Genomic DNA, 72,089 nt, shown 5'->3' with positions numbered 1-72,089 from the left:
GTAGGATCAAAATTGGCTTTATTGATTTTCAAAATATTCTCCATGATGATCAATACACTTTTGCATGCTTTTGAACCAATTTTCAAAGCACTTTTTCCAGTCCGATTGAGGTAACTCCAAAACATGAGTTTCGAATGCATCAACCGCTTCTTCAGGGGTCGAAAATCGTTGTCCTCGTAATTTATTTTTGATGTGTGGGAATAAGAAGAAGTCATTGGGTGCCAAATCAGGGCAGTACGGGGGATGACCCATCAGTTCGATCTTTCGCTCCGTCAGAAATGCCTTTGTTTGAGTCGATGTGTCAGAGCTCGCATTGTCATGATGAAGAATGATTCGCCTGTTCTTCTGCTTTTTTCGAATTTCTCCGATGACTTCTGGCAAATAAATGGTCATGTACCATTCAGAATTGACCGTCCTGCGTTGCTCTAACGCCACTGTTGCCACATGACCGTTAATGCCGAAGAAACAGGCAATCATTTGTTTCGATGTGCTTCTTCCTCAAACAACTTTTGTTGGTTTTGCCTCGTCTTGGAAGACCCATACAGTTGATTGCTGTTTTGTTTCCGGCTCATATGCATAGATCCATGATTCGTCACCTGTGTAGATGTTATACACAGCCTTTGATGTACCTTGAACGTATTTTTCCAACATTTCCTTGCACCAATCGACAAGAGCCTTTTTTTGAGCGTTTGTCAGATTATGCGGGATCCAACGCGAACAAATTTTTTTTACGCTCAAATGTTCATGCAATATTTTATTGATGCTAGTCATCCTAATGTCCAAAGACGCATCTATCTCACGGTATGTCGCATGACGATCTTGCTTTATCAGTTCACGCACAGCATCGATCTTTTCTGGCACAACAACGGATTTTGGACGACCTGCACGGGATTCGTCCTGGATCGAACATCGACCACGATTAAATTCGTTATACCAATTTTTTACAGTGCTGTAGGATGGCGCTTTATGGCTGAATAAACAATTAAGTTCATCGAAGCACTCTTGTCTTGACAATCCACGTCGAAAGTTATGAAAAATAATGGCACGAAAATGTTCACGATTCAATTCCATTTCTTGAAAGAGAAGAACTTTTCAATTTACTGTCAACAACGCAAATGAAGCTATAATGGTAAATCGTCTGCTGAATTTATGTTTAAAAATATCAAACTTTCGATTAAAATCAACTGCGGTCGCCTAGCAACACTTATTGTTGTCAAGGCCAGAAATATAAATAGCAACCCTCGTAACATTAGTGCTTAAATTGTTTCAGAATAGGTTGAGATAGAGACTTACTAAGTTTATACATGGTTTACTTCCGGTATCTACCTAGAGTAGACCAACTTTAATTACTCTCCTAACCATTTCCTTCAGTTGTTTTTAAATCATTATTTTTTGCTTGATAAAAAGTTACAAATTTGTGGATTGGTCAAATTTCAGATAATGAGTCCAAAAGTTATAAATTTTTTTCGAGTTAGTCCCATGGTTAATCCTATGATGGAGGTGACATTGTAAGATTTGAACATAATTGTTTATTTGAATTACTCTATTCGTATTCAAGTTACTATTTGCCGATGGAGATTTCCCAGGTTAGTTTTATTTGACTTTGAGATGTTCTAGAAATCTAATTTCAGCCCTTTCGCGTGATTCTAATTTTAAGTGACGCTAAGCGTCATAATACTGTGAAATTGTTAATTAAGCTTGTGTAACATGCATGGCATGAGCATCCTTTACTAATAATACTAATAATAATATAAGATTTCATAAGATTTTATTATCGTAAAATCTTATGAAATTTTCCCGATTGAATCATTCGGTTACATTAGAGTTCCTTCATCAAAATTATTCACTGAGTTGCATTCTACGAATAGGAAGCAGAGATTGTTTAAGAAACAAAATTTACGAATAACGTTGTACCTATAAATTTAACATGGTTTAATCGACAACTTCTCATTATTTCATTATTGATCAAATCTCAAAGTGACCGGTATGTATTTTTTTCCTGCTTTCAATAGCTACTTTAAGTATTCAAAGTATTCGATTTATGCAAAAATAATGTTAAATAAATAAATATTTTGTAAAGCAATTACTTTTAAAAATATGATAGCTGTACTAGGCCATTTTGTTTGTAGTGTTACTTTTATTACGAGGACAGGAAAGTAATATCGTTTCGGCTCATTAAATATTCATCAGTCTTAAAAACCAATACAATTTTTTCAATCCATTTCGATTCATTTTCGATCCGGCATTGAAAGGTTGTTGATAACGAGAGTGAATACATTATTGATTAAAAATGAAATCTTGATAACAGATATCAAATGCACCGAAACGACATTTCTTTCCAATTCCCTTAATATATCAGCAATTAACGTTATTATATGCTAAATAGAGCTTCTTCTACATAAAATGTTAGTTTTCTAGTTAAAAGGTTGTATATTGTGATCTGAAAACGAACTAGAAATAAAGTTTCAATTTTTATCTGTAATGAGCTGAATCTGCTGTGTCACGTCGATTCGTCGTGCACAATTTGCCGTAACACTTTTTCACTAAACACCATTGGCATCCTTTTAACTAGTGACTGTTAGATCTGCAGAGAAGGTAAAATGAATGCTGAACGCTTACTATCATGCCCAGAGATCAATAAAGAATCTCCAAGAAATGGCTATATTTTCTAGATATGGTGGGATGCTGGAAGCGTAATGAAATCTCTGTAAGACATTCGTTCCTCGAATTGTGTCACATTTTTTTATTTTCCCAATCTATCTTATATAAAACGCTAATACGTACGTATGTATGTATCAATAAAACCGATGATATTTCTTTTCTCGCGCTGGCAACAGTTTTCATTTTTAATTGATTGGATTCGGCGCGCAAGAGCACGTAGTGAGCAACCAGATAACAATAACCAGAGTGAGCATTATCAGGTTGTTCAATTCAGATTCATACACTAAAAACATGACAATATTTAATTTAAACTCAATTAGGAATTAATTAATTAATTGAAGTGAGAATGCTTTAAAAGGCCGCTGTTGAATTGATATTTTTCTACTGGGAGCTACCTAAACGTCTAAAAAACGTTTAAGTGTTTGTATTGAATGCATTGAATTTTTTTTATATTTCGCGTTATTTATGCATTGAATTTTCACGCTTTAAAATGCAGAATATTACTGAAGCAATATTTGATAATTTATTTTGCTAATATGTTTCTTATTTAGCTAATGTTTTGATTTTTTCACCATGTACGATCTAAATAGCTAATATACTTTTTTAAAAGCCAATAAGAACATTGGTAGAATTCTTCTACATAAGTACAATACTATGTCTTTGATGATAAAATACTATGTCTTTGATGATAATATATTATGTCTTGGTGCTAGAACATTGTGTTCATTGGCGAGCGAGCGCAGCGAGCCATGGTTCACGGCGTGAACCACATAGGATTGCGTAGCAATTCTCGGGGGTTGGCGAGCGTAAGCGAGCAGGGGGCGGAGCCTCCTAGTTATTTTAATATTTATTGCTCTCGTTAATTTTTCACGTATTTTAATTGTTGTGTTTCCTTATTGTTCAAGTATTCATATTACTCATATTCTCGCCGTCTGTATATGTTGCCTGTATTATATGGATTGATTTCCAATAAAGCCATATGTTTAAAAAAAATCATCGTGCTCAATTATTCGAAGCGACCTCTCGTGGTGGACAGAATTCACATCGTTCGAAATTCGTAGTATAAGCACAATTAATTACCCGATAATTCTTCGTAGGAGCAATTTGTCGGCAGGACCTTTGATTAGAGGCACAATTACAATGACGACAAATCAGGCAGAGCTGAATTTATTTCAGTGAGAATTCATCGTCATCGCGAGCCCAACTTGTGCTATAACAATATTGAAAAGAAAAATTCACTCTTCATTACCAGATTTTAAATGGTCTTATAGAAGCATTAATGCTTATAATTGAAAGAAAAAAACTTGAAGATTATTTTCTATTAATGTTCATATATATAAATATATGTATAAAAGTTCAAAATGTAGAAAAAACAAGGGAAACATTACAGAAAAATGAAAAGAGAAGAAGAAAATTACTAAAATAAAATAACGTATTTAAAAAAAAAAATAATGAAAAAAATTTTTTTTATTGAAAATCCGGGGAAAAAAAGTTATTATCTCTTCAGCAGCTCGCACGATTATATCTGTAAAAAGGAGTGCTTTCTAATATTGTATCAATGTAGTCAAAGCAAATTACATCTGTGCAATGGTGTACGAAACACTCAAAAAACTTTTTGAAACAAAGAAACAAAATAGAATACGTGAATACATTAAGTAATAAGTACCACGCACGTGCATGTATATAATATTTTATCTATTTTATCTTATTATATAATATTTTATGTATCTAATGTTTTAAAACTAAAAAGTACCATTTTGCTTTTTATGGGGGGAAAATGGTAAAGCATTCATAACAATAGTTTTACAGAATATTGCTCACTTCAGCGAATCAGGCAAAATCCATTATGTTATTTGTCGTATGCAACTATTCTTAGAAGTTATCAAGTAGAATTTCGGAACTATATAGTGAAAATTACTACGTCATATTCAATCTTTCACAGTTAATCGTTCCCTAGACAATCTTAGAAAGAATGTAAGCTGCAGAAGATTAAGCATCAGTTCCTACTTGTTGGAAGTACTTATTATGATAGATATAGAGGTTTTACTATATAATGTATTGATCATATAGCTGAAATTACGCCTTATTGCTTCTAAGCATCGTCTAAATGTGAGTAAAATGGTAAGAAGTAGAAGAAGATAATATGAATTTTGAAGGCGATTAATGCTTTAATATTATATATGCACTACATTAAATTAATTGTGTCTCATTCTTGCATTAAACTAACATGAAAAATGACTTCTGCAATATTCATACACAAGTATGTAAGATCAAAAAGTTAATAAGTGCATGTCTATTTTTTTTCTTCATTTCAAACATAGATAGTCAAACAAGAAGATAATATAGACAGAAAAACTATAAATGCCTGAAAATGCAAAGCATCAGGATTTATTTTACATAGCAGAAGTTAAGATTATCATTTTAACTAGTGTTTCATCGTATTCTTTTAGCTAATTAGTTTAACTCCTTATTCAATTAACAGAGGTAACTTATTTTGAATATTACGATTTCAGTTCTTACTCTTATTTATTTATTTGAAAGAAATGTGATGATATTTTAATCTTAAAGGATTTACTTTGAAATTTAAAAATTTAAAATGAGGAACAATGAGGATTTTCTTAAGCTGTTAGCATTATTTTTTATGCCGAATTTCAAGATTCTATCAGAATCATTACTTAAAATAAAAATAAATTTTAACGGTAATTATAATTATAAATTTTAATTTATTTTTCTTTCATAATTTTAGCTTTTAGAACAATGATATATTTCATTGTCACGAGTAACAAATATTAGAGCACAGTTTCATTATTGTATACAGTAAAGAGTCAGGATGCTACAACTCATTAAACTTTTTTAACATTTTATTTCCAGATAAACAATAAAATGTAAGGTTCGTGTGTTTACAAATGGTACTCTAAAATTTAATTAGTTTGGAAAGTTAGTTTTAATTCGTTTAAAAAATCTTTGATGTATTAATGTCTAAAGCACAATTTGTTGCATTTTTAATTTATTAATTGAAGCGATTGTAATATTCTTATTAAGCTTTACTTTTGAGAGAGTGGCAACTTCGTCGATGTTCCATGAAAAAATAAATGTATCCTTTTTGTTTTGTTTTTTAATAATTGCTAGATTTTTTGAAGTTATACTTCTTATGCGACTTCCAACAAGGTTGCGTTAAACGTTTAACGCTACATTTTTATTGGCCGGGAGATCACGTGGTAGGATCCAGTTTTCCCTCTTCCATATTGTTTTGGTTCTCACTAGCATAAAAATAATAAAAGTCATAAAAGTATTGGTTTTCTATAAATATTTTTTTAGTTTGATTTGATACACATATAATTTAATAGGGTAGTATTTTTTATTTTCAAATTTAGTGGTTAACAATTGTAAAAAATGAGTGAAAACAATCCCACGGACAATGCGAAGGACTTAAGGTTATGTCAAGGTACGACACTTGTGAATATCAATTGATTGTTTCTCTTCTGAAATTACATTATGACGCATTCACATACATTATTAATACAAATACATTTTCCAGGGCGAGACGATGAGGCTACCACAAGCACTTCCACTAGTTCAAGAGGTCCACGAGGGAAAAATGCACAATATTATCGTGATTACAGAGCACGGAAGCGAGCGGAGCAGGTAAAAGAGTCGAACTAGTGATCCTTCTACGACTGCTGATTCTTCTACAATTAACGTCGCAGATTGCGAAGTTCAACTTCTTCCACGCGGAGGGACTCCATGCACTATTTTTTTTATTTAAGTATATCTACTCATCAAAACGAATCTGAGATTCAGATAATGCGAGTAGCGCTGGCAATATTTTGAATTAGATAGCGTACTTTTATTTTATGTGTCATTAGTTAACAACTGTTTTTGATTGTACGTTAAACTAATATTGGCGTCCATGACAGGACATTACAAGATTAGTGTTCCGAATATATTTCATGCCATTAAAGGTTTTAAGCAAAAAGACTTAAAAATTGAAGCAGAAGAGATTGGCATAGATATACCAATCCATGCAACTACAGTAATAAAAGATTTAATTTTAAATAGTGTTGATTATAAAAATGATACTGAGTTTGTCAAAGAAATTTTGGTGACGACTATTGAGGAAAGAAAACAACAAAAACAGTATAAAAAAGAACGACTAGAAAAAGAAGGACTAGAAAAAGAAAGACTAGTGAAAGAAAGATTAAAGAAAGAAAGACTAGAACAAGAAAGACTCGAAAAAGAAAGACTAGTGAAAGAAAGACTAAAGAAAGAAAGACTAGAAAAAGAAAGACTAGAAAAAGAAAGACTAGTGAAAGAAAGACTAAAGAAAGAAAGTCTAGAAAAAGAAAGACTAGAAAAAGAAAGACTAGTGAAAGAAAGACTAAAGAAAGAAAGACTAGAAAAAGAAAGACTAGTGAAAGAAAGACTAGAAAAAGAAAGACTAGAAAAAGAAAGACTAGTGAAAGAAAGACTAAAGAAAGAAAGACTAGAACAAGAAAGACTAGAAAAAGAAAGACTAGTGAAAGAAAGACTAAAGAAAGAAAGACTAGAAAAAGAAAGACTAGAAAAAGAAAGACTAGTGAAAGAAAGACTAAAGAAAGAAAGACTAGAAAAAGAAAGAGTAGAAAAAGAAAGACTAGTGAAAGAAAGACAAAAGAAAGAAAGACAAGAACAAGAAAGACTAGAAAAAGAAAGACAATTTGAACTCGAAAAAGAGGCTAGGCAATGAAACAGAGTTGGCGAGAATAAGCAAAAGAAAATTTCTGTCTGAATCAATCGAGGCAGCAACTCAAGAAAATATACCTTACTGAAGTTACAATTTAGACAATTTGGCGGTGATTTAAGAGAATGGTTACCGTTTTGGAGCCAATTCCAACACATTGAATTGATAAAGATGAAGATATAGCACCAGAGGATAAATTTCAGTACTTAGTGCAAGTAAAAATTTTCGGTTCAAGAGCTAGAGAAGTATAAGAGAGCTTCCCGCCAACCAGAACTAATTATAGTGTAGCAGTAAATAGTTTAAAGTCTCGTTTTGGAAAAGATGATCTTCTGGTAGAGGTATATATTAGAGAACTAATTAAATTAATAGTTTATGTGCAGACAAAGGGCATCAACTTCTCTCTTACATCGCTGGACGACAAACTTGAATTGAACATGCGGGATCTTGAGACTTTAGAAGTTACTACAGATAAATGCGGCTCAATTTTATATCCTATGGATGAACCTTGGTATCCCGATGATTTCCTGAAAGCCTGGCATAGGAACAATGCTTCCTTTGCACCTACCGAAGCGAAAGAGCGTTTAAACAATTTGATGGATTTTCTTAAAATTGAAGTTGAAGATGAAGAAAGGATATCTTTGGCGATAAAAGGTTTTGGTCTTGGAACAGATGTAGAAAAAAAGACACTTGGGAGAAAAAAACTGGGTTTAGAAGTTCCCAACTACAAATCATCTACTGCCACTGGGCTATTAACTACAGCAACACAAAAGAAACATAAATCGTTTGCCTTTTTCGAAGGAAAGCAGCCCTCAAACCCAGACTGTTTTTCAGCACAAAAGATGAGTTTAACTAAGAAGCAAAATGTTTTAAAATAGAAAGGCTGCTGATTTTTATGTCTTACTTATGGACATCGAGTTCGACTCTGTCGTGCATTCTTGAGGTGTGTGATTTGTGGAAGAAGACATTGCTTTTAATGTGCCATACTTTCTCTAAAAGCAAAAAATATGTGCAGAAAAAAGAGGAAGTGAATTTGTCAGAGAATGAAGTAAATTTGGCTAACACTAGAAGAGGCCTTAAAGTATTTCTTCAAACTTTAAGGGTTAAGTTAATTTCTGATAGAATGATAATGCAATCACGAGCGATTTTGGATTCTAGTTCACAAAGATCTTATGTTTCAAAATATATCGTTGAGAAAATGGACTATTTCCTCAGTGAGGAGAGACCCAGTGAATCATTCGTTGCTAGGAGGTTTTGTTCCGGAAGGATACAAGATAAGACTGGCGAATCTCAATGAAAGTTTTAGGTGCAACTTTGAAGCCTTTGAAGCAACTTAATATTCTTCATAAGTTTTACTTTCGAGAGAGTGGCAACTTTGTCGATGTTCCATGAAAAAATAAATAGATCGTTTTATAGTGTTTTTTTTAATAATTGCTTCATTCTAACACAACGTTTTAAACAAAGCGTTTTCCAAGATTCAAGCAATATTTAGCTAGCAAAGAGGCAAGTATTACATAATAACATGCAACATCATGAGATCATCTCTGTGATCGTCATTTGAAATACCACAATATATTCAACTAAGAGGCTTCGCCCCCTGCTCGCTGGCGCTCACCAACCCCCGGAACTGCTTTCACAGTTCATTTCGGATTGCTTCGCAATCCAATGCTCGCTTTGCTCGCTCATTGGATACGTTCTTAACGTCTAGTTTTTGTATACTTTTTTTGAAAACTGAAGTTCCGAAAACTTTTCACTGTAGAAAATTTTAAACCTGTACATTTCAATATTAATTTGAAATTGCAAAAAGTTCACATATTTTTCTTAATTACACTATTCTAAATTTCAGTTGTTGAGAAAAGTAACTGTTGTAAGTTTTGTTTTAAAGTCTTTCCCACCAGAGGGCTAAAGCCATGTGTTGAAAAGCAATATGAAATAGTAGTCTGCCACTGAACGCCGGATGTAAAGCATCGGCTTTGATGATGATAATTTTGTATTTTTAATTCTCTGGAGGGTGCCACCTTAATAATATTGAATTTGTAAAATAAATGTATATATTTTTGATTGTTGATGTTTTTTATTTTTTATTTTATCACAAAAAAATAAAATTTATAAAAACCAAAGAAAAGAGTAAGAAAATGAGTTTAGCCATAGAAAAAGTTAAAATTATAATATAGTATTTGTCAGTTAAAATAAAACTTTTAGTTTAAGTCATTGCTAACAATTCAAATTTCTCCAAGGCAATTCTAAAGTATAAATTAAGGTAGTATTGTTAAGTTGAAACACAATATTTTTAGTTTTGATGTCAACAATACAATTCAATTTTTCACAAAAACGATTGTTTTCATTGTTAAGTTCAATGTCAACAATTCAAATTTTTCTGAGGCAACTCTTAACCTCTAAACATTATTTTTTTTATGTACACATTTCTAAATGTCAGTATTCAACCACAAAACAACTTAAAGTTCTCAAATTTAGCATGAAGTTGTAAAATGTAATGAAAGAGGGTCATAGCAATAATGAAAGTAGAAGTAAAGTTAGTACTGTAAAATTTAAACAATATTTTTAATCAATGAGCCAAGTTCTTCAAGAGGCAGTTGTAGAAGTAGGTTATTTATTTAAAACTTTTTATAGAATTTCTTTAAGAACACAATTGTTAATTTGGACATTTGGCGATACAACACTTTTAGAATTGAAGGATTTGTTACGTCAAGCGCTCAGGTATCATAATTTTGATCTAGTCAACTATGTCATTTGGATTTATGTTGCTAAGTTAACTTTTAAAAAATTCCATGGCTGGCAACAGAATTTTTATTTTTTAAGTTGTTTATTTTTATTTCGTTTAGAAGTCGTTATTTTTTTATCGAAATGTTTTTTAACCTAACAGAATTCTTTGCCGACTGTTTTCTCTATGAATGAAGAAAATAAAGTAAATATTTAACTGTTGTGAAAAGAATCTTATTTAGTTGTACAAAGTACTTCAGCCAAAATTTGGGAGCCACGTAAGAGAATTATATATATATTAGATCAGAAACACATCATTAAACGGCAGAATGCTTTGGTGTTTTCAAAACAACGCAAACGTTGCCACCGACAGAAAAGAAATACAGCCAAAATTTGGGAGCCACGTAAGAGAATTATATATAATAGATTAGATCAGAAACACATCATTAAACGGCTGAATGCTTTGGTGTTTTCAATACAAAGCAAACGTTGCCACCGACAGAAAAGAAATACAGCCAAAATTTGGTAGCCACGTAAGAGAATTATATATAATAGATAATTATATTTAAAACTCGCAAGACCGATAAACTAATATAGTGTGTTAAAAAGAGAATATTTAAAATAATTTTTGATCTAATGGTCGGATTTTGAGGACCATATTCCGACCATATATTTTCTCAGTACTTTTCAGATTGCCGCTATCCCCATATTTTGAGGGTCACGAATCCGAATTCATTAAAAAATTTAGAGAAACTGCGTTTTTCTGATTTCGCATCTCAGAATTACACTCAGAAACAGATTTTTTTTTCTGTTGCATGAGGTTTTTCAACAGTTCTTAAAAACTTTTCTATCTCTGACTTGAAATCTGCAGTCTGTTTCTCCCTCCAAGTTGCAGTTTTTATTTTAAAAAATGACAATTTTAGTCTATTTTCTGTCGAAATGCACAGATTTAAAAACTTTCTATATAATGGGCGATTGCTGCGCCAAACTTTTAGAGGATTTAGGGTACACTATCAAGATTAAAATTGAATGGGATTCTATGCTCGGAAATATCGTCATGCTCCGCTAGGGACGCTCCCTTATTATAAATTGTTTCTTAGTGTGCTTCTGAACAGGTCATAACAACGAAGTGCCACTAACTGCCTACGGCGACATTCCCAACTTGAGCTCCTATACAGTTTTAATCATTATGAGCTCGATGAGCTCGAACTCCCCTAGAAGTTGGCAGCAAGAATTACATGACCCCCAGTTATTTATAACTTTTTTAACCGTGTACGTTTCAACAAAAAATAGACCAAAACTGACATTTCAAATTTGTAGCATTAGGATCAAAACTAATTTCGGATTTGAAATTCCCACACCCTAATTTGGCAAGATCAAGTATTTGTATAAATGCAACAAAAAATATGTTCCCCTGTGTCCTTCATCGTTTTTGATCATTTTAATTTAGGCAGAAAAATTTTGTTAAATTAACAATTTTATTTTGTTATTTTTAATAAAAATGCAATATTTTTTTAAATATTAAAATTATTTTATTGTTTGTTCATTCTAGAGCCCAGATAATTCCTTATGTAAAGATGGTATTTTTACATAAATAGAAATTATAGCTTTGACTTAAACGTAAGGCAACTTAAACTGTGGCTTTTACATTTTTCTCTGTGGGATAGCTTCAAAAAACATTGTCAAGATCGACCACACAACCGAGAATTTAATAAATCTATTGAATTAGCTTTTTTAAACAGAATTTGACAAATAGATTATTTCTATTCTATACAGTTGCTTTCGTATTTAACAGATCAATTTTTATAGAAAGTTTTTGACAAAGCTTCTATCAAGCATACTTAGACGAAGTATGTTAGTATGTAATTGTATAATTTACTTACAAGAATATTTAATAAAATCAGCTTCACTTACACATTTGATATAGTTTTATATTTCTAAGAGGTATACGGTTAATTTAATATCTAACCTCTTAAGTGCTGAAACGGAAAACCCGGGTATAATTTGTACAAAGAAATAATCATTGCAACATTATTTCAAACATATTAGAAAGAAAACTCTTTCGTAAGAAAAGCATTTAGTAAAGTGACCTGTGTAGATAAAAATCTCTTTCTTCCAATGCATTTAAATGGTAAGAAAGAAAAACTAGTTTATTTCATGTCTACTAACTTTCTTACAATTTAATCAAATGCTTAAGCAGCAGTCTGTTTTATTTCTTAGTACGCTTAATGAAATGTATTTTTAGACTATTTTATACTTGAGAAATAAATCTGATAACCAACTATTGAATTGGAAATAATTTCAAATGTACTAAAATATACTAAAAAAGATTAAACTTTTTTTGCACACACCAGATGCAAGAAATTTAAGAAATTTAAAATTTAGCAATTTTTGACTTATTTTCAATAATTTTTTTTTATATTCTCATGAAACAAAATCTAATTTTTTATTAGATTTCCATAATAAAATTTATGAGATTTCTTAATTGTTCTAAACAATTTAACATGTAATATTTATTTTAAAAAAGAACATTGAAAAATGGTAAAATAAAGTCAAAACTTTAAAACTTTATTTTTATATTTTAACAATTTTACACATATTTTTAATAATTTTATTTTTTTTTATACTATATTTCTACAAAATTTAATTTTTTATAAGAAAAGTAATGATATTTCTTAACTGGTCTTAGAAATTTAACATGCAATATTTTTTTAAACATTGAAAAGTGATAAAATAAAATAAAAGTTTTAGAAATATTAATTGCTTATTACAAAAATCATAGTAACTGTTTTTCGTTTAGTGCTTACTGTTTTTCGTTCAAGAATAAAATAATTTTCTTATAAAATTACATTCTTAAAATTTTGCATTATAAGGCAATATCACAGAAAAAAGCCGTTAGAAAGAACGCCTCTTCTAGTTATTAGTTCTTAACCTGGAGTAATAATCAAAAACAAAATAATATCAGAAAATATTTTAAGAAAGGATTCCATGGATACTGCAGGAAATTACTACTATAAAAATATTTCAAAGAGTTTTTTTGTATTACATATTAACAACCAACTTAAAAACTTTCTTGCATTCTTAGATATATAACTCTCAGTTCTAATGATTCAGCAATCTTTCACCTGTTTTCGTTAATTTTTAAAATCATTTCGTCACAAATCACGCGATTTGTGACGAAACGCAAACTCTCAAATGTATGACGAGAATGTTTCCTCAACTCGGAACTTCATTGCTGTGTATTGTGGGAGATTGTTAACTAGAATGACGAAACTTGAATGAAAACTAGATGATCGAAACTATAATGACGAAATATTTCTTTGTTTTTGTCGGAATAAGGTTTTTTAAAGAAGCGATGATAGGCATTTGTCATTTCGTCACTCTGATGAAACTTTCGCTTAGAGAAATATCAGGAAACAATTTCATGAAAAACGAAAAAAAGTTTCGTAAAAATTGAGTATCCATTTTTTACAGCTTGTTAATTAAGAATACCATCAGATTTTGCGGCCAATAAGAATGCGTCAACGACTTTTTGAATCGGTTTAAAATCACAATGATTTTTATGGTATAAATAAAAGCAAAACTTGAATAGAAATGTAAATTTATCAATAAAACATAAACAACATTCCAGACAATTTTAACCAAATTTGAAATAAATGTAAATAACAATCAAGTGGTAGAGTTGCGAAATAATTAGTAATGCGTTAACCATGTACTTGTAGAACTGTGAAAAATTACATTTTTTAATAAGGTTTTTCATCATGGTATTATTAAGGTTTTTCATCATGGTAAGGTATCATGGTATTTAGCATAAAATGTCAAATTCCGAGCAAGAAAAATTTTGGTGTTTTCCTCCATAATGTCCATGAGTAAGTAAAGATAAAAGGAGGAAAAATAAAAAGAGGAAAAAAGTGTTTTTCTTAAAAACCACTGTAATCTTTGATTTAAAGATTTTAAATTAATAGAACGCCTATTTGCCTGAAAATTTCGGCATTCGACATTTAATAATTATAAATGCTAAAATTATGAACATGAAAAATTCACCATTTTTATTAAAAAAATATCTCTTTTTATTAAAATCATTTTTATTAAAAAAAATAACAACGAATGCTTACTTCTCTCTCCATTTAAATCAATTATGTTAAAAGCTTTTCATAATGAGGTAAAATTTTTGCTATCATTCTTTTTGGTAGGAAAAAAATGTAGTTTCATATTTTTTAAGTACGCAGGTACTGATTGCTGATTCAGGAATTGATTCAGTCACAGTCATAAAAAAAAAAAACTTTCTTCTTCCTGTTTAACAGGCAAGAACTCCTAGAACAGTATTCAATACATCAATCCTTGACACAATACTAAACATCTAACAAATAATCGATACGTTTAATAATCACATTTAACAAATAATCGATTTTTTTTTCTTTTTTGCTTTTACAAGATGATTGTTTTTATATGGGAAACGAAGTAATGAGAAAATGAGATACATTGATTTTACTGCCTATTTAGTATACTAATAGTAGAAAACCTTTTTATGCAATTCGTAAGCATCATAACGTTATATTCAGATTATAAATCAATCCAATGTTTTCATTTAAAGCCAAATTGCGTACTACTATGACAAAGAAAACGTTAAAAACAGAAAGTTTTGAAAGTCATTTAAAAAAAATTGAAAGTCATTTCAAAGCATTAACATTTCATATCATTTTATCAATCATATCATTATGACATTCATTTATTCAAAGTTTACCATTTAATATCATTTTATCATCCAATTGTACAAAACATGACATAATCCCAAAAAGTAAAATCGTGCAAGATTTTTCTGTGATGCTTTAATAGTCTTCGTGCAGGTAGTTTTCAAGAACTCATTAAATACACTTCCATTTTTATCCGGAATGGATTTTCTTTTCAAGTTAGATTTTCTTAGGGTCTTCTTATATGAAAGCGAAGGAAATTTTACCTTGAAAACAAAGATATATGTATGAGCAAAATATGTAACACGCAACCTCGCATAACAATGTTTTTCAAGTAACAGGAATAACGAAAAGTTAGGTCTTTAATGGACCAGACATGTTTTTAGTTAAATATTACTGATATTTTTATTTTATACGATGGTGAAAATTTTGTAATTAATCAATTTTCCATCCAAAATCATAAAATTGTGACATAAAAAAATATCAACTTTTTAAGCTGTAGTTCTTGTGAACAAATTATCAAACAATTCTTCATAATTGATTATTAACTACATGGCCTTATAATGAATAAAAAACCTTAATGAAATGTATTTTTAGACTATTTTAGACTTGAGAAATAAATCTGATAACCAACTATTGAATTGGAAATAATTTCAAATGTGTTAAAACATACTGAAAAAGACTAAATTTTTTTTACACACACCAAATGTAAGAAATTTAAGAAATTAAATTTAACAATTATTGACATATGTTTAATAATTTTATTATTCTTTTTTATATTATTATGAAGCAAAATCTTATTTTTTATTTGATTTTCATAATAAAACTAGCTGTACCCGTTCACACGTTGATCAAATGTATACAATACATCAAAATGGAAATTAATAATAAAATTATCCCTACATATATGTCAGTTGAATATAATGAAACATAGATATACATAGTTGATGGTAGAATAAACATGTTTCTTTACTTGTGATATTAAACAATATTGCAAACGATATCATCATGAAATTAATGATATTTGATGATTGGTGGTGAACTTTATCTTAGTAGTTCTTGTAAATATACAACATTTTTTGTTTTCCTATCTGGTGCAGGAACAAATAAATTGGATGGTTTTCCAACTCGTGAACACGCAACGTACAGCTGTCCATGTGAGAAGCATGGATATATCAAATTTAATCCACATACTTGCAATGATTGTCCCTGTGCATTGTTAATGGTCATTGCAAAGGCTAGTCTTACTGGAAACTGTAGATGTTTGAATTCAAATATACACTATCTGGCCATTAATGACCGGACACCTCTCATTTCGGATACATGAGGTGCTAGTATCAAGTCAGTAGGGCGTAGGGCCGCTACGCGCCCGAATCACAGCTTTAACCCTTCTAGGAAGGCTATCCACTAGGTGTTGGTACACGGCGGCAGGTATTGCCCGCCATTCCTCCTGTAACATGGCGAAGAGTTGAGTGGTGGTTTTGGGGCGTTGTAGTCTGGCCCTCAACCGGCGCTCCAACTCATCCCAGAGATGCTCAATTGGATTGATGTCGGGACTTTGGGATGGCCAGTCAAGTTCTTGCACCCCCATTTCATCAAACCAGTCCGTGATGGCATGTGCTTTATGAATGGCAGCGTTATTGTGTTGAAACACAAACGGGCCATTATCGAACTGTTGCCACAGGGTGGGAAGCGCCGAATTGTCCAGGATGTCTCTATACCCTTCTGCGTTCAGGGTTCCACGCACTAACACCAAGGGTTCAAGGCCAAACCATGAGAAACAGGACCACACCATAATTCCTCCACCGCCGAACTTCACAGTGGTGACAATGCACTCCTGTAGGTACCGTTCTCCGGGCATTCGCCAGGTTCACACCCGTCCATCAGAGTGCCACAACATGTAGCGTGACTCATCACTCCACATAACGCTTTTCCATTGCTCTACTGTCCACTGGCGACGTGCTCTGCAACACTGAAATCGGTGGCGGGCGTTTGATGGAGAGATGTTTGGCTTATGTGCTGCTGCTCGTCCATGGAATCCTTGCGCAATCAGCTCCTGACGAATGGTACGTGTACTGGCAACACTGCCAGATGCAGCCCGGATGCTGGTAGCGACAGTGTTCAACGACATTTGTCGGTTTGCTTTCACTACACGTCGAAGAGATCGTCAATCCCTGTCGGACATTATTTTGGGCTTGCCGGGTCGGGACTGAGGTTTTATCACTCCCTCTCGTTCCCATTTTAACACGACGTCACCAACTGTTGACCGATGTATCTGAAACTTGTCGGAGATGGCACGTATGGAATGACCAAATCGGTGGGAGCCTATGATCATGTCCTTTTCCGCCTCATTCAGCTCTCGCCGTCCACTCATTTTCACTGTTAACACTCGTATGGCCGTCGCCTGCTTGCGAATGGTCTTTCCCCCACCACAGGTTGCGTATTTATTCCGCCAGGACGAGTCCACCTGCCTTTCAAGGGGTGTCCGGTCATTAATGGCTAGATAGTGTAGTATCCGTTGGTATCATGGGAATGCGTGGTAGTACTTCATGTTCTCCTTGGTGTTTTCCATTTAAAATGGTTGCCTCAATTATGTTATTCATTATTTTTTTTTTACTGATAGCCTAGTCCCATTGCATAGTCGCGGTGGATTTATATTTCGTAGAAGGATGATTGGGGAACCAATTTTCAAAGATAAAATATGCGGTGGTATTCCTGGTAGATCCAATGAATTTAAAAATTCTATTGGATAATTAACTGATTCATCTTGATTGACAACAGTATCTATGGATTTATATGTTGTTTCTTCATCAGGTATTTCATTTTGAATTTTGCAGTTTATTAAATTCACATCAATGTTTTTGGCTGCCAATATAGCACGCTCTCTAACCCATTGATTATTTTTATAATTCTGCAATAAATTTGGAAAAATTTTTGCAATCAATTCATCAGTGGATTTTACAATGTGACAAAAATTTTCTGGTAATGTAATACAGTGTGTGGATTGGTCCATTTCTATTTTACCATTCCCAATATCTAACAATTGTTTTGTAAATCGTTCAGAAGATTGATCTTATTGTAATTGAATACGCATATTGGTCTTTAAAGATATTTTCTCCACATACCGCCATAACACTGATGATTTGAGACATGCATTCAATTCATCTGTTGGTTTTGAACGGGGTATGACTGGTAGAGTTTGTATAAAATCACCAGCTAGCAAATTGAGTGCACCACCAAAGAGCTGCTCATATCCTCTCAAATCTTTTAATGTGCGATTGAGTGCTTCGAATGATTTCTTGTGTGCCATGGTGCATTCATCCCATATTATAAGCTGACATGATCTTAGTACTTTTCCCCTCCCAGAATCTTTGCTAATATTACATGTTGGAATTTCAATTACCTGCACATTTAATGGCAATTTCAATGCTGAATGTGCTGTTTGACTACCGTCCAAAAGAGTTGCTGCAATACCAGATGATGCAATAGCAAGTGCAATATTATTTTGCGGTCTTATAGTTGCCAGAATAATTGAAATAAGAAAAGTTTTGCCAGTACCTGCAGGTGCATCTAAGAAATATAAGCCGCAACTCTTGTTAGATATTGCATTTATAATTGTGCCATATGCTGTTCGTTGTTCTAATATCAATTTCAGAAGATTAATTTGAACAAATGTTTGTAATTCATTAACATCGAAGTGCGTTTCTCGTTGTATATCACGATCGAAAATGTCATTACCAGATCCATTTGGGGCAATCATTCCAAATTCTGTCAGTGATTCGTTGGCTATTGTCAAACACACATTCTCAATTAAAATCAATGCTTCATTGTATATATTTGATGTAAACTGAATGTTGGGATCAGCATTTATTCTACGCATGCAATGTAAAATGTCATATAGTCTTTATATTTTTCCCAAAGATCCTCTGAATTAGCCGGAAAACATGTAGTTAGTATGATGGAAAATAGTGTACGTATCTGTGGTGGTTGAGCTGTATTAGAAGCATCAGCGAGTGAAATATTCCAATGAGCATCGTTCTCTAAGAGACTTAATTTCTGGCAAGCCTCGCGAAATGTAGCACACACATGGCCATTGACTGTTTTTAATTCTTGGAAAGATGTTGGTCCCCGAACATTGATTAATAATAATCTCAGGTAAAAGCATTCTGCATTATTTGGATGTACAGTGTACAGACGACCCAATGCATCTGTGGAATATAAATTTAGATGACCTTGTACTGCTCTACCTTGTTTACGACGCTGAAATTTTCTTGATGATGTATTCCAAGTAAAATAAGTTGGTACTTCAGAGTACAGTAGCGTCCTTGCAAAGGTATCATTTCTACATAATGCGAAAAATTCAGTTAATGTTGTTGGCGGTGGTGACATTGCTCTTGCATTTCACGTACATTTTCTGATGTAAAATACACTCGCTGTCCATTTTCAAGATGTACTGCCAAAGGAACATCGGTTGGATATCGCTCATGAATGGAAAATCATAAAATACGCCATACAGACTCATTGCTACTTATGTAGCGTCCCAGTTGATATTGGGTGACTTCATCGTTAGAAGCAGTTGTATTTTCCACTGCATACACTGCCATATCGCTTCCTTTGTTCACTTATTTGCAAATATATTTTATAGCTTTCACTGAATTGCAGTACTCAACATTTATGTGTGCGTTATACGTTTTTAGTAGTAATGGAGAATATGGTACTACCCAACGATTATCGACATCAATAGTATTGTTGAGTAGTTTTAGTTTAATGGATTTTCCACCATCTTCGGTAGATCGTCGTAGATAGAGTGGATATCCATCATTGCCTGAAATAGTTTCAGCAAGTAAGTCTCTAGGATACCGCTTTGTGCACTTTCCATCTGACATGCAAGGTGAATTATTATTTTGGGAGCCACATGGACCGTGAATCATATTTTTCGAGACAATATCGTGCAAGTCTTTATTAATTTCAATGTCTGGTATTTCTGCAGAGATGATTTCATCAATTCTGTTCAAAATATGCGCATGAGGTTGAAGTGTTGTTTCATCGCTTTTATACAAGACATCTTATTCAGAAGGTTAGTAAGTAAGTATTTTATTTTTCGTTTCTGTTCTATCTTTTTCCTTTAGCTGTTGTCATCCAACATATAATAAATAATTTATAATCATCTCATTAATCGATTCAATTATCGATTAGTAATAATACTACAGAGTATCCCCCCAGTGTGAATTATACTCTGAAACGACATAATATTTTACATAAAATTTTGAATATTACTCTATTTACATCATTGAAAATAATATTTTATACTAAACAACCTTGCTTAGCTAATAATGTTAATAACTAACATAAGTTGCCAGTTTTGCTGGAAAGTGTACATGTCTTCCAGACCTAGTCACAATTTTGTCGGGTTCCTTGGGAGAATGATTTTTTTCTGTTTGTAAGGATTTGGAAATTCCAGGTTTTACAACCCGTAAGTTTGATTCAACCTTCTCTGTAGTAGGAATCAAATATGCTGGCTTTACACGGTCTATGGACACAGTAGATTGCCTGCCATTTAGTTGAATTGTAAGGTTTTTAGCTGATCGCTTCAAAACCTTATGTGGACCTGTATAGGATTGACATAAGGGAGGTTTTACACAATCCACTCTTAAAAACACGTGAGAACAAGTGCTTAGTGAGGGATTAACGTAAAATGTAGTTCGTCCATGAGCAGATGTTGCAATTGGATTCAATTCACGCATGGTGTTTCTAAGACGATCAACAAAAATATCCTCACATGGTGGAATGATGGATGTTTCTAGCATGTCGCTTGGAAGTTGAAGAGTTGTTCCGTATACCAGTTCGGCACACGATGCGTTGATATCCTCCTTTACAGCAGTACGGATTCCTAAAAGGACTGCTGGAAGTACTTCTGTCCACTGTGAGTTTTCATGCGCTTTTATTGATGATTTTAAGTGGCGATGAAATCTTTCCACAATGCCATTTGAAATGGGATGGTATGCTGTCGTACGAATTCGGCTTGTTCCTAACATTCCGGAAAACTCACGATATAAAGATGATCGCATCTGAGAACCTTGATCTGTTGTAATTATCGAAGGGCATCCAAATCGAGATATCCAAGTGTGGAAAATTGCACGACAGATGGTTTTGGCTTGCATGTCCACAATCGGTATGGCTTCTGGCCATCTTGAAAATCTATCGATCATTGTTAATAAGTAGCGGTAACCATCAGATGAAGGTAACGGGCCTACAATGTCGACGTGTATTTGTTGAAATCGAGCATCAGGTAAGCTGAATGTTCCTAGAGGAGCTTTGGTGTGTCTTTGAATTTTAGAACGCTGACAAGGTTCGCAGCATTTCACCCATTCTTTTATGTTTTTCTTCATATTTGGCCAAACATATCTGGCACAGATGAGCTTAGTAGTAGCTGTAATACCAGGATGTGATATGCCATGCAAGTGCTCGAAAATTTGTCTTCGAAATGTTGTCGGAATGAATGGGCGTGGAGAACCATTTGAATTGTCGCATATTAAGTCAATGTCTGTATTTTGACATGGTTTGAGTTCAAGATGAAGAGAAGAATTTTTATTTTGAATAATATCTTGAATTTCTGCATCAGTTTGTTGAGCCTTCGCCAGATCGTGAAAATTCAGAAAATTCGATTTAGTAATTGAATCTAATTCTATACGCGAAAGTGTGTCGGTTACTATATTTTCGGGTCCCTGTACATGTCTAAGGTCAATTGAATATTGAGATATAAAATCTAAATGGCGCAGTTGTCTTGGGGAACATTTATCCGGATTTTGTTTGAATGCATAGATTAGTGGTTTTTGATCAGTATATATTTGAAATTCTCTGCCTTCTAACATGTGTTTGAATTTTTTTATTGCCGAATAAATAGAAAATAACTCGCGGTCATAGGTTGACCATTTTTTTGAGAATTATTTAATTTCATCGAGTAAAAAGCTAAAGGCTCCCATTTCCCCTCTGAAAGTTGCATTAATGAACCCCCTATTGCAAAATCCGATGCGTCGACCCATAAGCTTAAGTTTGCACCAGGAATAGGGTGTTTTAAGAGGGTTGCCTGCGCGATTGCTTCCTTTGCCTTTAAGAAGGATTTTTCTGCGTTTTCATTCCATTTTAATGGCTCATTTTTGACCTTAGAATGATTTTTCTTTTTATTTCCTTCTAAAAATTGTATTAAAGGATTAAGGATATCAGCGGCTTTTGGGATAAATCTGCGATAGAAATTAAACATGCCTAAAAATCTGCGAAGTTGTGTTAAATTGGAAGGTTGAGGGAATTCTAATATGCATTTTACGCGATCGGGTAGAGGTTCGATTCCTAATTCTGTTAATTTAAAGCCTAAGAAATTTAAAGAATTTTTACTGAATGTACATTTTTCAACATTGATACAAAGACCATATTGTTCTAATCTTGCAAATAAATTCTTAAGGTTTTGTATATGTTCACTATGATTTTTAGACGCGATTAATATGTCGTCGACAAATGCATAAATATTAGGCAAATCTCTAGTGACTTCGTCAATAAATCTTTGGAATGTAGCTGCTGCGTTGCACAGTCCGAACTGCATGCGTGTACTTTCGAATAGTCCAAAAGGTGTACAAATGGCCGTTTTATGAATGTCATCAGGGTTAATTGGAATCTGGTGATAGGCCTTTACTAAGTCAATGTGACTGAAAATTTTGGCGCCATGCAGTTCAGATGTGAAATCAGCTACACAAGGAATGGGATATTTTTCCTTCACTGTTTGTGCATTTAGTGCCCTAAAATCACCAACTGGCCTCCACTCCAGCGTTCCCTTTTTTGGGACCATGTGAAGTGGGGATGCATAATTACTTCTAGATGGTCTTATGTGCCCTAATTCCATCATTTTTTTAAATTCTGATTTTGCAATTTTTAGTCTATCCGGAGCTAATCTGCGAGGTCTTGCTACTACTGGAGGACCTACCGTATTTATAAAATGAAGGGTGTTATGTTTTACGGGTTGATTGGGTTCCGGTAATTTAGTAATTGAGGGAAATTCTGCTAAAAGTGAATGAATCACGGAATCACCTGATATTGTTTTAACTGAATGCAAAATTGTTTCCTTAACGTGACCTTTTGTTTTAAATTTAGTCGTCAAATCTCTTAGACATTTATTGCGTAAATCTGGCACTAAGGCAAAAGAGTGAAGGAAATCGGCACCTAAAATTTGCGTCGTAATATTAGCAATAAAAAATGACCAAGAAAAAATTCGTCTTAATCCGAAATCTAAAGAAAGTGTTTTTTTGTCGATAAACATTAATTGGTGTAGAATTAGCAGCGAAAACTGTTTGCAGAGGATTATTTCTTTTTTGAATATAATTTGCCGTGAGAATGGACACGTCGGATCCAGTATCGACCAGAAATGATAAGTTTGTTGTCCGGTCTCGAATGAACAGGCGACGCGATGTTTGTGGCAAAGAACATGTCGCGTTTATTCTTCGCCAACTCCGTTTTCCCGAAACTTACAAGGCATAACGCATTTTTCTGGTTTACATTTGTTTCCAAAATTGCGATGGTACCAGCAAACAGATGAATCTCGTTTTTTAACACTATTACTTCTGTTCAAGGAGAACGAGAGCGAGAAATTTCAAGTTTGTCAATTCTTTCATTTAATTTTTTTATTTGGCGAAGTAATTTCTCTTCCATTGAATTTGAATCGTTTTCAGTTATAGAGTGGGTTTCCATGGGAACTGGCGTGACTTCTAATATCTTATCGGAAATGTCGGCTGCTTTTTCTAAAGTTAAATCTGAAACAGCTGCTAAAATCGTTTGTACTGATGTTGGCAAACGCTGCAAAAATAATTCTAACATAAGCTTTTCAGGGACTTTTAATGTTTCTGCACGACGTTTCATAATCCTTAATAGTTCGGAAGGCTTCCTGTTACCCAGTTCTTCACCAGACAAAAGTTGGCGAATTTCTTGTTGCGATGACTCGCCTGATCTAACAATTAATTCTGTTTTTAAATTATTGTAAGGATCTGTAGAATCAGGATTCATTAAAATATCTCGTACAATCGATGCAATCTCTGGCGGTAATTGAGAAACAATGTAATTATATTTGGTTATGGATTCTGTTATAGGTTTGGGAGATGCCAATCTAAACGTGCTTTCACACATAATAAACCAAAGAGCAGGATCTGATCTGTTATATAGTGGTATTTGTACAGCACTTACCTCAGACATGGCGAAAGAAGTCTGAATGGCGTCACCAGATTTTTTTTTCAAACTGAGATCAGAATCAAACTAAACAAAATTCTTGATGGGTATAATTAATATCAATTCAAATCGTCCGCATAGTCACCATTGAAGTGTTGTTTCATCGCTTTTATACAAGACATCTTATTCAGAAGGTTAGTAAGTAAGTATTTTATTTTTCGTTTCTGTTCTATCTTTTTCCTGTAGCTGTTGTCATCCAACATATAATAAATAATTTATAATCATCTCATTAATCGATTCAATTATCGATTAATAATAATACTACAAGGTAAACCTCGTTTTTGCCATTCAACAGAATAAAGCCAACATCGTGTTTCACCAAATACCGAGTGATGTGTAACCAATTTCATCAGAGATTTCAATATTTGTTCGAACACACGTGCAATGATATCATGGTGATGCATCGATGTTTGACTTGATAACAGCAAATTTTTAATTTCATCCCAGGATTACACGTAAATGTGATAAAAAAGATCTGGTCGGCCGTATGCGCGTATGTAAGTAATGGCGTCTTGAATATATTCTTGCATATGACGCGGACTACCAATGTATGATGATGAAAGAATATATGCGGTACCGATGTTGTTGATATCATTTGTTGCATCTACGTTACCGATTATGGCGTCACGCAAATGAATGTACTCCTCAGAACGAAGTTTCGCTTGATTAAATTTTATATAACGCACTCTCTCACTTTCCATTTTCACATACATATCAACAATGTACTGATGAAATAGCTGTCTGCATCGGAGAATGTTATTATCTTCATTTTCACGAATCATCAACCGGTATGCGTAGAAGTTCATCCACTAACTTTCTTGATTAGTTCTTCACCTGTGAATAATAATATTTATAAGATAAACAAAAATAATTGGTTCAAAAAAAATTTAAAATAATCTATAAGTTGTGCCTGTTGTTAGATTCCTTCGTTTAATATTTAAATGATATCCATCTTCTCCTTCCCAAAATATCAACGGATATTGCAGTGCGTCGTAAGAACGATGATTGTCTTGAATTATTTGTATTGTATTATCTCTGCGTTGTATGCGAATATCTCGACGTTCACATTGGTCACCAGCCATAACAACTGCAACTTCATTAACAGTTGGAACATTATATGTGCCTGTGTGCTCTCCATAGGGCACTTTGTCTGCTTTCATAACAATGGCGTAGTTGTCGTTTTGCAGTATGTTGAAAAGAGTCTTGAACAATCGTATCCATTGGTTATGGTTTTGCAAGAATGTTTCCAAAATGTCCACAATTTCTCGTTCCTCCATCTGCTCTACATGGTTGCATGCGCATCGTGTATGAGTTTGTTGCTCCTCATCGCCCATAAAGTAAATTTGTAAGAATTTTGGATCGACATTAGGCATTGGAAGCAATGAACCAATTTGGTGGTACACTTGATCTTGAATCTTAAATGTAGATTCAAAATTACGACCATCATCATTATGAACAATTTTTGTTGCTCCAAATGATGTCATTTGAAAGTAAGAATTTAATTTACGAATTTTCCGCAAAAACAATTTCGATTGAGATGCGGTTTCAGCTAATAATGTTTTCAAAGGTTCCAGTGGTGGATTTAACGGTGGAAGTGAAATTTTTCCAGATGCGCAACATAAACCAGCTGATTCACCTTTGTACTTTAAAGCATGACAATATTGACACTCGTTGTCCATACTACCGATTAAGATTAATGCATGTGACGAATAGTCTATTTCAGGGTCATATTCAAACGCAAGACGATCAAGTGATGCTCGTATCAATGCTCGATTATCTTGCATTCGCCGTTGGTTACGTTCTCTGTTTTCGTTGGTCGCTCGTTTTCGTGTCTCTCGTTGTCTTAATGCATTTGCACGAAGACGTTGATTGCGTTGCTCTGAATTTTCATTTTCACGTGAAGATGTAACTTGATTTCTTGAATTCACATTATTCGTCAAGTGTTCTTCAACTGTTCTATTCAATCGACGAATTGTGCGTTTCGAGTACGTCGACCAATATTTCTTGCTCTTCCACGAAGACGTGGCATTTCTTTGTAAAACAAAATACTGTAAAATAGTACTTAAAAAATATGAGTAATTTTTTGAAAATGATATTTTAATTAAGTAAAAGGACAGAAAAGATTTATTGTACCAAATTTTAGATAAAAAATGTGTAATTTTATTTTTCTACTTTTTTATTTAATATTTCAAATAAGAAATTTTAAATAAAAACAATTGAAAAAGTTTTATATGAATAAATTAGCTTCACAAATAAATTTATAGGTTAGAGTGGTTGTTAACCAACGCGCGTATAAATTCGATCTGAAATTATACAAAATACTCACTTCGATTCCACACTGAATCTACAAAATGTGTAGTTTTTTACATTTTTAAAATGCACACTTCAAAATTCTTCAAACACAATAATAACACGAAATTACAAATTCTATTCAACGACTCTTTTTCCTGCTCCCTATTAAATTATATGTGTATCAAAACAAACTAAAAAGATATTTACAGAAAAACAAAAGTTTTATGACTTTTACTATTTTTATGCTAGTTAGAACCAAAACAATATCTAAATGAATGAGGGAAAACTGGATCCTACCACGTGATTTCCCGGCCAATAAAAATATAGCGTTAAACGTTTAACGCTTTCTTGTTGGAAGCCGTATAAAAAGTATAACTTTTAAGAAGTAGAATTTTTCCCACTCAATAAAAAATTAAATAAAAAAACAATTTAAATTGGACCGAATTGTGAATCTAAACCATTCTCGAATCCTTCTGAAGGTACACCAGAAAATTTCATTTAAATCGGTACAGCCGTTTAGGAGGAGTTCAGTGACAAACACGTGCACAGAAGAAATATATATATAAAGATTTATGAGATTTCTTAATTGTTCTAAAAAATTTAACATGTAATATTTATTTTAAAAAAACATTTAAAAATGATAAAATAAAGTCAAAACTTTAAAACTTTATTTTTATATTTTGACAATTTTACGCATATTTTTAATAGTTTTATTATTTTTTTCAGATTATCCTCCAGCAAAATCTAATTTTTCATAAGAAAAGTGATGATATTTCTTAATCGTCAATGTTATCGAAGAAATTTTGAAGTTTACGGAAGAATACAGCGATAAAGATATAAGAACGTATTTAGGATCATAAGTAACGACATGGGAACATATTTCGGATCAAAAGCAATAGCTATTGCAATTTCGGTAGTTTTGCCATTTCAAATCTTGTTCAAAGCACTAGCAAAAAACTATTGAAGCCTTTACTAATAAAATTTAATCTTATGAAAATTTGATTTGTGGTTAATCCGTAGTAGGCGTTATTTTAGTAACTTATTAATTCCTATTTTCTTTCATTATTATTGTTTTTTTTTAATTCGAAACCGAATTAATAAAAGTGTTTTTGTCAATATTATTTATTCATTATCGACTTGATATTCTCCGTGCAACAAAGGGGAAACACGAGGAAGATCATTGACAAGGGTCATGAAACTTTTTGAGTCTATCTAACCATTTATGTTATTAATTTTATCCATTTTTATTATAGAAGTCATACTTCTTATGCGACTTCCAACAAGGTTGCGTTAAACGTTTAACGCTACATTTTTATTGGCCGGGAAATCACGTGGTAGGATCCAGTTTTCCCTCATTCATTTCCATATTGTTTTGGTTCTCACTAACATAAAAATAATAAAAATCATAAAAGTATTGTTTTTCCATAAATGTTTTTTTAGTTTGTTTTGATACACATATAATTTAATAGGGTAGTACTTTTTATTTTCAAATTTAGTGGATATCAATTGTAAAAAATGAGTGAAAACAATCCCACGGACAATGCGACGGATTTAAGGTTATGTCAAGGTACGTCTCTTGTGAATATCAATTGAATGTTTCTCTTCTGAAATTACATTATGAAGCATTCACATACATTATTAATACAAATACATTTTCCATGGCGAGACGATGAGGCAACCACAAGCACTTCCACTGGTTCAAGAGGGAAAAATGCAAAATATTACCGTGATTACAGAGCACGGAAGCGAGCGGAGCAGGAAAAAGAGTCGTTGAATAGAATACTGAAAGAAAACACAAATAATTAAGATCAAAAGGATAAAACTTCTTTGAAAAAAACGCGCTAAGAAGCAGCAGAAATTTCAGAAAAAAGTATCAATACAAAACAAATGAAATAAAATAAAAATATGACCACCGAAGCCGACGTCTTCAGGGGGTACCGGCCCCGGTAGCCATTAAAAACAAAACCATTTCTATTTGAGGGAGAAGCAAAAGCTTAAAATATCTCCCTCAGTACCCCGATGGTTTTGTATAGAGGTCCAGGAAAAACAAGATACGTTCAAAAGAATAAACAAATTACGAAAAGAAAATCAATAAAAATCATCAGAAAATTAAAAACTCACAGTCACAGGTCAAGAATAAACTTCAAAAGCAAGTGGAGGAAAAGAAAACACTAAAAACTGAAAAACAACGCCCCCTATAATAATGCGCAGTAGAAGTTTAAAAATGAAATGAAAAAGGTCAGGAGAAGGAGATACGTAGATAAATTAATAGAATGCTTAACTGGGGCTGCTCAGTTAAGACTAGAATTGCGCCCTGTTAAAAGAAAAAATATATAAAAACTTAAAAACCATCAATCATTTTTTTAATTAAAAAATTAACATTACAAAAATTAAAAGGAAAATCATTTTTACTCAAATTATTTAAAAAATTATCCACAGCTTCCCGAAAACTTTCAACATTGTTACAAATTTTCTTGATCCTAACTAATTGCGAAAAAACAAGATTTTTGAATATTTTACTACACAAATTAGTTTTAAAGTTGCAGAAAAAAATAACATTAAAATTAAAGGCTTTTCTTTTATCAAACACACCAATTTTAATAAAATTGTTAACAATATCAATTTTAAAATCTAAATATTCAATATTAAAGCAATTTTCATTAGTTTTTTTCAGGACCAAATCACCAGGATAAATAGTATAAATAAAATTATAATCGTCACAATTAAACAAAATCAAATCATCAATGTATCGGAAAGCATTAAGCACTCCATGTTCAAGAAATTTAGCCTCGAAAAAGTGCAAAAAAATGTTGGCAAAAGCCCCAGAAAAGGAATTACCTTGTGGAATTCCAATAATTTGTTTATAAAAATCTAAACCATTAAAAAGAACATTCTCAAAAAGATTAAACTTGCATAAATCTAACCAGTTAAACCTATCAATTTTTTCATCAAATAAATACTTGTCATAAATACCTTCACAAATCTCAATAATTTTTTCATGTGGTATGCTGGTATACAAATTTTCAAAATCAAAAGTGTTAATAGTGGAAATATCATTACTTTTAATAAAATCCAAAACTTCAACATTACTTTCAATAATAATATTTTTCTCTTTTTTAATTTTAAGCAAAATAATTTTTAAAAAACAAAAAAACCTTTTACTAATATCAGAATTATAACTATTAGTACCACATGCTATAAACCTAAATTTAATCGGATTTTTATGAAATTTAACTATTGGAAATAAATATGGAAATGTAATCCTATTTAATTTAAATTTTAATTTTTTACTAAATGCAATAATTCTTTTTTCAATAACTTTTTTATCTTCTTTTAACTTCAAATAGGTATTATTTGCATTATATTCCCCAATAATCAATTTTTTAAAAAAATATTTACACATAATACAGAAATTATTTGAAGCTTTATCTACAACAGTAACAATGAATTTATCCTTAAGATTTTTAATTTTTCTAGATAAATCATAATCAATAAAAGTACCTTTAGGAAATGAACTAAAACTGGTATTAAATAAATTAAATTTAACCCTTTCAATAATTTTAGCTTTCCACTCAGAAAAACCTTCAACAGGCCAATGATATTTTCTGGAAATTTTTGCAATAAAAAAATCTAGATCTTTTTTAATGGATAAAATAAAATCTTCTTTTTTCATCTTAACTCTGGTTCTAAATTTTGAACCCTTACTTAAAATGCTAATTAGATCCTGATCACCCACAATTTCCAAATTTCCGGTAATAACATGTCCATAATCATTATCAATAAATTTTGAAAAACCCTCCTCATTACAATAACAATCAGATTTAGAAATACAATTAAGATTTCGACTTAAAAAATTATAATTACACACCTTTTTCCTAAGTGTAGAAGAATATTTAAAAGCAGCAGTAACCCTAATTTGTTCTAAAGGAAAGAAATCAGAAAGACCATGAATAATCTGTGGTAACTTAGCATTTTCAAAATTCTTATCATGAAAATTAATCGTACAAAAAACCTTTTCGACTTTAGAAACATTATTAACACTAGATTGCCTAAGGAAGTCATTTTGACTGCTTTTAATTTCAATTAGAAAAACAATGATGTATACAATAACACAATTTCTTAGAATTTTGTGACTTTTTGAACAACATATTATTTTTTTTATTGTTAATACTTACTAATAACTTGTTGCATAACTGTAAATAATATAAATAATTTTTAAAAATTAATTTTAAACAAATTTTTGGACGCATTCACAATCTAGTCATTTTGACTGCTTTTCGGCAATATAGGTATATACTAATTTTCCGTCTTTCTAGTGTTAAAAAGCAAATCAGTTTTATTGACACCAATTTTTGATTTAATTAAATCCAAAACTATAAATTTAACAAGTTCAGTATCAAATTTAATTTTAGAACCAAATTTAATAAGGAAATTTTTTAAAACTTTATTTTTAAAACCAAAAATATATTTCCTAATAGTGAAAATATTATTCAAATTAACAGGTAAGTTACAAAAATTCGAAAACTCATCAAACTCAATAAATTTACCCTTACCTTTTCCACCTCCCCTTTTACTTCTAAATTTTGAATCACAAACACCAGGAAAATCAAAAACTTTTAATTTATTATAAATACAAAAATCTTCAGTATTAACAGTACCTTCCCCATTAAATTTACTATTTAATCCATAAGGAAAAAGAGTTTTAAGACTACCAATGTAAATATTTTCTAAATCAAGTCTTTTCTCTAAATTTTCCATAAAATCCAAAATAAAAAGAGTAACATTATTAAAATCATGAAATTGAAAATGTAAAATTTCATAATCCGTGGAACAATTACTATTATTAAAATTTTTGTGTGATTTGTGAGATTTGTGAAGGTATTTATGACAAGTATTTATTTGATGAAAAAATTGATAGGTTTAACTGGTTAGATTTATGCAAGTTTAATCTTTTTGAGAATGTTCTTTTTAATGGTTTAGATTTTTATAAACAAATTATTGGAATTCCACAAGGTAATTCCTTTTCTGGGGCTTTTGCCAACATTTTTTTGCACTTTTTCGAGGCTAAATTTCTTGAACATGGAGTGCTTAATGCTTTCCGATACATTGATGATTTGATTTTGTTTAATTGTGACGATTATAATTTTATTTATACTATTTATCCTGGTGATTTGGTCCTGAAAAAAACTAATGAAAATTGCTTTAATATTGAATATTTAGATTTTAAAATTGATATTGTTAACAATTTTATTAAAATTGGTGTGTTTGATAAAAGAAAAGCCTTTAATTTTAATGTTATTTTTTTCTGCAACTTTAAAACTAATTTGTGTAGTAAAATATTCAAAAATCTTGTTTTTTCGCAATTAGTTAGGATCAAGAAAATTTGTAACAATGTTGAAAGTTTTCGGGAAGCTGTGGATAATTTTTTAAATAATTTGAGTAAAAATGATTTTCCTTTCAATTTTTGTAATGTTAATTTTTTAATTAAAAAAATGATTGATGGTTTTTAAGTTTTTATATATTTTTTCTTTTAACAGGGCGCAATTCTAGTCTTAACTGAGCAGCCCCAGTTAAGCATTCTATTAATTTATCTACGTATCTCCTTCTCCTGACCTTTTTCATTTCATTTTTAAACTTCTACTGCGCATTATTATAGGGGGCGTTGTTTTTCAGTTTTTAGTGTTTTCTTTTCCTCCACTTGCTTTTGAAGTTTATTCTTGACCTGTGACTGTGAGTTTTTAATTTTCTGATGATTTTTATTGATTTTCTTTTCGTAATTTGTTTATTCTTTTGAACGTATCTTGTTTTTCCTGGACCTCTATACAAAACCATCGGGGTACTGAGGGAGATATTTTAAGCTTTTGCTTCTCCCTCAAATAGAAATGGTTTTGTTTTTAATGCCTACCGGGGCCGGTACCCCCTGAAGACGTCGGCTTCGGTGGTCATATTTTTATTTTATTTCATTTGTTTTGTATCGTTGAATAGAACTAGTTATCCTTCTACGACTGCAGATTCTTCTACAATTAACGTCGCAGGTTACGAAGTTTAACTTCTTCCGCGCGGAGGGACTTCACGCACTACTTTTTTTACGAGTTACTAAGCATCAAAATGGGTCCTGGACTTTATAAACACCCTGTATATCAGTACATAAAGTGAGGAAAAGAAAGAGACCGAATCGAAAATAATTTAATCTAGCAATAATCGCAAAACTTCTGGAAAAATAGAAAACAAAACACAAATAGCAATATACACGAACATATAAGGCTAGAAAGCAGAACAAATGAAATGCACTTAGCATTATCTTGCAAAAAAGGTTTAGAAATAATTCGTAACTATGCTGCCAGATTTCAAAATATTAAATTATGCGTCCCTTAAATTAATACATCCCACTACTCTCTATCTTCGTTTCATTTTCATATATTTATATTAAATTAATCGTGCCTTAAAAAAATATTTCCCACTACTCTATTTTCTCTTTAGTTTCAGATTTTGAAATCTGGCCAGAAATATGGTGAATTTCATTATATTCTGGTACTTTTCACCATAGAGATTTCTCAGTGAGCCTGAAACTATAGACACATATTTAATAAATAATTAACATTAAAAAAAATTAAAACCTAATTCTCTTTTAACAGTTAGTCAATTAAATTTGCTTTTGAGAACGCTTCAGCAAGCTTGTCAAAATTCATAGCTTTAGTTAGAAAATGCGCCATCATTTCTATGAATTTATTATACTAAACTTCAATATTTGTTTTCATACAGTATGCTTAATGCGATTAAATTATAATCTCGCATAGTTAAACACAGAAAACTACATATATTTGTTAAAAGTTTTATAGTTTTTAGTTGGAATCGGCTCAAAAATAAATCACTACAAAGAAAATGAAGAATATGGATTTTGCCAAAATAAAAAAATTATAATATTTTTGACCCAGAAAAATTATAATTTAATTGCACAATTCATCAAATGCATAAAAATTAACTGTTTCGAACAGTTTAAGCATTCATTTTATTGTATGTGTAAAAACAGGCGATATCCATCTCCATATAGTTACTTGAATTGTGCTGACTTTCAAAACGGATTCTGGTCTTTTATAGGTAAAGTTTTTCACTATATAATATTATTTTTTCCCTATTTTTTGCATAATGTAAGGGAGAAAAAAAATGAAACTGAGATTTCAGATGAGTGATGAGTAATTAACCATGTCGACATTTCGGTCACTTAGCAATGATTGAACTCTTAGACTTGCTGGAATGATGTGATGCAATAAGTGAAGATGGAGATGATTTGGAAAAGTATCGATTTTGTCTCAAGGACAGAGTTTGGAAGCAGAAGGTCGGGAGAAAAAGTACAAAAGAAAGAAAAGTTTTCTTACACAATTTTATATGTATATATAAAAAATTTATGTAATTTTACTGTAAATTGTTACAATTTTTGCTCTTTGGTAATCTAGAGAAAAATTTTAAATTTTAACATTTGAAAATTTATAATCGCGGAAGACCTAACCTTTAATTTTTTTTATATCATACGATCTGAAATATACAGGGTGACAAAAATAAACTGACCACTCTGAATAACCTCTGATTAAATGATGAAATCAGATATTCACATTCAAAGACCCAATCTTAATGGTTCGAGGAGATTTACCTCAAATATGCAAATTAATTAGTGCACACGGTCTTTTAAGAAATTAGACACAAAAATGTACTTTCTCGGAATAAACGTACCTTTTTTGGACGAATTTGGATTTCTGACCCCCAAAACAAAAGGGGTAGCCGCTGTAGGGAAAGTATAGTCCCAATAGTTTAGTCAGGAGTCATGTTAATTTTACTTTTTACGTATTTTGCCATATCTTGATTACTTTTTAAATTAATCGAAGAGCTTGACGCAAAATTATAAAATTCGTTTATCGAAATATAATTACATTGAAAGAAATAAATAATAATATTTATCGTTATTTTTTATTATTTTATTTAAAAATTGACGAAAAAAATGAAGTGTAAGATATTTGATTTTTTACGCCATTTTAAAGTAGGTGATTTTTCATAACAAAATTCAAAGTTTGAGTGAAATCGGGGGAATTTTTGATGAGAAATCGAATTCGAAATATACAACATTTTTAAAGTTTGATTTCCCAAGAACAATTCGACTGAGTTCGCTGAAATTTTGCATTTTGCCATGTGAAATTACCTACTTTGTGATGATGCAAAAAAATTGTATATCTTAAAATAATTTTTCTAACTATTATTAAGTAAAATAATAATGGGCAGATGCCCTTGCAAAGGAAGCACGCGACGAAGATCAACCTCGAGTTGTCACCTGTGCAGATGCGAATGCCCAGGCGAAGGATATTCAACGAGCTTTTTAGCAAGGCAACAATCCCCGATCTAATCTACATATGTTCGAATGCCATCAGGGATAAAAGCGGTTCGAATGCCAAATCTGCATTAGTTGTTTCCATGCATGGTGTGCTAAGACTCATGCTTTTAGTACTCTATTTACTTGATGTTCTAAGATTTACATAGTGTGCTAAGACTCAAGTGTTTAGTACTCTATTACAAGAATCTAAGTATAGTGCCGAATAGACTAAATATGCATCATCAGTTTATTTGTGAAAGTTAAATGTAGGGAATTAAAAACATCTACCTCTTCGACCTTTGAGTTCTGTCCGATGATGAAGGGCTTCTTAAATGGGATGGTTTACATATATTCGAATGCCATCAGGGATAAAAGCGGTTCGAATGCCAAATCTGCATTGTTGTTTCCATGCATGGTGTGCTAAGACTCATGCTTTTAGTACTCTTTTTACTTGCAATTATGCAATTAATTATGTGGGTACCCATCTTTTGCATACTACAGTATGGGTAAGACATGCGCATTGTAGATTTTAAATGCTTTGAAATTTAAATCTATTTGGATTCTGAACAAAATTTTGTTTGCATACCATATAAATTAAATGTATCAGTTAGGTTATTTAATTAGTCATTTTGAGATATTTTGAGAAAATTATTAATTCTGCTTATTTGTCCCCTAATCTATCTTTACAAGAGTTCCTACTATCTAAATTCGTTAGAGAATTACGACTAACGGGTAGTTCTCTCTGATGGGTCAATGCAAATATTTTCGAAGTAAAACACGATTTTATTCATAGACTTGGAGCGATGGAAAAGATATTTTTATTTGACGGAATCTCAAATTTACAGCTATGTAAAAATACTTTTAAAATTAATCTGTTCAAATTTTATCATAGAAAAATTTTATGTGAAAAAACATTTATTTTGCGAAATAAATATTACCATTTCAAATTATTGTAGGTCTACTTTTTACTTTTATGAAGATATTTAAGTTATTACAAGGCGAAAGAATTGTTAATTTTTTGATAAAAAAAATTTGTTTTCTTGCTAAGAAATTGTTTCGAGGTGAAAATTTTCAAACAAACTGAAAATAAAGTTGCACTTTTAGATTTATGAAGCCAACAATACACATCAGCAATTTGATTTATTATTTTTTTTAATTAGTTTTGCAACTTGTTATTTTAAATATTTTCTCGGCTTCAATATATGTTCATATTAATCTTACAGTTATTTTTTCATCAGTTAAGATTTCATGAATGAATTCTTAATTGATTATTCTATCCCTTTATAGAAGAGTAAATTAGCTACTTTAATGCCAATTTAATTTTAAATTCAAAACAATCGTTCTATTTTGCTTAAAAATATTTATTCCGGTAATAAAAAATATGTTAGTTAAAATAACGATTAAAAAAATTACCAATTTAATTTTTTTTTTAATTATCAACAATATGTTTTCAATTAAATTGCTATTCATTTCAGTTTTATTATTAACATATCTTTTAGATAAAACATTGCGTGATACCAAAAAAATAAAAAAATAAATTCAATAAAAATCACTGTGAAAGCTAAAAGATTTCAACATGGAGGAAGAAAGTGAAAATAGAAAGTAACGTCACTATGTGTGGTAACCATTCCATTTTCTCCCTCGTAGCCCCAATGTTTTGAACGATTTTGAAGCTATTGTCGTTTCTCTCTAACTAAAGTTAGTTGTCAGGAGCTCTACCACATATTAATGGTGGTGAATAGGAAACACCGTGTAATATCTACTTCTATAAATACGCACACCATGCAGCTAGTTTCTCCTCTAAGGACCATTTCGAATAGTCATATAATTTTGACCCAAATCAGATAACCTGGATAGCGCCTGAACTTTCAGCCCTCTCTCTCCAAACATTTTTCGTCTCTTTTGAGGAATAAATAAAGATATACATGGTGATGCAAACTTAGATCGCAAATGTATTTATTTTTATTCTAAACTAGCACTAAAATATTTCTAAACGAATAAATCATTTTTAATTTTAAACAGTTAATTGAAAAAGTACAACAAAAAAAATTGAAGAAATCGTGTACAATTATTTATCGAAGACAAATATTTTTGTTGCTATATATTATTTTATGTTTGTAATATTATTGTTTGCTGAATAAATAACAATAATCTTTTTAATCTTTATAAACTCGAATATATGTTAATAAAGCAATCAAAATACTGAAAATAACATTAAATTTAGAGATTAAAATTTTTTCAAAGACTGCAATGGTAAATTAAAAGCTAGTAATTAAATCTAAATCTATTATTACTCAAGGAACTCAACTAATTCATTCTTTCAAATATTTTTATCTATTTTTGAGAAAGAAATAATTAAGGTGCTCAATAATTTGTCAGTATTATTTAATTGTCAGTATTATTAAATTATATTCCCTCGTGTTTTAAGAAATTTCCTTATTCAAAGTTTGCATTTATTCCTTTTGAGTTTTAAATTAAAAGCTAAACTTAGCATTTTAGAATATTTAAAAACAACATTTGTTGTCTGTTATTAGTTATTTTGAAAAAATATAGGAAAATGGAGTATTTAATTTACGTATTTCTGCACGTTTTGACGAGACTAGTCAACCATAATTATATCACAATTAATAGACTTAAGCAATGAGATCAAAATTGCATTTTGGAATATTATTAACAAGAACATATTTAACGCCTGAATGAAATGAAATATCTGAAGAAACTGAAGCTGAAAGATGTACTTCATAACGCACGCATTTTTTTTCCTTGCTGCATAAATTATTCTGGTGGAAAAAGTCGACATGTTTAAACGTTTAAAAATAGACGTCTATTCTAATGACAGATTAGACATGAATGAGAAAAATCAAATTTCGAAAGGAATGTGAAATTGCCAATTAAGAAATGGTTAATTAAATAAAAGAAAAATTTTTTTGGGGGGAACCATGATAGCTGAGAAAGGCAAGTCAGAGCAGAAGGCGTTTTGAAACTCTGTGGTGGTAGGGCGTAAAACTCATGTTATTAACTGAAGAATTAGCATTTATATGAATAAAAACCGATTTCAGACCATCAAGATAGGCTATTACGACGCAGGTGAAAATAATTGTAAGGTTATGTGAGTTAAATTTATGAGAAAATTTCCTAAAATGTTGTGCAATTGTTCTTGAAAACGGACAAATTTATCATGCTCCTATAAAGAAAATTTTCAAACGCATCCGGTTTGTTCAGTGGTAGATTGCCCTGATACAGGATTTTGAAGGAACTTATTCAAGTTAATAGGGTGAGATCCTCTCCATCTAGTGCATGGAAATGCACCCTGTCCTGATTTGCCCCTCTCGGCGATCATGGTTCTTCTAGTTTTATTTTTCACTTTCATTTTCTTTTCCATTTTTCTATAGTCAACATTGCAATTTCATTTTTAAATCTATTTATTTTTGTTATTCACTTCGAATGAGTCTTAAAAATAGATGCCTATATTTGAACGCTTGAAATATGTCGACTTGTTCTACATTTATATTAAATGTAGCAAATAAAGTGTTTGCGTTATAAAGTTGTTGTTTTTACAAGTGCCATTTGCCAATGTCAATGAGCCTGCTTGAAGACCATGTGCTTCTTGTTTTTTAGTAGCGCCATCTATGACCAAGACTACAGTTTTGCCACACACATACGTCACATCCGGTTTCACAGGGAGAACTCATTGTCACACTTTTCATCCATCAGCAGATTGTAATTTTGACCTGAATCCGAAAACGATGAATCTTCAATTCATTACCCCCAGAATTATTGATTTTTACGGGAACTTGGGGGGCTTTGCGACCCCAACAGATGTAACGTGCACTAGTCACCATTTAATACACCGGGATTCTTTTGCTACCTGGAAATAAAATAAAAAAGCATTTTTCAAAAAAATTGCTTGTTTAAAAACTTTTGTTTATTTTTTTTTTTTTAAGAAAAGTCTTTCCGAAGTATAATTAATGTCTTTTCAATATCCTTTCCTAATTTTTTATCCTGAAAAGATAGGAAAAAAAATGTTAAAATACCCTAATATTTTTGAAAACAAAATTATCTTACTGTAATCATTCTTTAAAAAATTATTTTTAAAAGGAAAGAAGAGCAATTTTTCTTTCTTGGAAAGAAAATTTTCTAAAAGTAATCATCTTTAAAAGTTTTCGGAAAAATATTTCCTTTCCGAGATATAAAATAAAAACGTAAGAATACGAAAAATATTTTAGTTCCATCTTATTTTATGATTTTCTGAGCACAAATCTTACACCGCATCTTTTCTTTACAAATTGATACATCTGAAAATCAGTAATCTACAATTGATAAAAAAAATATGTTACTAAAAATAGGTTTGAGATCTTTTTAGTAAGAAGTAAATGCAATATTGACCGCACACAATCGAGAAAGATGATTGATATTCTTTGGAATTCCGTTAAACAGCAGAGAAAAGACATACGTTTATATGATAAAAGCAAATAGACTCAAGACTCATAGAAGCCCAACTCATTCTTCTCATCCAGGATATGTTCTGTGTGTAAAACTCTTGGACAGGTGTTTTTTAATTTATGTGAAAAAAATTGAGCGGGGTTCTGGGGGTTATAAAAACTTAAAGTCACCAAAATAATTTAAAAAGAACAAAAATACATTGAATTACTAGTTGCCAATATTATACTTATCAAACTAGTAAATGACGGTAATGCCCTTTGTTTTATGTTTTACTACGTTCATACTAAATATTAAAATCCAAATTTTTCAGTGGACCTTTGCATCGAGGATTAAAGAACCACTGAAAGGTGTACAAAAGATCCTATCTTGAACCACAAAGGTATACATTTCTGTTAATACATAATGAGTAGTATAAAAAAGGCTTTCAAGCAATTAAGGCTGAGAATAATTGAATACACCATAACTCTCGCCTCCCAATGAGGTGAACCGAGTTCGAATCTCAGCGAAGGCTCGTCCAATTGAAATCCTCATCCATCTCGCACTGACCACAGTGCTGACGTAAAATATCTTTAGTGATAGCTGGATCGTGGGTTAGAGTTTCCATGCCGTCAGGCTAGCGGTGGAAGGTTTCCATGGTTTTCCTCTCCATGTAACGCAAATGCGGGTAAGTTCAATCAAAAAGTCCGCCAGGAAAGCAAATTTCTCCCAATACTTGATCCAGAAGTCCCCTTGTCTTCTGGATTGTGTTCAAAATTTCAAGACTACCGAGTTGAACGTTCGTAGTTGTGTTGTACACTCAAAAATGGGTCAGCTGCTGAGCGACGGTTATAAAATAAAATAAAATTGAATACAGTGCATGCGTCGCCCGAGAGATGAAACAATCTGGCATCAACGGTAAAAAAAGTTGCCGAGGGAATCAATTTTTTTTTAATTTTCTCTACGTTTAAAAATGAATTAAAAATCGCCTAATTATGTGTTTCTTTATTCTTTTGGGCCTTAAATGAATAGAAAAGTGCACTGCATATGTTATATAAATGGATGTCACAATTTAAAAATTCGAGAGAACTAAAACGTGTGTTTCTCAAATTATTTTTTTCTTGAAAATGAAAAAAATCATCCTAAGAAAAAGAAATGAGGCGGTTCACTTCGAAGGAAAAGTCTAATTTTACGATGGATATCAAACCGAAATTCTATGATATATACATATATATATATTTTTTTTGCTAATTTTCAAAGTACAGAAATATCGAAAAATTCACATTTGAAATATTTCATAATTAAAAATCTAATACAAAATCAAAAATCGGGCTTTGTAATTTGTTTGCAAATATATTCATTTCGCTTTATGTTGAAGTCATGTTATTTTTAGTTTCAACGGTACACTTGCAACCCGGTATGCAGATACACCTGCACACACAAATTCTTTATTTTATATGTATGTACAAAAGATACAGTAAAAAAAAAATTATTTATTCAAAACTACTGAAAATTACATCACCGCTTGATACTTCAGGGATAGATATTTGATCATTACGAATTTAAATATACTTTAACTTTTTTTAAATCTTCCACTAATGCCTTGTAGCAGGTGATAAAAGGGTGAGAAATTTCCTTATTACAGGTTAAAGTATTGAATTTATTGTTGAGATATCAAGTTTATGTGTGTTCTTGAGAAAAACTTTTCATTTCTTTGTTTTGAAACTTCATTACAAGCTATTTTTTGCTATTTTAGTCTTAATAATTATCATAACTAAGAACTATTAATCCTATTTGAACACTTTTAAAATTTTACACTTTCATACTTTTTATAATGGATAGTTAGATGGATAGTTTTAAAATGGATAGTTAAACTTTTTATAATGGATGTTAGGAATAGTAATTGCAGCATGCACTAACCTACAATGAAAAAGGAGATACGTTCAGTTTTTGATTTTCTTTTTCATTTTTAATTTCTCAAGAAACACTAAAAAAGAATTATTTTATAACTTTTTAGGTGTTTAAATCATTCAAATTCTCATAATTATCAACAAATTTTAAAGCTTTCAGAGAATTGAGGGCCCGTTAATAAACTACAAACGAAGAAAAGTATTTTTGAGCCCCTTATTATGTCATAAATATTGCAATAAGCTTGTAACTTGCATCGATTACTTTTTTATTAGCAATAATTTCATGATATATTGTTAACTTGGTTTAAAATATTTAGGGAGATATGACTACTGTTATAAAATAATATTTTTTTGTCTTACGTTCTTTTTGCTGTAACTTTAAAAATATTAAACAAAATTCGCTATCGCAGCGCTCGAGTACGCCGTCTAGCGGGAGCCTGTAAATATCAGACATTAATTTATCACGTTTTCATTTAGTTCCATCAAAATCATTGACTGAATCAGACGCCATTTGTTAGCAGCAAATAAGAAACAAAATTTCCCTAAGGAAAAGACCGAAGAACTTGAAAAAAATCTCCAGAATATTAGTAAATCTTTCAGAAACAGAACACGCCAAACATTTGAAGAAAAATTCCTCAATAATTTTTAATTTCTATTATCAACAAACTTGCAACTGATGACTTCCGATTTCGGATACTGTTACAGATGTGTGTATTAAGGTAAAATGCATTTTTTCTGTCTTCAATTCATTACGAATTAAAGTGAAGTCAACATTGCTTTCGTCATTCAAGTGAATAAATATGAATTCAGAACATACAGAATTGTAATAGTTATAGCATATTCTTCTTCGTTATGGAATAGTATGTATTTCTGTATGCATATAATTCGGAAAACAACAATAAAAAATTATCCAAGTTATTTGAAATAGTGCCATTTGTGCTGATTCTTAATTAATTTTAATCGTTTTCTTGGAAAGTATTTTTTAGTTTTGAAAGAATAAGTGTTGTGTCCTTATATAAATAACAAGTTAGGAATCTTGAGGCATCTTTATAAAAAGAAATTTGTTTATTATTTTTTCAACTACTCTCTCTAGTTACAGAATCGCTCGTAACCATGGCATCGTGAACAACGTTGCCACCGGAATTTGAGCCAGCATAAAAAACAATTAAATTATAACACCTCGTGACACACTCCCACCTTTGACTGTTCTTAATAATCAAACACAAATCTCTTAGACATTCAAAGGTAGAAGAAGCTACAACAGTTGACGACTAACGAAACTTAAATTAACTGTAACGAGTTGGTTTTCGTACAGCCCTACCACATTTAGTTTTCATTAAGTCTGTGCATCGTTCATCATCTCTAATCTCTCCAAATTCAGTTTCACCTTTGAGGCTATCAACTTTAGTTTTATCTTTAAAGTTATTGATCTTTACTTGTTTAAATGGTTCACGGTTAAATATTTCATTTGTGAAATCGAGTTCCAAAGGATGCAATCGTTGCACAGGACGAATTAGTTCGCCTTTTCCAGTTTTCAATTTTACGACTCTAACCGAGTTGTCCTTCCCAGGGAAAACTTCAACTACTCGTCCCATTGGCCAGTCCAGTCTCCTTTTGTCACACTCGATGAGGACCACATCTCCAATTTGTATTCGCTTGATAGGTTTTTTACTTTCCTGCCTATGAATAAGCATACTGAGGTACTCTTCCCGAAATCTCTTCCGGAGATCCTCTCTCAATTTCTGTTGATATCTGCACCTTTTGGCCAGGTTGACGCTATCTAAATTGTCTAAGTTCGGCACTCCCACCGTTTGAACGTCCTGAAGGAACATAGCTGGGGTTAGTGGTGTTAAGTCCTCTGGATCTTCAGATAAATAGTTGAGTGGTCTGGAGTTGATAACTGCTTCTGCATCACATAGAACGGTACTCAACTCTTCAAAATTTATGGATGCTTTTCCTAAAACTCTTCTCAGAAGGTTCTTCACCATTTGGACCATACGCTCCCAAAACCCACCCCACCAGGCGGCTGTAGGAGGGCTAAAGACCCATTGAATTCTCAAAATTGAACTCTCTTGAATTATTTTGCTCCAGTCGATAGAAGCCATTAAATTTACCGCTCCAAAGAAATTTGTTCCGTTGTCGCTATATATATAGTTCGTGGTCTCCCACGTCTTGCTATAAATCTTCTTAGTCCAAGCAAGAATCCATCAGTAGAGAGGCTCTGTATCAGCTCTAAATGGATAGCCCGATACACGGCGCAGGTAAACAATAATATCCAAACTTTATCTCCATTCTTCAAATAGAGTGGCCCTGCCAAGTCAACCCCTGTCACCTCGAAAACCAACGCGTCTCGAACCCTGTCTTCAGGAAGGGAGGCAGGCACGGTTTCTAATTTCTTGGAAGAATATCTCTTACATCGAATGCATCGTTTCAAGATCCTTTGAACAGTCTTCCGACCTCTGAGAACCCAAAAAGTTTGCCGAAGATCTGACAGGACAGCTTGAGTTCCACTGTGGCAAGAAACCAGATGCTTTTCATAAATTAACTTTTCCACAAGTGGGTGATCAGACGGTAAAACTATGGGACATTTGAAGTTTTCTTCATCTTCCCTTCTGAAAATTTTTGTCTTTATTCTTATCAGATCGTCAGCATCGCGGAAAGTTTATATCGTCAACAGATAACTCTCCTCTTCTTATACTACCTGGGTTTCTACAATTTGCGCAGAATCGAAGGATCCATGCTACCATTCGTACTATAGTTGAGTATTTTGAAAACCGTTCCAAATACCAAGTAGTCTCATGAGTATGAAGATTGGTTACAACTACGGGTTTCTCTCTCTCTCTTGAGACCTCATCTTCATCGGTTTGTTCTGCTGAGTCGGGCCATTCCTCCTTTGACCCTTTCAGCCACTGTGGGCCCTCCCACCACTTAGACTCTTTAAGAGTTTGAACAGAGCATCCTCTTGAAGGGAGATCGGCTGGGTTGCTGTGCCCAGGAACGTGTCTCCACATTTCTCTTGAAGAGAGCTGAACTATTTCCTTTACTCTGTTGTTCACAAATGTACCCCAATTTTCGTTGTTCTTAATCCAATGTGCTTAATCCAATGTTCTTAATCCAATGTCCCAACAGTTGTGGAATCCGACCAAAAGAATGCAGGTACATCTTCTAAACTCATAGCTTTCTGCATTGATTGTGCTAGTCGAGCGCCAATACTGCATGCCAGTAGCTCTAATCGAGGTATGGTTGTGAGTCGTATCGGCGCGACTCGTGACTTGGCCTGTAGTAGCTGTACATTAACACCCTTTTTTCCTTCTGATCTCAAATAAATTACGCAAGCGTAGCTCGACGCGCTAGCATCACAAAAGGTGTGCAAGCTGAAAGACTGTCGGTATCCTAAAGGAATCACACATCGGGGTATTCGTATGGTTTTCAATTTAGTCAAGTCGGACAGTCATTTGATAAATTTCTTCTCTGCTTCCTCAGGGAGTCGTTCATCCCAAGACAATTTTTTCTTCCAAGTTTCTTGCAGCAACAATTTAAGAATGATTGTCACAGGGCAAGTAAACCCTATGGGATCAAAAACCTTTTGAATGGAGGACAACACATTTCTTCTGGTAAAAGATTCACAGCTGCTATTAAATTGATCAGAATCACAAAAAAGTGCGTCCTCATTTCGGTCCCAGAGAAGACCAAGTACTTGGGAAGGCTCCAATTCAGCGTCACTTGTCGTACTTTCCCAGCCTCTAAGTTCAAAGTTTCCAAGTTGCATTAATTCGGTTGCTCCGGTCACGAAATGAGAAAGTTCTCGAACGGTATCAACTGACGTGACGCAATTGTCCACATAAAAACTTTTCTCCAAAATTTCAGCAACGTCACGATATTTTTGAGGGCAACTGTGTAAAAGGTTGTTGATTACAGCGCCAAGTATAAATGGGCTACAATTCAGTCCAAAGACCAACCGTCTGTGTCTGTACGTCTTCATCTTCTTTTTTTCATAATCACTCCACCAAAAAAATCTTAAAAAATCTCGATCTTCTGGATTTATAGATATCTGTAAAAAAGCTTTCTTTATGTCGGAAATCACGCCAAGATTCTTTTCTCTAAATCTCATCAATATCGATGGAATGGTATCCAATACATTCAAACCCTTCTCTAAACAGTCATTGAGAGAAAATTTGCCCTTTTCTTTACTTGCGGCGTCAAATACTGGTCTTACTCTAGTTGTCGAATGTTCCTTAAAAACTCCTCTGTGAGGAAGAAAATGACACCTCCCCTTCGGAACTTCATCAGGAACCACCTCTATTATTTGATCCCTTTCCCATTCTTGGAAAACCGACGCATAGGCTAAATATCTTCCTGAAGAAATTAACTTGGATATGGTGGAAAGAAGTCTTTTTTCGGCAATGACTCGGTTATCCGGAAGATCAGCATTGTCTGTCCAGGGTAATTTAACCATATAGCGCCCATCAATATCAGTTGACAAGGTATCGTTGAAAAATTTCATCACTTCTTCTTCTTTTGGGGCCTTTTCTACAGGATCTTTGATTCCTAAAACTTCCATGTCCCAAAAGTGTTCTATTTTATCACTATGAATTAACATGGTTATACTCACAGAAGCATTAGTGCGTAATGGGTCGTAAGAATCATTGGTGGTTCTGCCCATAACAAGCCAGCCTAAATGAGTTTCACAGGCAATCAACCCACATTGAAGACGTTCCATGTTTCCAGTGAATAGCTGTTTGCAAAAGTCGGCACCAATTAACAGTTCTATATCAGGTGAACCTTCTCCGTAATCAGCAATCCATATCTTTTTCTTATATAATTCCTTATTCCACGGTCCTCTTTTAAGTCTAGGAATTGTACCACAAATAGGCTGCTGATCAAAAACTTGTATGTCCAGAGAAAAATTTCTATTTTGTGATTTAAGAGTGATTTGGTAAAGTCCATGATCTTTCACTTGCGTCGTAACGCCGCCAAACAATGATTGGGCTAAATTTCTTCTTGTCGTAGGTTTAAGGCCCATTTCTTTAGCAGTTCTCTTCAATATGTGAGAATTCTGGGAGCCACTGTCAATAAGAGCTCGAACCAGTTTTCTTTTCCCATAGGCTTCAATATTTACTAAGAGAGTCTGCAGAAGAACTTCGTTACCCTCTTTGGCGACCAACACATTACTTGAATCTACCCTTTCCTTAGCTGTCAACTCCCTTTTGTTTACTGGTAACTCGAAACACATAATTACGTGATGCCGCTTGGAACACATCATACATTTGAGTTTTGCTTTGCACTCTTTAGCCCTATGGTTAGCCTTGAAACAAATATAACACGCTTTCTTATTGCTTAAGACTTCTTTCTTCTTATCCAAAGACCAACTTTGTGCAATGAAGCAATCTCTACTTTCATGAGTCTTGTCACAGAACACACAAAATGGATGCCTCTGGGATATGTCACTAGAAACCAGAGTGCTGGCGGTGGGAATGACTTCGTCGATGTGTTGCTCTTTCTTAGACCTCAACCTTGTCCGAGCACCATCAAATCCATTTCTCGCCAGTTGTAAACGTTCTTCGCCTTCCACCTCGCGTTTCAAAAATGAAAGTAAGTTTTTCAATTTGTTTCCAAAATTATCTGCCATTTCACCTGCTACGCCCGACTGTATTGGATTTCGCAGCCAAACTCTCATTAAATCTTCGGGAATGCAGGACTCCACCAATGGAAACAAAATCGCTTCATATTTCTCACTCGCCAATCCTAACGATTCTAACGATCTGAGATGTGACTCTAATTTGTCATACAAATTTGCAATATATTTAAATTTCCCCTTTTTTCTGTAGCATTTTTTACAACAAGAGTTAATAATTCACGGACATAATATTCTATCAGTAACTCGTCTCTCCCAAACCTGCTTTTCAGCGCGTCGATAGCCTTCTTATAGTTTTCCGCTGTTGGCGGAAAACTTTCAATTACTTCTCGAGCTCGGCTACCGTGTGTTTCGCACTGCAGGAGATACTGAAACTTGTCTTCTGGAGCCAACTCGCTGTCAGTATGTATTCTTTGGAACTGGCTCCAAAAACCAAGGTAATCTTTCAGGTCTCCTCCAAAACGTAACAATTCAATCTTCGGAAGACGCATTCTTCGTTTTGTATTTGGCGATAAAGTGACGGAACTTGCCGCTCCATTCAACACAATTTGTTTACTGAAAAATATTTCACTTTCTGCTCTTGCCAAATCCATTTTTTGATCATATTCTTCAATCTTATTATACTCAGCTTCAAATTCAACGTCTGTTTTTATATCGTTCAAAATTAATTCGTCACATTCTTTTATTTTATTAAAAACTCTATCTAAAGTAAAACACTGCTGTTTGATGTTTTTACTGTCAGGCGTTTGTTTTTCTAATTCGTCAAATAAACTTCCTATGGTTTTGGTAAAAGTCATTCTAAGTGGTTTACGTTTTCTGATTATGTCCTCCATTATACAAAAATTCAATGCTTTTCCTCTCACTATAAAATATTTCACAAACCTGTGTCAACTACGGATCACGTCGACGGGTCACCAAATGTTGTGTCCTTATATAAATAACAAGTTAGGAATCTTGAGGCATCTTTATAAAAAGAACTTTGTTTATTATTTTTTCAACTACTCTCTCTAGTTACAGAATCGCTCGTAACCATGGCATCGTGAACAACGTTGCCACCGGAATTTGAGCCAGCATAAAAAACAATTAAATTATAACACCTCGTGACAATAAGTTCAACTAGAATTCAGCTATTCGCGATCGCAACGAACTATAGGGGGCGTTGTTGTATGAGACGCATACCTGCGATTTCTATATGAACCGTCATTCAGTTACTCTGGAGACGTCGTTAATGTAACGTGTAGCATTGCAACGTTCCTTCTTTAATGTGGCTTATTAAATTTAAAAAAGAAAAATGCTTGATCTTCTTTCTTGTACAACCGAAAACAAAATGATATCTCTTTTTATTAGAGAAGGAACATCCAAAACACATCGGAAAAATATTTGTACATTAACAGAAAAAAATATGTATCTTCTTATAAGAGTTAAAACCTAATGCCCGAGAAATAGTATTACTAAATTTAATGATATAACATGAAAGGCCCATTTAAACTTTACATTCTATAGTTTTAAGAATCATATTAGTTCAAAAATTAAAATGAACAAAAAGTATACATAAGCCTCATAATTTTATGAAATTTAATTTTATAAACAACGTTTTTTAACAACAATTTTTATTAAAAAATTTCAAGTTTCAATAAAAATCATTATTTAGAAACTAAGAAACGTAAAATAAAGAATGCTGACGAAACAAAAACAAAAAACAATTCTTTTTTGTCGCCATTTTTAGTGCTACGAATATTCGTCTTTGGGATTTGCCAAAAACAAAACAAGATTATAACATTTCAAATACATATCAATTATAACATTTTGCTGTGTAGTATGTTATCTAAAAGTTATGAAGGGATAAACTATGTATCTATTATTTGAGAATAAAGTTTTCAAACAAGGAACTTATCATTTTGGAATTCTCCGGGAATTATAAATCAGGTAAGTGCAATGATTTTTACAATAAAAAATTTGCTTGTAAATATTTTTTTTTCATTTGATGATGGTTCTCTACATAATGGTTTTTTACGTCTGATTAAGAACTATAAGAATAATAAAAAAAGAAACAATATGAAAGTTTTTATTTCAGTGTAAAGAATTCTTAAAATCGTTTTTTTATCCTAAGAATTCTTTATTTTCCGTTTTTTAGTTTGTAATTTTTTGATAAAAATTGTTCTCAAAATACTTTTTTTGAAAAATTAAATGGTATGACATTATGTGTTTATGTATACTTCTTGTATATTCCAATGTTTGAAGTAATATGATTCAGAAAAGTATGGAATAAAAATTCGGTACTTACGTATTAACGCCACCGCCGCTACAGGTTTGGCGGTTTTTAAGTGCCGCCAATCTACACTTAAAATTTTTGCGACAATTCATAAAATAAAACACTTTATTTAAAATCAAAATAGACAATCGGATTTCGGTGGAAAATGAGCCGATATAGAGTTTAGCATAGATTCAAAACAATCATATCGCCATATGAACTCTGATAAATAAGATTCCAAATGAAATAACATTTCCAAAACGTACGTTTACCAAGATAAAGTTTCATGTTGTGGGAATTGGTACATTTTCGTTTTTTCTGTAAAATATTTCCCTCCTGAAAAAATAAAATTGCATCTTGTTTTGTTTTTGGCAAATCCCAAAGACGAATTTTCGTAGCACTAAAAATGGCGACAAAAAAGAATTGCTTTTTTGATTTTGTTTCGTCAGCATTCTTTATTTCACGTTTCTTAGTTTCTAAATAATGATTTTTATTGAAACTTGAAATTTTTGATAAAAATTTTTGTCAAAAAACTTTGTTTACAAAATTAAATTTCATAAAATTATGAGGCTTATGTATACTTTTTGTTCATTTTAATTTTTGAAGTAATATGATTCTTAAAACTATAGAATGTAAAGTTTAAATGGGCCTTTCATGTTATATCATTAAATTTAGTAATACTATTTCTCGGGCATTAGGTTTTAACTCTTATAAGAATATACATATTTTTTTCTGTTAATGTACAAATATTTTTCCGATGTGTTTTGGATATTCCTTCTCTAATAAAAAGAGATACCATTTTGTTTTCATTTGCATAAGATAGAATATCAAGCATTTTTCTTTTTTAAATTTAATTAGCCACAATAAAGAAGAAACGTTGCAATGCTACGTGCTACATTAACGACGTCTCTAGAGTAACCGAATGACTGTTCCAGGGACTACAATAGGGGACCTCCTTTATGTCTATGGACTGTTCATATAAAAATCGCAGGTATTAGCCTCATACAACAACGCCCCCTATAGTTCGTTGCGATCGCGAATTAAACAAAATTTCTGAAATTATTATTTTAAAGTTTAAAAAAAGATAGTTAAAATTGTGCATGATATGAGGATTTAAAGTAGTCCTCTTATGCTGCAGAAACGTGGAAAAATTTTAAAAAATGGTTTTTCTTAAATAATTTTGTAATGAATCGTATTAACTAAAGAAGATCGATTTGAATATTTTGAAACTTTAAAAAATTTCTTGTAATTTTTTATTATTTTTTGTATTTTTTTAAAAAAGGGTGTGAATGATATTCACAACCTTCACAATTATACACAAGTATAGACAAGTACTTCACAAGAAAAATTTTGTGCTATTAAACAATATTTACTAAAAATTACACAAACTCCGTAGAGAATCATCTCCCATAAAAGTATGTTTTATTTCACATGCTTTTTTCTCATTATATCATCCCATTTGTGTGTACGGACGATTATTGTAAGGTATTATTATTTCTTATTATTCTTCCATGTATTGTATTATTATTTCTTACCAAAATCCCTTATTTAGAGCCTTCTTTTGAGTAGTTGTCTTAGAAATGCTCAAAGATTAGCATTGCTAAAGTACTGAGAGAGGAAGATGCTGAAATTTCTTCTCGTGGTTTGGACAATTCTGTCAAAAAAAAGAATGATTGAAGTTTAAAAAAAATGGAAATTAATATTGATGAAAGATCCCAGAACTTACAAGCAGGAGACTTGATAATTACACTACCTGGTAAAATTGTTACATATTTTTAAAGTTGGTAGATAAAAGATTTTACAACTGAAAAATCAAAGCGAACATTTTACCGTGTAAAATTAAACTATAAGGGTTGAATCCAGCATTTTTCTCACCGATGTTGTTTTAAAAACTCCATCCTTAAGAGAACAACGTGGAAAATTCTTTTTTCATGACGACCTCTCAAAATTTTTTTCAATGTTTCTGAACACATTATATAGTGGGTGTACTTTTTTAAATTTTTTTCCTAGCAATTTTCTACCAAAATTATAAGCGAATCTAACATTTGTTGAAGTCCATTGTATAAATATTATTTATTAAACTAATGAAAAAATAAAAAAAAAATTTCAACTGTTCTCTAGTTAGTTTTCCTTATTTAAACCCTGAAGGTAACATTTTACAAAAAATGACTTTAAATATAGTTATCAATAGAAAATAATTAGCAGTCAAAGCTAAACTGGTTGCCTGGCCTGCTTTAAATAAGGAATGAAATTTTACTGAAAAAAAGCAATGAAAATCTGTTTAAACAACTTATATTGACTCAATTTAAATATTTTTTTCCAAATATTAAAATTACTTCTTTGTCAACAGATAGAGATTTACCGGTTTTTATAATTGGAAGTTTAACAAGTATTATACTGTTGACTTATCGTTAGTGGTTCATACTTGGAAGCTATATACTTAGCCAGTGTACCTATTTTTTTAAAGGTTAAAAGCCATTGCCCAATGTTTTTTTATTCTGAGCTTTTTCCTCGCGTATGAATTTCATAACCACGTCAGGTAAAAAATAGTCCTGACTACAAAATGAAATTATTCCATATTAATTACAGACTCTGACATAATCGATGCTTCAGAATGCTTGACAATGTTTTTAGAAGAAAAAAAATATACACTATCGAATAATAAATTCGGATGCCAAAAATAAATTCTGTGCACTGTGAAGAATGCGCGAAGCACTTGCGAGAAAATGCAGATCTGCATTCCCTACCTTATCCCACCTGCATAAGAATCTTAAGATCTAATTACATTGTGAGGAAACTTAGTATTGAAGGGCTAGTCTAAAGCTTCTGTTCAAAACTAAGATCTTTCCTTCTCTTTTTAAGAATCTGAGTACCAGTGGGATCCGTTGATATGCTAATGAAGCACAGAGAAGCATATAACGAGTCTTCCCTGTAAAGATGGTGCAAATAAAAAGCCACGAATTTTTTATTATTATTATTTTTACTTATATTATTATAATTATTTATTTTTCTAAGCATAGCAAAAGGTCAACACTCTCAGAAATAAAATTCTCACTTTTGACGATTTAGCAATCCTTGAGCTGTATTTCGTAATTTTTAAGAACTCTATCGTCAGGAATTCACGTAATTTATCATGAAACGCAAACTTTTAAATATATAACGAAAATATTTCCTCAACTCGGAATTTTGACGCATAGCATTGTGGTTTTATGGTTATTGTAATTTTATGGAAGATTGTTAACTGGAATGACGAAACTATGAAGACTGGACGAAAATAAAGTGTCGGAACTATAGAGTTGAAATACTGTGGTATAGAGAGTAGAATAACCCCCGACCCGTGGACAAGATGAAGTCACGTGAGTTGAAATACTGTGGTAGAGAGAGTAGAATAACCCCCGACCAGTGCACAAGATGAAGTCACGTGAGTTGAAATACTGTGGTAGAGAGAGTAGAATAACCTCCGACCCGTGGACAAGATGAAGTCACGTGACTGCAGCCCAAACTTTCGGTTGACTGAGACCGCTTCTATTCCCGTCCATCCGATTGCGATCGTCTGATGCAATCAACTTTCCGTCTTTTTAATTCAGAAATAAAAATGGTACAAAAGTCCTGAGCATTTCGCTGCACGGAGAAGTTTGCTGGCTGTCCGATAACTTTTTACAAGAAAGGGCGACATTTTCTCCCCTTTTTCTATTTTAAAATTGAGTTCAAAATTTTTCCGATACTCAGTTATGCTCTGATAATCATGTTTTATTTGCTATAATAATCAAGTACGCTCGGTCTTGTTCACTTTTTTTTACATTTAACGTAAGTTTTTATTGTTTCATAACTTATAATGTTTAAGTATATTTCAATTTATGCTCTATTTTTAGCTGAAATAGCTGCAAAGCTTTGTTGGCTTCCTTGGCAAGTTACTTTAGCGCCAAGGAACAGTTGAGTAAACTTTCGGTTTTGTTTTAGTTCTCTTTAAATGTCAATATCGTTTCTATATATTCTGAGGATTTTGTATATCTTTACCTCTTGATTACCGTCGACCGGCCTGTGTAGGAGGCAGGGAACTGTCCTCGCATCAGAAAGGTTCTGGGTTCAATTCCCGGGGAAGGCATGGAGGTTTCTTTCTCTCTATCTGTGTTCTATGTCCTTTCTCCTTTGTGTGTGAATGTGACCCGCCCTATAAACGGGTTGTGGTAGTGTGACGTGGGCGACGCTGCTCCACCACCGTGGCTTCGCCACAGGTGCCCACTGGGTAACGAAAGGAGAGTTAGCAGTTCTGGTACTTTCTGTGGCCAATGGACAATAGTTCCAAGTGCCCGCCATTAAAAAAAAAAGAAAAGAGAAAGAAAAAAACATCTTCATTACTAAAATCCAATATTTATCTTGTTCTGAAATGTTTCCTATAAATATATATATTTAAATAAGATATATGGTACATAAGAAGTTGTGTTTTTTTAATTACATAGGAATGCTTAAAAACCGAATTATTTGTATATTCTTATATGCTTGATGAATGAATAAAATCTATGAAATATTTTTAGTATTTAAATATAAAATAGTGTATAGCTGTCTTAGTGTTATTCTTTAATAAAATTGTATAATTCTGTTACTATACATAAAATGAATACAAAATTATGTACTATTTAGAAAATAAATTAAGGTATATCTATTATACAGGGTGTCTATAAAAAAACTCCGGGGTTTTGAGGCAAAATATTTTAATGAAATAAAAAACATACATACATGTTTTACACATGACTGAAAAGCTTACATTTTCAAGTTTTTTTTAACACTTAGTAAAGTTCTATATGAGCCCCGTTAGTGGCACGGTAGACGTCTAAACGGTATTCTACCTCTTCCCATGTCCTGGCGAGCATGTCTGGGGGGACGGTTGCCACACAATTGACTATTCGTTTCCTGAGATGTTGAACATCACGAATTTTCTCTGCATACACAAGATTCTTGATATGCCCCCAGAAGAAAAAATCCAACGGAATCCAAAAGAAAAAATCCAAAATCCAAATCCATTTCAAGGTCAACGCCCAGCAGCGCCGCCAACAGTTGATACAAACATTCCCAATTGGTATGAGTAAAACTTTTTGAGTTACTCTTTTCAGAGAAATCGACTAAATTTTGCTATCTTTTATAGTTAGTGAGATATGAATTTTTAAAACCCCGAAGTTCTTTTATAGACACCCTGTATATAATTCTCATACGTGACTCCCAAATTTTGGCTGTATTTCTTTTCAGCCGGTGGCAACGTTTGCTTTGTTTTGAAAACACCAAAGCATTCTGCCTTTTAATGATGTGTTTCTGATCTAATATATATAATTCTCTTACGTGACCAAATTTTGTCTGAAGTACTTTGCACAACTAAATAAAATTCTTTTCACAACAGTTAAATATTTACTTTATTTTCTTCATTCATAGAGAAAACAGTCGGCAAAGGATTTTGTTAGGTTAAAAAACATTTCGCTAAAAAATTAAAGAATAAAATTAAAGAATTAAAATTAAAAAATTAAAGAAGAAAAATTAAAGAAATAAAAATAAACAGCTTAAAAAATAAAAATGCTGTTGCCAGCCATAGAATTTTTTGAAAGTTAACTTAACAACATAAATCAAAATGACATAGAAGCGCAACTAGATCAAAATTGTGATACCTGAGCGCTTGACGTAACAAATCCTTCAATTCTAAAAGTGTTGTATCGCCAAATGCCCGAATTAACAATTGTGTTCTTAAAGAAATTCTATAAAAAGTTTTATATAAAAAAAATTTATTCTACAACAGCTTCTTGAAGAACTTGGCTCATTGATTAAAAATATTGTTTTAATTTTACAGTACTAACTTTACTTCTACTTTCATTATTGCTATGACCCTCTTTCATTACATTTTACAACTTCATGCTAAATTTGAGGACTTAAAGTTGTTTTGTGGTTGAATACTGACATTTAGAAATGTGTACATAAAAAAAAATAATAATTAGAGGTTAAGAGTTGCCTCAGAAAAATTTGAATTGTTGACATTGAACTGAACAATGGAAACAATCGTTTTTGTGAAAAATTGAATTGTATTGTTGACATCAAAACTAAAAATATTGTGTTTCAACTTAACAATACTACCTTAATTTATACTTTAGAATTGCCTCGGAGAAATTTGAATTGTTAGCAATGACTTAAACAAAAAGTTTTATTTTAACTGACAAATACTATATTATAATTTTAACTTTTTCTATGACTATACTCATTTTCTTACTCTTTTCTTTGTTTTTTATACATTTTCTTTTTTTGTGATAAAATAAAAAAAACTTATAGTTGTTCCGCTTCTGAACACTGATGAAAACACAAAATGATGAGCTTCATCAACAATCAAAAATATATACATTTATTTTACAAATTCCATATTATTAAGGTGGCACCCTTCAGAGAATTAAAAATACAAAATTATCTTCATCAATGCTGATGCTTTACATCCGGCGTTCAGTGGCAGACTACTATTTCATATTGTTTTACAACACATGGCTTTAGCCCTCTGGTGGGAAAGACTTTAAAACAAAACTTACAACAGTTACTTTTCTCAACAACTGAAATTTAGAATAGTGTGATTAAGAAAAATATGCGAACTGTTTGCAATTTCCAATTAATATTGAAATGCACAGGTTTAGAATTTTCTACAGCGAAAAGTTTTCGGAACTTCAGTATTCAAAAAAGTATACAAAAACTAGACGTTAAGAACGTATCCAATGAGCGAGCAAAGCGAGCATTGGATTGCGAAGCAATCCGAAATGAACTGTGAAAGCAGTTCCGGGGGTTGGTGAGCGCCAGCGAGCAGGGGGCGAAGCCTCCTAGTTTAATATAATCATTAAGTACTCGTTTATCTCCTTTTTATTTAAAAATAGTTGCTATATTGGAAATACTCTATTTTACTAGTATATTAAAGTGTAGAATTAGTTTGATTTAGTGCAACAAATTCAGAAAACATATCATAGAAATGACTAAGTTGTACAGGAGTAAATTAGTGCAGTGTACTAGCATGTGATGGATTGGTATGGCATAAACTGTTCAGACGACCGAGGCTAACAGCTGGCTGTGGTGCAAAGATTTAACATCCTGAACCTTTCTTGTAAAATTTCAAATGTTTTTAACCTTTGTATAGATTGTATATATTTTATTCGCTAGCTGGCTAACACATATAGTTTAAAATGCGTTTACTATTTTTAAGAAAATTAAATTTTTTATGGAGGGGCATTGTAATTTTCTTTAATGTCGTCTATAAGATGATTAAGGTTTCTTTATTTGTAAAATAAAATATTTTTAAAGTTACTGGTTTTCTGCACAAAAATTATTAAATATATATTGACCTATAATAGTTGCATAAATTTACCTCATAAAAAGTTGCATAAATTGCAATTTCTATCACAATAAAAGTAATGTTTTTTAGTTATAATTATTAGTTTCAATCTACATTTAGTACAAAGTAAAAATTCTAATTGTCTTCTCTTTTATTTAAGTATTTTTTATTTAAATTTCGAAAGCTTTTCTACTAGTCACTTTGTGTGTACAATTCAATTTTCCTTCTAATTTATGGAATTAGATTGTATATTAAAGTGTAGTAACATGAAATACAAAGTAAAATTTCTAATTAAACTCTTTTATAATTTTCTTTTATAATTTTCTTTTATTAGTTTAATACTTTTAATCTGATCCTTTTCTCTATTCGGCACTGAAACCTTTTATATTAGAATAAATATTTTATTTCATATTTAGACAAATTGATGAGCATTAAGTTAAAATGCAACAGTAGTTTATTTTTGAAAATATCAATTTTAAGAATCAGGAAAAAAAGAAGTTAAAATGCTAAAATAATAATGTAAATAATATTTATTGCATAATTAATTTAATGTATTCAATATATAAATAAAATTCCAAACGTAATTAAATTTTATTAAAAACTAGGAGGCTTCGCCCCCTGCTCGCTGGCGCTCTCCAACCCCCAGAACTGCTTTCGCAGTTCATTAAGGATTGCTTCGCAATCCGATGCTAGCTTTGCTCGCTCATTGGATACGTTCTTAACGTCTAGCTTTTGTATACTTTTTTGAACACTGAAGTTCCGAAAACTTTTCACTGTAGAAAATTCTAAACCAGTGCATTTCAATATTAATTTGAAATCGCAAACAGTTTACATATTTTTCGTAATCACACTATTCTAAATTTCAGTTGTTGAGAAAAGTAACTGTTGTAAGTTTTGTTTTAAAGTCTTTCCCACCTGAGGGCTAAAACCATGTGTTGTAAAACAATATGAAATAGTACTGAACGCCGGATGTAAAGCATCGGCTTCGATGAAGATAATTTTGTGAGAATTTGTTTTATAATTCGGTGAGAATTCACCCGATTAGACATATGATGCTCACTACGTGCTCTTGCGTACCGAAGCCTATCAATTAAAAATGAAAACTGTTGCCAACGCGAGAAAAGAAATATCATCGATTTTATTGATACATACGTATTAGCGTTTTATATAATATAGATATGTCTTCTATTCTATTCTACTAAAAACGGTTTTTCTTCCTCGAAGCTATTTTTCCCGAAATTTAATATTACCTCTGGAGCAGTCTCTTGGTGAGTATAAATAATAATGATGAAAGTGTTGCAACATTAACGTATCCTTTACGTATTAAAACTGAACCTTTTTACTTCCTTATTTAATTTCTAAGCATCTAACTTTTTTCAGACAATCTGTTTAATTTTACAATTTTTTTTATCTAACAGAGATAAAACTTTTAAAACGTAAAGATTACATTTATTTTTTAAACGAACTTAAGTTTCATTAAAAAAGAAATGCCATTTTCAAATTCACATTTTAAGCCCTGGTAGGTGTAAAAAAAATCGTGATTTTCATATCGAAGTTATTATTTTTTTTAAAAAAATAACAGTAGTTAAATGTAATAATAGTTATTACAATATATACTGTTAATTTTTTTAAAAAAATAGATCTTTGAAATAAAAACATTTACAAAAATTTTCTTCTGTATATTGTAATAAATATAAGTGGCGCAAAATATCGTTTTTTATTTTTATATAATGAATAAATTTTAATGAAGGCAATATTTTAATTAAAAATTATTTGTTAAAAAAAAACTCCTTATGTTTTGAAAACCGATTTAATAATATTAAAGAAATGTGATTAACGAAAATATTTTTTTCTCTCTTTCAAATTCTGCGGTTATTTGCGCATCGGTATTATCGAAATAAAGCTGGTTAAAAAATTTAGTGCGCCAACATTTGTGATATTGCGCCAAGTATTGCACTCTTTCCAACACGTAACTCCAGATCTTTGCTTGGTATGTGCGGCATGTCTTTTCGGAAGGAATAAAGCGAGCTTGGTTCCTCTACCTACTATCTCAACTCTATGGTCAGAACAAGCTTTTCGTACTGTATGGTGGTTTAGGAGTTGGCTTCGTACCAGGGAGATCACGAGTTCGAATCCCGCTACGAGCACGGGTGTAATTTATCCCCCTGCTCTATCTGTCCTTCTTGCGCCGGTTGGCGATATTTCTTCACCTATATGGTGTCCACGTTAAAGCTATGAGTTTCTTTTTTTTTCTTTTGGAAAAAAAAATAGAATGGAATTTTTTTTTTCAATTTTGTCGCAATTTGATCCTAGTAAAAGTAAAGGCAGTTATTTAGACACTTTGAAGAAAATTTTGCTCGGATTCCAAAAAAACGGTTTGAAAGTTTCGTGACATTTGAGTATCCATTTTTTACAGCGTAACCGATTGGGTTCAAGCAACACCTCCTAAAAGAAAGAAGGCCTCATCACGGATCAATTTAGTAGTCCGACGTAACGAACATAAACTGCGCAGTGGAGGCAAAATAGGAAAGATGTCGCTGCGTTCGGGCTACTAAGCTGCACAGTGTAAAAAAATACGAAATATGTCATTACGTTTGGACTACTAAAGGGTCACATTGCTTGTTTATGGCAATCCGTGCTTCAGCCTTTCTTTTCTATGAGGCATTGATTCAAGCGAAAGTATCTTTGTACAAAGCCATAACTCTAAGAATGTGGCATCATGCATCATGATCTACCGCCGGTGTTGAAGTTTTGCATATTATCTGTGACGATGTTTCTTCTCGAAAGAAAAATGATAGAAAAAGTTTTTTTTTCTTTTTTAAAAATTGCGGTGTTTTTTTTTTTTTTTTTTTTTTTTTTTAATAAAGTGGTGAAACATTACGAATAAGTACTTACTTGAACCAAAATTCTATTTGAGACGTGATTTTTATTTTATTTACAAGACAATACATTTTATTGGCAAAAATTGTGCATTCAGAATCAAATCGTGAAATAAAATTTTATTTCATATAACTTTAAAGTACTCAATACAGCTTATTTATTTTTTTAGTTTAATTATGAATGTAGTTTAGAAAGTAAGAACATATAAACATAAAAATTTGGCAAACCATAAATAAAAAATAACACATTTAAAAATGTTAATAGTATACCATCCAGATGCGATAAAAAATAAAATTATTTTTAACCAGTTTCCATGTAATAATATTACTAAATATATTATTTATTTTTAATATCAAAATATCTTAATATTTCAGTAAAATAATAAAAATTTCATAACATATTTAGAATATTTAACAGAAAATAATTATTCCGATCAGTATAGACTTTTTCAAATCACTCCAGTATATTACAAAGCATATTGATGCTACGCATACAAAATTACTTCTACAAAAGTGTAATTTCAATAATATATATAGATAGATAGATATCCCAATATATATTAATTAGAAATAAAATTTTCTTAATACTCGCAATGCAATTTTCCTCTTCGCAATTTTTGTATAACTTATACATTAAATTAAAATAATAAATTATTTACTGATATAAATAATTTATAATTTATGGAATTGTGTAAATTGTATCGTTTTCCTACTACTTGAATTAGTAGAAAAAATAAGTGCATAAAGATTAAGAATCTTCTATAATTCAGATTATACAAGACAAAAATGAATTACGCTTACGAAAACAAGGGATAAATAATCCATTTACTATTGTAGAAAATTAATTTACGAATGAGACAGTATAACTGTAATGTAAATTAAGTAAATGTTCCTTCAACTCTAAACAAAATGACTAATTCTAGTTATCGTATAAAATACCAAAAGGTTTTAATATAAGAAATATGATCCCAAAACACACAATGCTACGTAAAATTGAGCGTGTGCAAAACATTATCTTTTAAAAATTGCAAATATCCTATAGAATAGTTAATTTAACTTCACTGAACTGGGGACATTACAAAGAAATATTTAATCAGAAACTTGTTTAATTTTGTATAAAATAATTAAAAATTAAGTTAATTTATGCAGGTGTTTCAGAAAACAATCCGAAAATTAATAAAACAACTATATAAAACCTTTTTGTTACGATAAATACTCATTTTAATACATTAATCAGGAACATTGAATAGTTAATCATGATATTGGAATATTAAATAGAAATTATCATTTTTGAACATATAAGTAGTTCTTCTTTTAAAATGCAACTATCTATCTATATTATATAAAACGCTAATACGTACGTATGTAACAATGAAACCGATGATATTTCTTTTCTCGCGTTGGCAACAGTTTTCATTTTTAATTGATTGGATTCGGCGCGCAAGAGCACGTATTGAGCATCATATGGCTAATCTAAATTATATAAAACGCTAATACGTTTTAATTGATAGGCTTCGGCGCGCAGGAGCACGTAGAGAGAATCATATGTCTAATCGGGTGAATTCTCACCGAATTATCAAAAAAATTCTCATAAAACTATCTTCATCGAAGCCGATGCTTTACATCCGGCGTTCAGTACTATTTCATATTGTTTTACAACACATGGTTTCAGCCCTCTGGGGGAAAAGACTTTAAAGCAAAACTTACAACAGTTACTTTTCTCAACAACTGAAATTTAGAATAGTGTGATTAAGAAAAATATGTGAACTGTTTGCAATTTCAAATTAATATTGAAATGCACAGGTTTAGAATTTTCTACAGAGAAAAGTTTTCGGAGCTTCAGTGTTCAAAAATTATACAAAAGCTAGACGTTAAGATCGTATCCAATGAGCGAACAAAGCGATCATCGGATTGCAAAGCAATCCGAAATGAACTGCGAAAGCTGTTCCGGGGGTTGGCGAGCGCCAGCGAGCAGGGGGCGAAGCCTCCTAGTGCTAGTTATTATGGCAAATGTTAATCATAATCAAACAATGGGTGAGATCCACCATACGGAGCTTTTAAAGCTCGTGTTGAATTCCTTGAACTATTCGAAAAGTAAACATTTGTTTGACGGTGGCGCATCCCCTGTGGTTCACGATTTACGAATTCCCTTTTTTGTTAATATAATATAAGCACACCGGACAAAGAAATCAGTCACCCTTAGAGAAATCACGAAAATAACCATTTAATCGCGTATAACACCGCCTCTGGGTTCGATAACCGCCTGAATTCGGTTAGGAAGAGAGTCCACAAGGTTTTGCAGGTGCGTTGAATCCAGTATAAACCACTTGTTGAGGATTTGATCACGCAAATCCCCAAATTGCGAGGATGCTGATTTCAGTGTTTTACCTGTTGTTCCAACATATCCCACATATATTCAATGGGGTGCAAGTCAGGTGATTTTGCAGGCCAGTCGAGTTGTAATTGCGTATTTGAGTGTTCGTAAAACCAGTCACAGATTCTTCCAGACCGATTAACTTTGATTACTCATCTTGAAACATAGGGGTATCAATAACACATTTTTTATGAAAATATTGATTGAAAGGCAACATCTAATCATCCAGAATGTTCAAACAAACATGTTGGTTCATGTTAACGGGCACCTCAGAGAGGGGGTTCAATCCTGAGTAAGGAAAACACCCCTAAAACGTGACAAACCCACCTTTGGCCTACACCTGACCTTGCACACAGTTAGGATAAAATGCTTCATCTGTTCTTCGTAGCACTTGTCGACGTGCGTCTTTTGAATAAAGGCAAAAACATGATTCCTTTGACCATATTACATTCCGCCAGTCTGCAACTGGCCACGTTCGGTGACTTCTAGCACACTGAAGTCGTGCAGCTTTATGTGCCTGTGTTAGAAATGACCCTTTACGAGATGTTCGGCTCAAATGTTCATTGCATGCAGCTCCCGTCGCAATGTTCTCTCACTAACAGGTTGGGATGGACCTTCATTTATAAACTGAAGCAATTCCTGTCGGATTTGGAAGCGATTTTGAATGACAAGTAGTGAAACACGTCTCCGGTCCCTTTCATGCAGGATCTTTTTCCGACCACAAGTCTGATGTCGTCTTTTGTGACCACGTGTATTACACTACTGCTTGTAGACACGTTGAACAGTCCGCATCGAAACACCAACAAATCCATCAACTTCATTCACTGTATGACTATGGGTACGGCCAAGCACAATTGCCCCTTTTTGCCACTTTATCACATCTCTTACCCATATTTACACACAATTTCCGCTTCAAACAAATGTATCACACAGATGGCTACTTGCCTTTGATCGCGTGAGCCCGTAGTTGAACACGTCACTTGACCACCGCGTTATTTAACAAAACTTAACGATTCATCGATGCTTGCGCACTAGGGTGACTAATTTTTTGTCCGGTGAGCTTATATTTAGTGTAATTTTATGTAAGAACTTTTTTGTTATAATAATAATGGTAGCAAAATAAACAAATGTTGTTTGCAGCTTTGAAAAATATAATCAGTTCTTCGCGGAAAAAAAAATATTTTAAATTAGAAATATTGAATGTGTGACTTAAGTGAAGTAAAAAATGTGAAGTAATATTGCATGTTAAAGATCTATAACCTTATATTGCATAACAGTTCAAATTGCATGCGGTTTTTATCTCTCTTGAGATATTCATAATTTTAAAAAAAATTCTATACAAATTTTAAGATTTAAAATCTGGCAACATCCGATTGTTTTATTTCTGACTGCTGCTTACTTCTTTTTCTTTGTTCAACTATCCATTTTTTGTTACATTTTATAACAAGACAAACGCGAGCTCGTGAAATTATGATCTCAAGAAAAATGCACTTTTCGGCAATAATGGATAAATAATCATCGTTTAAAAGCAACAAAAAAATCACAAAAACAGCTCTTTAAATTTTCACACAATTTTGAAGTTAGAGAAGGAAAGAAATTTGTGTTAAATTTATAATGCAGCAATCAAACTAAAACTCTGCAATTTCATTTCGGTGGACAGTTGATAGGCCAGCATAGATTTTCTTTCAAGTAAATGATTCTCAAACTATTAATCGAATCTTATTTTCCGTTATTCAATAGAATTTTTGGCACACTTTCGTAATTTCAAGTTTCTAAGTCATAAATATTTTGCGTAGCAAATTAAAATGTAAAGTAAAGTTTAAAAAAAAAAGTGAGCGAAAAATGTTGTTGTTGTTGTTGCTAATTTACGTCACACTAGAGCTGCACAATGGGCTATTGGCGACGGTCTGGGAAGCATCCCGGAGGATGATCCGAAGACATGCCATCACAATTTTGATCCTCTGCGGAGGGGATGGCACCCCCGCTTCGGTAGCCTGACGACCTGCGCGCGAAGTCAAGCACTTTACGGTAGCACAGTTTAACGAGGACCAATGCCACACACCCTCGGTCCCTACGCAGACTGATCCAAGTGGTCACCCACCCGCACACTGACCGTAGCCAGTGATGCTTGACCTCGGTGATCTGCTGGGAACCGTGTCTTAACGATCAGTCCACTGCGGGACGTGTCCAATTAGTAGTTTTATTCTTACAGTATGCAGAGTGGCCCGCATGGTGTTTTTTCCTACAAATGAAAATGTTAAAAATACTGGAGCAAATAATTGAATGCTAATTTTTTTTCATTCCATCATACCCCTTGTTTGTTTGTTTTTTGTACCCTCTCGTAATTTAAAATTTCTAAGTCTTTCAGTTTTTGCGCAGCGAAACAAAATGCAATGTTAAGTATTACGCCTAAAACTGCGATGATGTGGGTGGCGTCCTTCATGATTTTTTAATGTAGAGAGACGTTATTAACACGAGGATTAAAATCCAAAATAATATTTTTTTATCAAACAATCGGTGAGTTTCCCCATACGAAACTTTACGTTGAATTCCTTTAACTATTTGAAAAGTAAGCAATTGCTAGTCTGTGTTCTATCCCCAGTGGTTCATGATTTACGAATCCTCTTTTTGTTTGTAAAATATATAATTAGAGACATGAAAAGAGTTTTACAATAAATTGAATTGCTCTTAAAAGTGGAAGAAAGACTGAAGAGTTAGAATCAGTCAAAAATCAAGATTAGTGTTGACTCTTTTCTCGCCTTATATCTTATTATTAGTGTTTTATTTTTAAAAAAAAATTTCGTGATATTTTTACTTAATAAAATTTTGTTTACGAAATTGTTATAAAATTTTTCCTCCTCACACCAATGTATTGATAAATTTTGCTTTGGTTATATTAATACACGATTAGAAAGCAATAATTTCGCAATAAAAAATTTTTTTATATATGAATTAATGGATAAAAGTCTATAAATTGATAAATTAAAAAATATTATATTAATTTTTACGTCTTTAAAATTAGAAATGTTGCCATTCAAATTTTACCCAAGATATTATAAAAATGGATTTCATGTGCTTTTTTTAAAAAAATTTTAACTGAATTAAATTTTGAAAAGAAAGATCATGAATTACCACGCTCTTAACGCTTTCTAGTTAGAAGCCTTACTACCAATTTATAGTACGTTTGAGTTGAGCTGTTAACAATATGCAAATTTCAGAGGTACATCCCGACATTTTGTTTGTACTCTACTAACTGTTATAAAAAATATTAAAAAAACATGACTTTTGGACAATATTTAAATTATTTTGGTATATATTTTCCAGGTTTTCCGAATTTTTATGGAATGTGTTATGCTTCTCTAGGCAAATATGAAGGAAAAGTTATGATACGTTATTGATTCTTCTAGTTAATAGTAATTATAAGATTAATGGAGGGGTTTTTGTGATACAAATGAATGCAACAGTGGACTGTATGACTAAAACAAGTAAATCTATACATATATTTCTCTTACACGGCTACAAAAAATGCCTCATTACAACTCCCCGAATGCCAACGCTAGAAAATCGACCAACGATTGCCGCTAAAAATGTCAGATGCCAAATCTAGCCGAGATGGCTCTACATATAGCGCTTTTAAAAACGGACACTGAAATAACCAGAGAGAGCATAAGCTAGGCAGAAGTGAGTAGTCTTTGTCGATAGATCTCTATTTTAGTATTTTGTCGAAAACGCTTTTTTTCACGAATTTATACATTACGAATTTATTTGACGATTTTTGATTTATATCACGAATTTATTTGTTTTACTAGAATTTATTTGTTTATGCAGGTTTTTCCATTGCAATTCACTTATTTCAATTTTTAATAGACTTAATTATATCCAAAATTTTAACCTTTTTAAAGAGATATCAGTTTTAGAAATTTTATCTTAAGATTTTATACTATAGCACATTTCTAATAAGTTTATCGAATTACATGTCATTTATTTGAATTCAAATTTATTTTAATGACTTAGTATTTACTAAAAAGATGCAATTTTTTTTAAAAAAAAGTTGTTATATGGATTTGAATGATTGTTTTGAATTCTTAAAATTTTGTGCATTTGCAATGTACCTAAGTTAGTAGCGAGCGAAGCAAACCATATAAGATTGCGTGGAAAATTTCGGGGATTGGCGAGCGTTAGCGAACAGGGGGTGCAGCCCACTAGTTTCATGTAATATACGAAACAAACAACAATGAGTCATTGGCGAATAAGAGCGGTAAGCCCGCGTGATTCTCTGTCCAGAGAGAGAACGAAAATGAATGGTAATTTCCCCGTGGCGAGTGATGAACGCGGTTTCCACACACTCATAATCCTTTAGCAAATCCAGAACTATTATTTCGTTGCCAAAATGGTCACTAAGTATCGCCAAGTAGTCAAAACTAATCTTCCATAAGAAATGCATTAGGCGTAATTTTCCCTCTAAATGACGTTAGAAATACGCAACGTTCCTCCAGGTTTTCTAATTAAACTGTTTATTTAGGGTCTGCCTTAGGTATTTAGCCTTATAACAAAAGAATTTTCACAAAATTATACATATATAAACAAATTCGTAACATTTATTTATTTCAAATAGCAGAGGTGAATTGATATGTTAAAAAGCAAAAAACACAGGAACAAAACAAGAAAGTAAAAAGTCATTTCCTCGGGAGCGCTCTTTCCTCCCAATATCGCTCGGTAGACGACGACCCGCGGAGGGCCCTGCAGCACAGGATGTGGCAGCCATCCAAAACAGCTTGGCTCTTGCACAGAGAACAATAGGGATCAGGTGCCAGCTCTAAACGAAACATGTGCAAATTCGTAACAATGCACAGCGAAAATAATGATCTCTTCTCGGCTACGAAGAAGTATAAAGAAAAAAATTTAAGTGTGGCAGAGATAGAAGCAATACCAGATAGGCCTTGCAGTACTTTTTTTCCGACACCTGACAGGCAATGGCTTCTTAGGAGGACACTTCTATCGTTTGCATATATGACCATCCTGACTTTGCCATCCTATAAATCGAAAACACCTCCATCGTTGCAAAACACACCACGGACTTAAATCAGAGACCGCATCATATCATAGCCACCGAGAAATAAGGCCGCTGAGATCATCAAGGTCTTTTAGTGACGTCACATACTGTGGGGATATGCGATTAGCCGCCAATTTCAAATATTTGTTCTTCATTGAATAGCAGTATCGTTTGCTCGCCGGGTGTGTCGTTTTAAACGATTTCAAAAAAATATATGTTGCATTATTTTACAGCTTTTAACAATGCCCCTTACGTGTGTAGTTCCAAGGTGTAAAGGGAACTACAAAAATGGGCCTAAAGTATCAATATTTAGGTTTCCAAAGGAGAGCTAGGAGGAAATTAAAAAAAAATGGATTAATTCCATCAAACGAGACAGTTATCAAATAACCGTTAATAGTCGAGTAAGTGTTATTTAGCATTCATGTTTTAATATTCGTTTTTGCAGACTTAATAATAAGCTTTTTAACTAAATAATGAAATAAGTTGTATTTAAGAATTATATTGCTTAAGGTATTGTTTATTGTTAGCAAAATTTAGAATATGAAACTAGCATTATATTCGTACTTTTGCAAAACTCTTAGACGTGAAATAAAAAGAATTTAAACATCATTTGTCGTATTTAAATGTATATATAAACAAATATAAGATTTCATTAAGAGTTAACATGTGTATTATTTAAAAAAAAATAGTAAAAAAGCTTTAGTTATACTTTTAAAATAAAGAAAAATTTATAACAATGTGGATTGGCATTTGAAGCTTATTTATTCTTAACGATAGCTTACGATCATATGAGTAAAATTTCATAAATATTCATACTTGAAGGCAAAAAAGCTCCGATACATTAGATTATATTAATAAAAAAGGAATTTAATTCATTGTTAGCCATTTTAAGTTTTGTATGTTCATGCTAAATATGTTATGAATCTTTCGAATACAGATGAATTGTTTTCGTGTTATCTTATGCTGATGCCTTACATATTTTTTTTTACTATTTTATAATTTGTTATTAAATATTGTAATTTAATTTTAATGCGTCACATTACCCAAAGATTGCCAAAAGTGTTGAAAAATAATTTATTGCTTGAATAAAATTTTCAAATAACACTCTGAAAAATATTTATCTTTGACTACAATTTTTATAAATTAATGTGCATTTTTTGACAAAAAGACTAATTTTTAAAGCAAAAACGAAAACTTTTTCACGTACATGCTTTTTTGGTGTTTGCATGTTATTTGAATCCGAGTTCTGTTAAAGTAATAGTTTTTTTTAGAATCAGCCTAATTTACTTTATGAGCCTAATTTACTTTATGAAATAGGGCGTTTTGAAAATTATTAAACCTTTCAAAGCATGTTACATGCGTGCATTCGATATATATATATATGTATATTTTTTTTCGGTTTTGCACATAACCGTAGAAATCGTTCTAATAGATAAATAAGTAAATAAGTGCACAGATTTACGGTAGTAAATATTGTGCTGATAATAATTTTTTAAAATGTTGCTGAAACTTGCAATTTTAAAAATTGGGAAAATTGTATAAAATTTTTTAAAACATTTGACCATATATATATATTACATATATATATATATATATATGTGTGTGTAATTATATATATATATATATAACCCGGACATTTTAATTTTTTCCACGAGGCTAACCAATCTAAAAATCTGCCGTTACTTGCGAGTGTTGTGTATATTTTGAAAAATAAAGAGACAACTTTTTAATTAATATTCAATGTAGTTCGTCCATATTAAAGAATCTTCTCTATTTTCTTAGAATATGTTATTTTTCCCTATAATTATTCAATTAATATTTCCTCCCTGTAATATATTTTTGTACAAATCTGGCAACAAAAAAATATTATTAAGTTATTATGTTATTATTTTCCTCTTAATTTTTTGAACTACCATATACTAAAACTAAACATTTTCATTTCCCATTCTTTTTTTAAAAAAATAAAAATAAATAAAATTTAAATTTAGATTTTTGCAATCTTATGGATAAATAAATTTTGAGTTTTCTCCAGATTATATGAACTATTCTCATTTTATTACCATTTTTATGTTTATTTTATAAGTCTGGACGAGTGTATGTAGAATAAAAAAATTTATAAATGTGCCAATAAAACTATTATTTCTTTATTTGTCTCTTTTCTGCCATGATATAACATATTTTTATTTGTCTCGCATCCGTTTCATGATTAAAATTTATCATTTCTTATTTTCAAATATGATTAAATCTAATATATAATTACACATTAGAAAATAATAAATTATACACTTAAATAAGATTTATTCTTTTGATATTAAAAATAGTTATGAGGAATCAAGATTTTAAAATTAAAAGTATAAAATTTCTTATTAAATTTCATTTCTTCATTTCTATTCATTCATTTCTATTGAAAAGCATCAAGAAGTCCTACATGTTCATTTTATAGAATTATAACTTTAGACATAACTTAAAAAGCTAAAAATTCACCACTTACATTTTTTTTAAGTGCTATTAAATTAGCTAAAGCAAAAATATATTACGTGGCTCAAAAGTTTGAAGTATTTACTTTAGTTTTCTCTTAATACAAATCTGAATACCGCGTTATCTTATGCTACACTAGCCCCTCAGAGGATGACGTCACAAATCTACTGAGAGGCCTTGACTCTCGGTGGCTATGATCATATTCGCCTTTTCGCGATCTTCTAGTGTGGATGACTTCAGTTTTTCTTCCTCTTCCTATATTTTGATGTTTATTGTTCTTATTTTGTTGTATTTGTTTGTATAAGTGGAGATTAAAAAAATTAATATGAGTCTCAAATTAAAACTTTTTGCAAATTTAAAAAATATTATCGGATGAAAAAAATTATATTTGTAAAAGTGGGAAAACAACATCATTTCATTACACAAAACATTTTGCAGATTTTTGATATTTTTGAACAGTTTGGTAAATCAAAGGTTAAGTAAACAACTTTGTGCTATAAATGAATAAATTATAACACATATTTATGTTTTTTGCTACGCCTTTTACCTTAAATTCTATTTTCTTTCCTTCTTTTTGTTTTATCTAACTCACAAAGTATTGTCAACAATGAAATATTACAGTTCTCTGATCATATTAAAAAATAAAAAACTTGAGTATTATATTATTACATAGAAATCACATACCTCAAAGCTGTTGTGGACGATAAAGGTTTGATTAAAAAAGATTTAGAAAAATTTTCTGGTAAAAACATGAATGTACGTACTCATACACAACTGTTATACTCATTTTTTTGTAAAATGTATGATAAATTAAAATTAAATTTTTGAATTTTATAATGAATACTTTATGAATAATTTGTTATTACATCCTTGTTTCTCTTAATGCTATAATTGCTATTAAACTTTTAAACAACTTTCGCTTCTCGAAAGGATGCTTAATTGTTACAAAAGAATGGTTCAGGAACATCCCAGAACTTATAGATATAAGTTGTTTAAATAAACTTTTTTGGTTCTCTCTTTTAGTAAAAATTCGGAAACTGTCAGGCAAAATTACCTATACAAAAAAATTTTACTTAGAAAGTCAGACATTATCCATTGAAGTCTACCTGTAAGTAAATTTCGTTTAAACTTCCCTACCTTGAATAAAAGAAGCGAAACAATTGATAAGATTTTTTTTTTAATTTGGCTCATACGATTTATCATTTTCAATAACTTCAACTCGCTGAAGCGATAGATCAGCATTATACAATTATAATAAATATTTACAAACAGACACAAAGGAGAAAAAAAGAGAACATACAAAACGTAAAAAAAAAGTTTGGAAGTGGTAAAATATCTAAAAATATATTTTCAAATCGAAAAAGTAGGAATAGACATATTCGATAATTCTATAAGCTCTCTAATGATATACCATCTATGATGAGGGGAATAACTTTGCTTCCTTCAGTAGCCGTATCGTTGATAGTGGTATATATGAATGTTCATTTAGGCCAATATTGAATGGTTAAAACAATAACAGTTGAGTTTCCAGGAAATAATGTGCAAATCATTGAATGTAAATTTAGATTTTATTAAGTATAATTTGAATCAGATAGTGGCCACATCTTGAAAATAAGAAATCCCTTAAAGGGATGAAATAATAATACTCTCTATTGAGAGATCATAAAGCCAGAACAACATTTCTGACCGTTTTGAAAATTTTAGACTGGGAGGCCCTTAAAGGGCTCCCAGCCTCCACAAATTTGAAATTAAAAGTGAATATATTTATTCTCAACGGACAGAGAAAGTATGGGTAGGAGATCCAAAATGTTGGCGATTTATCATAATATATCATAGCCAAAAACAAAGCCAACTAGCCTATCAACATGGGTTTAAAAGAACAGCTTGGCGATCACGAGTCGCCAACAAATTTATGTGAATTATTATAACCATGCAACCGAAACATTTAGCCGTTGGATTATTAGAATAAAAAGTTATAAATAGATTTTTTTGTTTTCGATTAGAGGCGACAGTGAATTTATATGTCTGCATAATAATGAAATAAAAAGAAAGTATCCGTTACATTGATCTGGAAGAGAAGAAATAAATATTTTATGTTCGTTTAAAAAGATTAAGTTTTTGATTTATTTTAAAAGTAATTCTTCCATTAATAAAAATAAGTTTAAGTAATGAAGGATATTTTTAAAGATAGAAAATAAATATGTGTATGCCAATTCTGGCATCACACCATCGATCTTCCGTGACCATCTGGGGCGATATAAGGCTAACCTTGAATCTTAAATACTAATACTTATTTTTTATTTCGATTTAAATAAAAAATAAAGAGGTTCACATTTAATGTTTCAAAATTAATCCGCCAATAGAAGAGGTTGGGGTGGAACATCGATTTTGTTATTATTAGATAGCTTTTAAAAATATTGAATGCGGCTACTTTCATTTTGGATTTGATGTATATTTCTCGAGATATTTCACCATTTCCATATTTTTTTTTACACTCTGCATGCACGTAAGATGATCATGCATTTTTAAACAATTTTCAAAAATTATCTTAGAATATTTTGTTATGTCGCTCCTTTTTTGGACATGAAAAGTTGAAAACAATGTCGGCCATAGAAATGCTAGATTTTTCTGCTTTTTCTTGAAAATTAACCATTGCATAAAATTCTTTTTATCTTCGGCTTTTTGGATAGAAGCTTTATACCATCATTGTACAAATAATTTAAAATTTCCCGGGAATAGCTATTTCTTGCAGAATTTTGTAACCCTAAGCCTCCAGCTTGCATTTTCAGGGTTCTTAGTTCAATTTTGAAGCTTTGTTCTTTTTCCACCGTTCAATTTCTTCTGATTTATTTAGGTCAAGAACAGCTCCTATTTGTTTCGTGTGCTAGTCATCTTGACACTTTGTTTAAGTTAGTGAGAAATGGTAAAAAAAACACCAATTTTCTTATGGAGTAACGGACAACATTGCCCAGAAAAATAAATATCACCTTCCCATCCATACTATTATGTATAAAAATCATAATAATTTGAATAACTTACT

General features: G+C 31.7%; 4 protein-coding genes and 1 pseudogene across 4 annotated transcripts; all 5 read right to left on the bottom strand.

The window, feature by feature from the left end:
* Nucleotides 1-18,657: 18,657 nt before the first annotated feature.
* LOC107450799 (uncharacterized) lies at nt 18,658-19,179 on the bottom strand. Its single transcript, XM_016066701.1, has one exon. It carries the CDS (start codon nt 19,177-19,179, stop codon nt 18,658-18,660), a length of 522 nt encoding a protein of 173 aa, XP_015922187.1.
* Nucleotides 19,180-23,272: 4,093 nt separating this feature from the next.
* Nucleotides 23,273-24,229, bottom strand: LOC147807019 (uncharacterized; annotated as a pseudogene).
* Nucleotides 24,230-42,323: 18,094 nt separating this feature from the next.
* Nucleotides 42,324-43,142, bottom strand: LOC147807018 (uncharacterized). Its single transcript, XM_087168750.1, has one exon. It carries the CDS (start codon nt 43,140-43,142, stop codon nt 42,324-42,326), a length of 819 nt encoding a protein of 272 aa, XP_087024876.1.
* A 5-nt stretch (nt 43,143-43,147) lies between these two features.
* LOC147807017 (uncharacterized) lies at nt 43,148-44,048 on the bottom strand. The gene is made up of 2 exons (XM_087168748.1): nt 43,825-44,048; nt 43,148-43,646 (listed from the first exon to the last, which is right to left on the bottom strand). The coding sequence occupies exons 1-2, from the start codon at nt 44,046-44,048 to the stop codon at nt 43,148-43,150; spliced, it is 723 nt and encodes a 240-aa protein (XP_087024874.1).
* A 440-nt stretch (nt 44,049-44,488) lies between these two features.
* On the bottom strand, nt 44,489-47,505 carry LOC122272053 (uncharacterized). Its single transcript, XM_087168747.1, has 3 exons — nt 46,896-47,505; nt 45,045-46,812; nt 44,489-44,930 (listed from the first exon to the last, which is right to left on the bottom strand). Exons 1-3 carry the CDS (start codon nt 47,503-47,505, stop codon nt 44,489-44,491), a joined length of 2,820 nt encoding a protein of 939 aa, XP_087024873.1.
* Nucleotides 47,506-72,089: the final 24,584 nt, after the last annotated feature.

Source organism: Parasteatoda tepidariorum, chromosome 7 (assembly GCF_982258835.1).
Source record: "Parasteatoda tepidariorum strain Cologne lab strain chromosome 7, Ptep-v5.0, whole genome shotgun sequence".
Lineage (NCBI taxonomy): Eukaryota > Metazoa > Arthropoda > Arachnida > Araneae > Theridiidae > Parasteatoda > Parasteatoda tepidariorum.
This window is presented reverse-complemented; position numbering and strand designations above follow the sequence as displayed.

Coding starts and splice junctions, on each gene's coding strand:
- LOC107450799 (XM_016066701.1), bottom strand. CDS start 19,179: ATGTCACCACCGCCAACAACATTAACTGAATTTTTCGCATTATGTAGA.
- LOC147807018 (XM_087168750.1), bottom strand. CDS start 43,142: ATGGCTTCTATCGACTGGAGCAAAATAATTCAAGAGAGTTCAATTTTG.
- LOC147807017 (XM_087168748.1), bottom strand. CDS start 44,048: ATGTGGAGACACGTTCCTGGGCACAGCAACCCAGCCGATCTCCCTTCA. Junction 43,647..43,824: donor CATACTCATGAGACTACTTG/GTATTTGGAACG, acceptor AATTTTCAGAAG/GGAAGATGAAGAAAACTTCA.
- LOC122272053 (XM_087168747.1), bottom strand. CDS start 47,505: ATGGAGGACATAATCAGAAAACGTAAACCACTTAGAATGACTTTTACC. Junction 46,813..46,895: donor ACTGATAGAATATTATGTCC/GTGAATTATTAA, acceptor ATGACAAATTAG/AGTCACATCTCAGATCGTTA. Junction 44,931..45,044: donor GATTTTTTAAGATTTTTTTG/GTGGAGTGATTA, acceptor CCTTTTACACAG/TTGCCCTCAAAAATATCGTG.